We start from the raw sequence: 72089 nt of genomic DNA on the forward strand, positions 1-72089 counted from the left end.
GCTCTCTGTGTGTGTATTAGTTGCTCAGTCATGTCCTACTCTTTGCGACCCCATGGACTGTAGCCCACTAGGCTCCTCTGTCCTTGGGATTCTCCAGGCAAGACTACAGGAGTAAATTGTGATTCCCGTCTGCAGAGGATCTTCCTGACCCAGAGACTGAACCCCGGTCTCCTGCATTGCAGGCAGATTCTTTACCATCTGAGCTACAGGAAAGTCCTACTCAAAGCTCTGTGGTGTCCTAAATAGGAAGGAAATTAAAAAAGAGGGGTTATATGTATACATACAGCTGAGTTGATTTGCTGGACAGTAGAAACTAATGCAACATTGTAAAGCAACTATACTCCAATTTAAAAAAGAAAAGAATGGAGTCCCTTGAAAGAAAAACTAATGTGGAAACAGAGGGCTGAGGTGCAGGTGTCCTTTTGCTAGGTGCCTATAACTGAACACACTGCTATACACTTGACACTAGCACATTTTAAATTAACTATACTTCAGTGTAGGAGAAGGCAATGGCACCCCCTCCAGAACTCTTGCCTGGAAAATCCCATGGACGGAGGAGCCTGGTGGGCTGCAGTCCATGGGGTCGTGAAGAGTCGGACATGACTTCGCGACTTCCCTTTCCCTTTTCACTTTCATGCATTGGAGAAGGAAATGGCAACCCACTCCAGTGTTCTTGCCTGGAGAATCCCAGGGACGGGGGAGCCTGGTGGGCTGCCGTCTATGGGGTCACACAGAGTCGGACACGACTGAAGCAACTTAGCAGCAGCAGCATACTTCAATGTACTATAACATTTTAAATAACTATACTTCAATAACAAAATCACAAAAAAGAGCATGCAACAAAAGACAGTCTTCACCCTCAAGGAGCTAACGGTCCCATGGGAGGCATGGCAGCAAATCTTCATTGTGATGAGCACTGTGGCCGGGGCCTGGGCCGCCCTGTGGAAGCAGGCTTGAGGACACTTCATTCAGGAGAGTGCAGGCCAGGGATGGTTCCCAGAAAGGTGATGCTTGGGCTGAACCTTCAAAGGTAACAGGAGATTTTGGATAGTCAGGGAGAGGATATTCCATGAGAAGTCATAGAGCAAGGTAGATTCCATGTACCATGAGCCATGTGATATTATAAGAACAAATATTTTATGTGCCATACTGATGAGAAATGAGATTAGGGAGCTTGATGGGGCAAAACTGAAAAGGTCTCAAGGCTCACGCTAGGGAATTAAGGTGCTGTTTCCAAAAGCAATTGCACAGTGCCTGGCATAGAATATTGACCGTCACATCGTTGATGGTTCTGATGCAGAGACTGCTCATAATCAATACAGAAATCAAAAGGCCTGTTTGCAGAATTGATATTTGGCATTGGGACTGTTACACTGATGTCTTTACTCTGGGAGAGAAAAATCAATGTTGGAGAACTAAATTTTAGTTTGCATTTTTAAAATCCAAAGATCAAAGACATGAATATGACTGGGCAGCTGTATAATGAAGGGGATGACAAGTAAAACTGGAAAGACTGAAAATAATATACACTTAAGACTTACTCAGGTTCCTCTACATTCCTAATACACTAATTGCTAATAGCAAGGATCTTAGCCTGGAGTCTGGGATTCTGAAAATATATTGAAGTTTTAAGCAAAATTTTATATCACTTAAGCAATGATATAAAAAGGAACGAAGTGATGTAGATGAACCGAGAGTTTGTCGTACAGAGTGAGGTAAGTCAGAAAGAGAAAAACAAATACTGTATATTAATGCATAGGTATGGAATCTATAAACATGGTACAGATGAGCCTATTTGCAGCGCACAAATAGAGACACAGACAAAGAGGAAGCACATGTGGACAGAAGGGGAAGAAGGTGGAACGGATAGGAAGAGTAGCCTTGACATATATACACTACACTCAGACGGTTAAGAATCTACCTGCAAAGCAGAAGACCTGGGTTTGATCCCTGGGTTGGGAAGATCCCCTGGAAATTGCAAAGGCTCTTCTTTCCTGGAGAATCCCCATGGACAGAGGAACCTGGCAGGCTACAGTCCATGGGGTTTCAAAGAGTCAGATACTACTGAGCGACTAACACTTGAAGTTTCATGTGTAAAACAGCTAGCTAGTGGGAAGCTGCTGTATAACACAGGGAGCTCAGCTCAGTGCTCTGTGAGAACTTAGAGGGGATGGGACAGGGTTGGTGGAAGGGATGTTCAAGAGTGAGGGGATATATGTATGCTTATAGCTGAGTCACCTCATTGTGTAGTAACACAACATTGTAAAGCGATTATCTTCCAATTGAAGAAAAATTGGGAGCATGAGTGCATTTGTTTATTTTCTGACCGATAGGGGCTTTGAGTTTTTATCACATTTTATCAAATTCAAAAAATTCCTTGGCTTCCAAGTTAGGATCCACTGGCGAGGTTAGGATCCATCTAGCAGACAACTAGAGCAAAAAGAAATGTGAAGACAAAAAAAATTGTTTAGACATTGCATGGTAGCTCATAGTGGTAGAAATTTCTTCTGAGGGGAGCAAAGAGATAGTAAGTAGGCCAACAACCAGTTGTCTGATAAACAATCTCCGAAACTCTGATGCCTTATCATAATGACAATTTCTTTCTTTCTCACCGTGAAGATCAATGCAGTTAGCGGTGCAAGGTGGAAGGTATGGGAGGGTCTTCTATATACTGTTGACTGAGGATCAGGCTCCTTCTGTGCTGTGACTCTGCTATCTTCAACATGTCACCACAGAGGCATCCTAGCATCATCCAGGTAGCACAGGGGGAATCCCTCTTAACTGCCTTGATGGACAGAGGCACATCCCTTTTCACGTCTCATTCACAAGAGCTAATTATATGGTCCCTTCTTCTTAAGTGCTCAGGGGTTGGGAAGTGTTTATCTGGGTACACAGGAAGAGAAAAAGTATTTGGTGAATATCTAGCTAGTCTCTGCCCTGGGGATTTTAGTTTATTTTTGTATTAATTTATTAGAGCATAGTTGCTTTATGAAGTCATGTTAGTTTCTGCTGTCCAGCAAAGCGAATCAGCTATATATTTACATATAACCCCTCTTTTTTGGATTTTCTTTCTGTTTAGATCGCCACAGAATATTGAGTAGAGTTCCCTGTGCTATACAGTATGTTTTCATTAATTATCTATTATATATATAGCATCAATAGTGTATATATGTCAATCCCGGTCTCCCAATTCATCACCACCACCCCCACCGCTACTTCCCCCTTGATTGCCACACATTTGTTCTCTATGTCTGAGTCTCTATTTCTGCTTTGTAAATCAGATCATCTATACTATTTTTCTGGATTCCACATATATGCATTCATATATGATATTTGTTTTTCTGATTTACTTCACTCTGTACGATAGTCTTTAGGTCTATCCACATCTTTGGTGGCTCAGCTAGTAAAGAATCCACCTGCAAAGCAGGAGACCCCAGTTTGATTCCTGGGTTAGGAAGATCCCCTGGAGAAGGGATAGAGTACCCACTCCAGTATGCTTGGGCTTCCCTGGTGGCTCAGATAGTAAAGAATCCACCTGTAGTGCACAAGACCCTGGTTCGATCCCTGGGTTGGGAAAATGCCCGGGAGGAGGGCATGGCAACCCACTCCAGTATACTTGCCTAGAGAATCCCCATGGACAGAGGAGCCTGGCAGGCTACAGTCTATGGGGTCACAAAGAGTTAGACACAACTGAGCGACTAAGCACAGCACAGATTCCGCAAATAGCACAATTTAATTTCCTTTTATGGCTGAGTCATATTCCATTGTATGTATATACCACCTCTTTATCAATACATTCCTCTGTTGATGGACATTTAGGTTGCTTCCATGTCCTGGCCATTGTCAATAGTGTTGCAATGAATATTAGGGTGCATGTGTCTTTTCGAATTATGATTTTCTCTGGGTAAACACCCAGGAGTAGGATTGTTGGATCATAGGGTAGTTCTATTTTTAGTTGCTTAAGAAACCTCCATACTGTTCTCCACAGTAGCTGTACCAGTTTGCATTCCCAATAATGTAAGAGGGTTTCCGTTTCTCCACATCATCTCCAGCATTTTTTGTTTGTAGATTTTTTTGGTGAAGGCCTTCTGATTGGTATGCAGTGATACCTTATTGTAGTTTTGATTTGCATTTCTCTTATAATTAGTGATGTTGAGCATCTTTTCATGTGTACCCCAGGGAGTTTTAAAAATTGGTTTCTTATCTGCTGGCCATGGTTTTGGTGTAACTGTAGATGAAATAAAAAATGGAATAAATTAGACATCCTTTCTCAAACACCATATGGTCGTCCACATGGGGTTTTAAAAAATGTGTCTTTTGTTTAAAAAATGTTTTAGATCAGAAGCACAACCACAAGAATTTTCTGATTCATCAGTACCCTCAAAGATAGTCACTCATCCAATAACTCAAACGGACTGTGAGATAAAGGTCCAAGCCTTTGATATGAAGAAAATGATTCCTCCCTATCCTCCTTTCTACACTGAAGATGCTATCAGTATTTAAAGGACCAGGATATTTTATTGTCAAATAAGATTCTCTTTCTTCTTTCATTCTCATAAGCTCCTTTCTAAAACATTAGTCTAAGAGTTCTTTAACTCAACCTGCAGAACAAGTCAATTCCAGAGGAGAATACAAAGATCAAGTGATGTCGATCATCTAAGAACTGGAGCATATTAAAATGCTTTACTTTGAAAGACATTTTCAAGTGACTACTTTAATCATATAGAATTTTGCTAATTAAACAGCCAATTTAAATGCCAACTCTACTAACTGAATCTTGAGTTACATTTAATTTTAATTGTTTCTGTCCTCTAAAAATATGCATCAGAGCTTTTTAATTTTAATTCCACATTTTACATAGTAGTTAACTCTCCCACACAGCCAGCTCCAACAGTTACAGGAGCAGAAATAAGTGCTTGCTTAGTGTACTGTTTTCCAGTTTCAAATTTATTAAAAGTTCATCTGTTGAATTGTTTAGATTAAGTACTACCCTTTACTGTATCTTACCGATCTGGCAAAAGCCAAACAGATAATGTGTTCTGTATGAATGCAATCATGATCGAATTCTGACTTGACATAGTCCTTTTCTGACTTTAAATAGTTTCTTCCTTATTAAAAACAGTCCTGCCTCTTCCTCTTGATTGCTAAGTCAATTTCCTAGTTCTGTCTTCATTTGTTCATTTCAAAAATGTACTGAAAATCTTCTTAGCTATGTGGCCTTAGGCAAATCACCATGCATTACAGAGCCTCAGATTTTTTAACTTTGAAATAAGAATAATCTCCTAGGTTTGTTGAGAAGTCCACAAACTGGATGATGAAAAGGAAAGTAGTTTGCAATCTTTCAATGGCTGTAGAAATACCATTATCAATACAACCACTAACTCCCGGATACTGAACAATCAGTATTGCAGAGTTAGAGAAGGAAGCAAGTGCGACTTGAGGAGTGAGAGATGAAAGTGGGGAGATAGAGGACTTGTGCTGAGTCGTGGTGGAAGAAGAGGATTGAAATATATGGAGAGGAGGGACTTCCCTGGTGGTTCAGTGGCTAAGACTTTGCACTCCCAATGCTGGGGGCCTGGGTTCAATCTGTGGTCAGGAACGAGATCCCACATGCCACAGCTGAAAAATCCTGCATGCCGCAGCTAAGACCCAGTTCACCCAGATAGATGAATACATTAATACATAAATATACATATTTTTAAAATATAAATATATGGAGAGGAAAGGAGAGGGCAACTCAACACAGTAAGATCTCTCTTGAAGAAAATACACACAGGTGGAACTGCACAACTCAGGTTGGTTGGCTCTGAAGCAGGTTGTTGACCTAGGTGGACTGAGGAATAAACTTGAAAAGTAGATTCAGGTCAAGCAGAGAGTCTTTTTGTTGACAAAGACCTTTGAATCAATTTTCAATTAGGACATGGTAGGATAAGGTTGGTATTTTCAGAAGACTCATCTGGCAAGAAGGGTGAGTGACTAGACGCACAAACACTGGTTAGAGGGCTGCCATGTTCTAATCCTGGTGAGACGAAACAAAAGCCTGAACTATATGAGAGCAGTGGGGTAAGAAAAAGAAATGGTACACGAGAGAAACGGAAAACCCTCGTGGTCACCAGCGTACCAGTGCTGCCACCACCAAAAGCACAAAAGCCATGGCACTGCAAGAGAGTAGCATGATTTGGCAGGGCAGGTAGAGGGAGACGTGGACAGTGACTCCAGCTTCAGGGTTTCACTGACTAGGCAAATTACATCCTCAACAGGCAAGACGGTACTTTTCTAGGACAGAGGGATGGGGGCTCCCATGCTGAGTATATTGAGTTTGAGGTGAAAGCTGCACACATGAGTGAAAGGCTCAGGACTCTGTCCTTGCATTCCTTGCGTTGACAGTTATGTCCTTGTAATATTGAACTGTTGTAGTCTCTTTCTTGAATACACCATGCTGACATACTTTCATGCCTTTTCGCTTGCCCTCCCCACCTTTATTTTTATATTTTCCTTAAGTCAGGCTTGTTCAGTCACTAAATCTGAAGGTCAGACTTTTTGTGACCCCATGGACTACAGCATGACAGGCTTCTGTCTTTGCTATCTTCCAGAGTTTGCTCAAATTCAAGTCCATTGAATTGGTGATGCTATCTAACCATCTCACCCTCTGCTGCTCCCATTTCCTTTTGCCTTCAATCTTTCCCAGCATCAGGGTCTTGAAGCCTGTGCATCCCAGTGAGGAGCCCACTCACTGCCATGAAGACAGCCCAGCCAAAATTTAAAAAAAAAGTATATGGTCATATAACCACCACTGCACTCAAATAGAAAAATTCCTCTGTGTTTCTCTGGAGTCAAACTCCTCACCCTATTTCCAAAACTCTGATCTCTGTCCCTATAGTTTTGCCTTTTCCAGAATCACACCTTTTGTGCCAGATTTCCTTACTTAGCCTAATGATTTTGAGATTCACTCCTGCTTTACAGGTACCAATAGTTTGTTTCTTTTTATTGTTGAATGGAATTCCTATGTATGGCGGTGCCATACTTTGCATATACATTCACCAGTTGTTGAACAATTGAGTTATTTTTACTTTTGGCTATTATGCTTCAAGCTTTGATAAACTTTCACCTGCAGGTCTTTGCATGGACATAAATTCTCTTGGATAAATACCTAAGAGAGAGATTGTTGGATCACAACATAAATATATATTTAGTGTTACAAGAAACTGACATACTTTTCTAAAATGACAATACCATTGGTATTCCCACTAACAATGAATGAGGGTTCCAGTGGATGTCTGGGGTGCCTTCTCTCCCTCCCCTGCTTCCTCCCACTGCCCACCACATTGTTATGCTGTTAACCACCCTATGGAGAAGGCTGTATTATAAATATCCTGTCTGAACAACAGGTAATGAGGAATTGAGGCTTGCCACATGAGTTAGGAAATCGGTTCTCTGCCCTAGTTGAGCCTTGAGATAACTACAACCACATGTGACAGCTGGGCTGCAGTCTCAAGAGAGACCTTGATTCAGATTCACCCAACTAAGACAGTCCCAGACTTCTGACCCTCGGAAACTATGGGAGGTAACAAATGTTTGTTGTTTTAAGCTCCAGACTTTGGGGCAATTGGTTATACAGCAATGTCTTGTTAGTGTACTGAAACAAGACCCTGGTGTGAAGCTCAGGGGAGACGTCAGGTCTGGAAGAGAGATTTCATATGAAATTATGAGAGAGGGTAAGACTCAAATGCTTTATGCTTGAGGTCAGAGCTTTCAAACTTTCTAGGACCCGATCCAGCATGTCTCCATCACAAAGGATAGAAATACTTTTCAAAGCAAAAGAAATTGTTAAAAATACTGTATTTGATGGGTAGGGAGAGGGAGTGACATACTCATTAATGAGTACATTCTCTCAATTCTCTGAACTTTTTTTTTTTAATTTTGGTAACTCCACACAGCATGAGGGATCTTAGCTCCCTGATCAAGGATTGAACATTCTTTGGCATTGCCTTTCTTATGGATTGAAATGAAAACTGACCTTTTCCAGTCCTGTGGCCCCTGCTGCATTTTCCAAATTTGTTGGCATATTGAGTGCAGCACTTTCACAGCATCATCTTTCAGGATTTGAAATAGCTCAGCTGAAATTCCATCACCTTTGTTTGAAGTGATGCTTCCTAAGGCCCACTTGACTTTGCATTCCAGGATGTCTGGCTCTAGGTGACTGATCACACCATGGTGATTATCTAGGTTGTGAAGATCTTTTTTGTACAGTTCTTCTGTGTATTCTTGCCACCTCTTCTTAATATCTTCTGCTTCTGTTAGGTCCATACCATTTCTGTCCTTTATTGTGCCCATCTTTGCATGAAATGTTCCCTTGGTATCTCTAATTTTCTTGCAGAGATCTCTAGTCTTTCTCATTCTATTATTTTCCTCTATTTCTTTATATTGATCACTGAGGAAGTCTTTTTTTATCTTTTCTTGCTATTCTTTGGAACTCTGCATTCAAATGAGTATATCTTTCTTTTTCTCCTTTGCCTTTAGCTTCTCTTCTTTCCTCGTGTATTAGTAAGGCCTCCTCAGACAACCATTTTGCCTTTTTGCATGTCTTTTTCTTGGGGATGGTTTTGATCATTGCCTCCTATACAGTGTCACAAACCTCTGTCCATAGTTCTTCAGGCACTCTATCAGATCTAATCCCTTGAATCTATTTGTCACTTCCACTGTGTAATCATAAGGGATTTGATTTAGGTCATACCTGAATGATCTAGTGGTTTTCCCTACTTTCTTCAATTTAAGTCTGAATTTTGCCATAAGGAGTTCATGATCTGAGCCACAGTCAGCTCCCGATCTTGTTTTTACTGACTGTAGAGAGCTTCTCCATCTTTGGCTGCAAAGAATATAATCAATCTGATTTCGGTATTGACCACCTGGTGATGTCCATGTGTACAGTCATCTCGTGTTGTTGTAAGAGAGTGTTTGCTATGACCCATATATTCTCTTGGAAAAACTCTGTTAGCCTTTGTCCTGCTTCTTTTTGTATTCCAGGGCCAAACCTGCCTGTTATTCCAGGTATCTCTTGACTTCCTACTTTTGCATTCCAGTCCCCTATGAAGAAAGGGACATCTTTTTTTGGTGTTAGTTCTAGAAGGTCTCGTAAGTCATCATAGTACTATTTAACTTCAGCTTCTTTGGCGTTAGTGGTTGGAGCATATACTTGGATTACTGTGATATTGAATGGTTTGTCTTGGAAATGAACAGAGATCATTCAATCATTTTTGATTCTTGCCCACAATAGTAGATATAATCGTCATCCAAATTAAATTTGCCCATTCCAGTCCATTTTAGTTCACTGATTCCTAAAATGTCAGTGTTCATTCTTGCCATCTCCTGTTTGACCACTTCCATTTACCTTGATTCATGAACCGAACATTCCATATTCCTATGCAATATTGTTCTTTACAGCATTCGACTTTACTTCCATCACCAGTCACATCAATAACTGGGCGTTGTTTTTGCTTTGGCTCCATCTCTTCACCTTTCTGGAATTATTTCTCCACTCTTCTCCAGTAGCATATTGGGCACCTACTGACCTGGGGAGTTCACCTTTCAGTGTCCTATCTTTTTGCTTTTCCATACTGTTCATGGGGTTCTCAAGGAAAGAGCACTGAAGTGGTTTGCCACTACCTTCTCCCGTGGACCACATTTTGTCAGAACTCTTCACCATGACCCATCTGTCTCGGGTGGCCCTACATGGTGTAGCACATACTTTCACTGAGTTAGAGAAGGCTGTGGTCCTTGTGATCAGTTTGGTTAATTTTCTGTGACTGTGGTTTTCATTCTGTCTTCCCTGTGGTGAATAAGGATAAGAACTTGTGGAAGTGTGCTGATGGGAGAGACTACTGTGGGGGAAACTGGGTCTTGTTCTGATGTCATGGTGGAGAGGTCTGACAGAATGTGGTCCACTGGAGAAGGGAATGGCAAACCACTTCAGTATTCTGGCCTTGAGAACGCCATGAACAGTATGAAAAGGCAAAATAATAGGATGCTGAAAGAGGAACTCCCCAGGTCAGTAGGTGCCCAATATGCTACTGGAGATCAGTGGAGAAATAACTCTAGAAAGAATGAAGGGATGGAGCCAAAGCAAAAACAATTCCCAGCTGTGGATATGACTGGTGACAGAAACAAGGTCTGATGCTATAAAGAACAATATTGCATAGGAACCTGGAATGTCAGGTCCATGAATCAAGGCAAATTGGAAGTGGTCAACAAGAGATGGCAAGAGTGAACGTCGACATTCTAGGAATCAGTGAACTAAAATGGACTGGAATGGGTGAATTTAACTCAGATGACCATTATATCTACTACTGTGGGCAGGAATTCCTCAGAAGAAATGGAGTAGCCATCATGGTCAACAAAAGAGTCTGAAATGCAGTACGTGGATGCAATCACAAAAACAACAGAATGATCTCTATTCGTTTCCAAGGCAAACCATTCAATATCCCCATAATCCAAGTCTATGCCCCAACCAGAAATGTTCAAGAAGCTGAAGTTGAACAGTTCATATGAAGACCTACAAGACCTTTTAGAACTAACACCCCAAAAAGATGCCCTTTTCATTATAGGGGACTGGAATGCAAAAGTAGGAAGTCAAGAAACACCTGGAGTAACAGGCAAATTTGGCCTTGGAATGCGGAATGAAGCAGGGCAAAGACTAATAGAGTTTTGCCAAGAAAATGCACTGGTCATAGCAAACACCCTCTTCCAACAACACAAGAGAAGATTCTACACATGGACATCACCAGATGGTCAACACCGAAATCAGATTGATTATATTCTATGCAGCCAAAGATGGAGAAGCTCTATACAATCAGCAAAAACAAGACCAGGAGCTGACTGTGGCTCAGATCATGAACTCCTTATTACCAAATTCAGACTGAAATTGAAGAAAGTAGGGAAAACTGCTAGACCATTCAGGTATGACCTAAATCAAATCCCTTATGATTCTACAGTGGAAGTGAGAAATAGATTTAAGGGCCTAGATCTGATAGATGGAGTGCCTGATGAACTATGGAATGAGGCTCGTGACATTGTACAGGAGACAGGGATGAAGACCATCCCCATGGAAAAGAAATGCAAAAAAGCAAAATGGCTGTCTTGGGAGGCCTTACAAATAGCTGTGAAAAGAAGAGAGGTGAAAAGGAAAGATATAAGCATCTGAATGCAGAGTTCCAGAGAATAGCAAAAAGAGATAAGAAAGCCTTCTTCAGTGATCAGTGCAAAGAAATAGAGGAAAACAACAGAATGGGAAAGACTAGAGATCTCTTCAAGAAAATTAGAAATACCAAGGGAACATTTCTTGCAAAGATGGGCACAATAAAGGACAGAAATGGTATGGACCTAACAGAAGCAGAAGATATTAAGAAGAGGTGGCAAGAATACACAGAAGAACTGTGCAAAAAAGATCTTCAGGACCCAGATAATCACATGGTGTGATCACTCATCTAGAGCCAGACATCCTGGAATGTGAAGTCAAGTGAGCCCTAGAAAGCATCACTATGAACAAAGCTAGTGGAAGTGATGGCATTCCAGCTGAGCTATTTCAAATCCTGAAAGATGATGCTGTGAAAGTGCTGCACTCAATATGCCAGCAAATTTGGAAAACTCAGCAGGGGTTACAGGACTGGAAAAGGTCAGTTTTCATTCCAATCCCAAAGAATGCCAATGCCAAAGAATGCTCAAAGTACCGCACAATTGCACTCATCTCACATGCTAGTAAAGTAATGCTCAAAATTCTCCAAGCCAGGCTTCAGCAATACGAGAACTGTGAAGTTCCAGATGTTCAAGCTGGTTTTAGAAAAGGCAGAGGAACCAGAGATCAAATTACCAACATCCTCTGGATAATGGAAAAAGCAAGAGAGTTCCAGAAAAACATCTATTTCTGCTTTATTGACTATGCCAAATCTTTGACTGTGTGGATCACAATAAACTGTGGACAATTCTGAAAGAGATGGGAATACCAGACCACCTGACCTGCCTCTTGAGAAATCTGTATGCAGGTCAGGAAGCAACAGTTAGAACTGGACATAGAACAGCAGACTGATTTCAAATAGGAAAAGGAGTACGTCAAGGCTGTATATTGTCACCCTGCTTATTTAACTTCTATGCAGAGTACGTCATGAGAAACGCTGGATTGGAAGAAACAAGCTGGAATCGAGATTGCCGGGAGAAATATCAATAACCTCAGATATGCAGATGACACCACCCTTCTGGCAGAAAGTGAAGAGGAACTCAAAAGCCTCTTGATGAAAGTGAAAGAGGATAGTGAAAAAGTTGGCTTAAAGCTCAACATTCAGAAAACGAAGATCATGGCATCTGGTCCCATCACTTCATGGGAAATAGATGGGGAAACAGTGGAAACATTTTCAGACTTTATTTTCTTGGGCTCCAAAATCACTGCAGATGGTGACTGCAGCCATGAAATTAAAAGACGCTTACTCCTTAGAAGGAAAGTTATGACCAACCTAGATAGCATATTCAAAAGGCTATGGTTTTTCCTGTGGTCATGTATGGATGTGAGAGTTGGACTGTGAAGAATGCTGAGTGCCGAAGAATTGATGCTTTTGAACTGTGGTGTTGGGAGAAGACTCTTGAGAGTCCCTTGGACTGCAAGGAGATCCAACCAATCCATTCTGAAGGAGGTCAGCCCTAGGATTTCTTTGGAAGGAATGATGCTAAAGCTGAAAGTCCAGTACTTTGGCCACCTCATGGGAAAAGTTGACTCATTGGAGAAGTCTTTGATGCTGGGAGGGATTGGGGGCAGGAGGAGAAGGGGATGACAGAGGATGAGATGGCTGGATGGCATCACGGACTCGATGGACGTGAGTCTGAATGAACTCCGGGAGTTGGTGATGGACAGGGAGGCCTGGTGTGCTGTGATTCATGGGGGTCACAAATAGTCGGACACGACTGAGCGAATGAACTGAACTGAACTGATCAGGTCTTAGTTGTTGCACACGGGATCTTCAGTCTTGCACTGTGGCATGTGGAATCTCTGTTGTGGGACTTAGATCTTTAGTGGTGGCCTGCAGGACTAAGCATTTCAACTCTTAGTCATGGCATGTGGGATCTAGTTCCCTGACCAGGGATCGAACCCCATTTCCCTACTTTGGGAGCATGGAGTCTCAGCCACTGGATCACCAGGGAATTCCCTTAGGCAGCACTTAGACTATGACCTTAGGCAAAATCCTTCACACCCTCCTGTTCAACTAGAGCTTGGGAGTTGGGGTGGTTGGGTATGTGGTGAAAGAGTGTCAGGATAATGTTTGTGACAAGGTTTCCTTGTGGCTCAGCTGGTAAATAATCCACCTGCAATTTGGGAGACCTGGGTTTGACCCCTGGGTTGGGAAGATCCTCTGGAGAAGAGAAAGGCTACCCATTCCAGTATTCTGGCCTGGAGAATTTCATGGACTGTATAGTCCATGGGGTCACAAGAGTTGGACACGACTGAGCAAATTTCCTTTTCCCTCTTTCCCTTTAAATATACTTTCTGTTGATTTGTAGCCAAGATTTCACACCAGGACAGCCGCACTGCTGACCCTCCTTATTGAGGGAATCATGGGGCACCTGTGACCCACCAAAGGCATTATTCCAAGGACATGTCTTTTACTTAATGAAAGTGACTATGATTGCCTCCCACCAAGTTCGTCACTGTCTCTGAATCTGCACATGGCCATTGATACAGACACAGAGGGAAAAGACACAATTTTCTGAATGTAGCACCCTTACCTCTCCCAGCAAAATAGCCAAGCCCTTCAGCATGGGGAGGCTTTAGGCAAACCCACAACACATCTAATGTCTCCTAAGACTTCAGCAGAATGAGGGTAGGAAGTTCCTTTGGGCTTCATTTTTCTCTCGCCTCATGCACTATAAATATAACTAAACCACTCTATCAATTCAATTGCTTCTTTTTTGATTTTTGCACAAAACCCATTTCTTCCGTGAAGCCTTTCATTATAGTCCACTACCTAAAGCTTTCTTAAATGAAAGCGGGAGGAGGTATGTGCAAAGCCCAAAAAAGGGAAAAATGTTAAACAAATTACTTTTCACCTGTGAGATTTTCCTCTCTTTCTCTGCAGCATTATTTGCCTCCTCTATTGACATTTCAGGCTAGAGGAAGATTATGCATAATTGTAGCAGCAGTTTCTTTATCTCTCTGAGGATTCCAGTGACAGAGTCTGTTAGCCCGGGAAACAGGATGTTTGCATTATTGATTAGGCCATGCTGTTTTGACCGAAATAGCAGAGAATATTCTCGGGTGGTTAGCATGTGTCAAGTTGGCCTGCTTCTTGTCCATCACTTCTGGGGAGAGTTTGTTGCTGCTGCGTGTGTTAGACATCACGTCTCAGGTTGTTCTTTGAGGCTGTCAGTCAGTTATCGGCTGCTGCTGATTAAAAACCTTATCTTAACTGAGAAACTGTCTGCTGCCAGCCTTTGAGTCTGTGACCATGGGAATAGTTGTTTGGTGCTTCGGGCTGTCTTTATCGCAGATTCCTGGTGCTTGGGGTTCCAGCTGTTGGTGGGAAGTGGCTTGCAGAGCTGAACCAATGACTCTACCATTTTCAATTTAGTTGTGCTACAGGAACAGCTGAAGATGAAACCACATAGTATTACACCTTAACTACATGGCTGGTTTGCTAAACGGTGCAGTACAATTGTGGTTTGTAAGCTTTGGTACATAAAATGCAAATCTTTTGGCTCAGCTGACTGAGAATTTGATCCAGGAGGTCCCAGATGGGACCCAAGAATCTGTATTTTAAACAAACAGCCTGATCAATCTGATTTAGATGGAACACAGTATAGACTACAAAAAACAGCTACACAACATTAAAGGGTCAAGTTGAGGTTAGGAGTTCTGTCTTCATAGCCTCATGACAAGTCAAAGAGAATATTTAGGGAAAAATCCCAATACTTTTAATCTATAGCAACTAGATTGTTAAAGATACGATTTATGTTTAATTTCTCTCTTTTTTTGAGTAAGTAAATTTATTATGGTAGCTTTTAAAAAACTGAAGCATAGCGGATTTACCATATTGTGTAGAAATAGACTCACAAAGGAAACAAACTTATGGTTACCACAGGGAAAAGTGGTGGGGTGGTGGGGGATGAGTAGAGAGGATATAAATTAGGAGTTTGGGATTAGCAGATACAAACTACTATATATAAAATAGATATACAAAATTAAAGATAAAATTAACAACTTGAAGAATATTTTTGAATAGGTAGTTACAGAAAAATAATACATAAATTATCTATAATTTTGAAATGATGTTTAGCCTTGCTCAAAATTGTATAAATAAAAGTTAGATACTCTTTTTCATCTATTTCACAGAAATTAACATATTTCATGACATCAACTTTGGGGCGGTGGTGGGGAAGAGCACTTGAGCAATCTCTAAATCAGTTTAAAATACTCAAATTCTTTGATCCAGCAATTGCACTTCTCAGTGTATCCTAGAACTATAATTTTGTACATGTAACCAGAACAAGGATAATAATTATAGTACTTTTTGTAATGGTAAAAAACTTGGAAATAATCCAAATAATGCTTATTAGAGGGCTGGTTAAGTAATTCATGATTCATAATTCTTTATACTATTTTTTTTTCTGACCAAGCCACTTGCAGGTCTTATTTCCCCAATCAGGGATTGAAACCAGGCCCTCAGCAGTGAAAGCACAGAGTCCTAGACCACAAGGAATTTCCTACTGGGTACTATTTTAAAAAGTATGTTTAGATTTGTGTAGTTGGATATGGAAAAAAACACCAAGATACATTGCTAGATTTAAAAAGAGAAGGCAAGACATTCAACAATATGTTTATTATGTTTCTATTTGTATACAGCAACCCCCCATAAAATGTGTTTATGTACTCAAAATTTCTGGAAACATTAAGAAATTGTTAAAAGTGGATACCTTTGGGAATGGGAGTGTGTTAAGAGGAAGACTTATTTTTCCTCATAAATACTCTTGTGTTGCTTGCAAATTTAAAATCATGTAATGCATCTTTGAAATTACTGAAACCAAAGCTACTTGCAAAAGCAAGGATTTTATATACCTCAGTTGTTCTTCTGATTGAGGCAATATGTTTGTGATAATCATACTTTGCTATTAGAAAGATTAATTATGTTTTATAAAGCAAATCAACTGAGTATATGAAACATTTACAAAGGTAGTTATTTTTTATTTTTATTTTTTCAAAGGTAGTTATTTTGAAAAAAAAAAAAATAGAGTAAATGACAAAATGTCATTAGGAGAAATCCATGCATTTTAGCATAGCCTGTACGTATTTCACCGAGTCATGTAGCTGTGGTTGTTCTGTTGCTCAGTTGCTTCCAACTCTGTGACCCCATGGACTGCAGCACACCAGACTTCCCTGTCCTTCACCATCTCCGGGAGCTTGCTCAAACTCATGTCCATTGAGTTGGTGATGTCATCCAACCATCTTGTCCTCTGTCATCCCCTTCTCCTCCTGCCTTCAATCTTTCCCAGCATCAGGGTCGATTCTAATAAGTCAGCTCTTCACATGAGGTGGCCCAAGTAGTGGAGCTTCAGCATCAGTCCTTCCAATGAATATTCAGGATAAATATCCAATATTTGGGATTGACCGATTTGATCTCCTTGCAGTCACCATGTCACACTGCCATGAAAAGATGTTCCTGATGCTTGTTCTGTACCATGACATGCATTCAGGACTTTGCCTAGCAAGGATGGATATTTTCCTTGTCATCTGGAACCAGTTAAACTAGGGGGTCCCTAGAGAAAGAGAACCAGGAATGGCTTTCTAGATATAAGAGAAGTGATTTTTCACCTAAGCCATTCTGTGATCTAAAGCTGGCCACAGGCTTGCCCTTAAACAGGCCTCAGTAATTTATAATCTTAAAAAAATTTTTTTTTGTGGCTACACTGGGTATTTTGTTGCGGCATATGGGCTTTTTCTAGTTATGGAGCACAGGCTTAGTTGCCCTTCAAAGTGTGGAGTCTTCCCAGTCCAGCAATAGAACCCATGTCCCCTGGATTGGAGAGCAGATTCTTAGCCATGGGACCAGCAGAGAAGTCTCACTTTTTAAAATACTTTTATTAAAAAATGTTTTTTTCTATTCTTTTTCAAGTTCTTTTCTCATATAGGTCATTAAGTAATTAATGCTCTTAAGGGAACAAAGGAATGCAGGAATAGAGGAAAGGCAAGCAACAGTGTAGGAGCCTATGGGGTCGCTAAGAGTCGGGCACGACTGAGAGACTTCACTTTCAGTTTTCACTTTCCACTTTCATGCATTGGAGAAGGAAATGGCAACCCACTCCAGTGTTCTTGCCTGGAGAATCCCAGGGACGGGGGAGCTTGGTGGGCTGCCGTCTATGGGGTCGCACAGAGTCAGACATGACTGAAGCGACTTAGCAGCAGCGGCAGCAGTGCAGTGATAAAGCAGAGTTCTAGTTCTTTTGCAAGGCATGTATAATAATACATAATACATAATAATACATACAGTACCTTGGAATTCTGCAGGAACCAAGGCCCCCACCCATGTGGAGGATGGAATGATTACATTCACCCTCCTCCGTTCAGTTCAGTCGCTCAGTCATGTCTGACTCTGAGACCCCATGGACTGCAACGCACCAGGCCTCCCTGTCCATCACCAACTCCCAGAGTTTACTCATGTCCATTGAGTCGGTGATACCATCCAGCTATCTCATTCTCTGTCATCCCCATCTCCCAACTTCAATCTTTCCCAGCATCAGGGTCTTTTCAAATGAGTCAGCTCTTCGCATCAAGTGGCCAAAGTATTGGAGCTTCAGCTTCAACATCTGTCCTTCCAGTGAATATTCAGGACTGATTTCCTTTGGGATGGACTGGTTGGATCTCCTTGCAGTCCAAGGGACTCGAGTCTTCTCCAATACCACAGTTCAAAAGCATCAGTTTTTCAGTGCTCAGCCTTCTTTATAGTCCACCTCTCACATCCATACATGACTACTGGAAAAACCATAGCTTTAACTAGACAGACCTTTGCTGGTAATGTAATATCTCAGCTTTTTAATATGCTGTCTAGGTTGGTCATAACTTTTCTTCCAAAGAGCAAGCATCTTTTAATTTCATGGCTGCGGTCACCATCTACATTGATTTTGGAGACCCCCAAAATAAAGTCTCTCACTATTTCCATTGTTTCCCCATCTATTTGCCATGAAGTGGTGGCTTGATCTTATATTTTGGATGTTGAGCTTGAAGCCAGCTTTTCCACTCTTCTCTTTCATCTTCAACAAGAGGCTTTTTAGTTCCTCTTCACTTTCTGCCATAACTGTGGTATCATCTGCATATCTGAGGTTATTGATATTTCTCCCTGCAGTCTTGACTCCAGCTTGTGCTTCATCCAGCCTGGCATTTCGCATGATGTACTCTGCATAAACATTAAACAAGCAGGGTGACAATATACAGCCTTGAAGTACTCCTTTCCCGATTTGGAACTAGTCCGTTGTTCCATGTCCATTTCTAACTGTTGCTTCTTGACCTGCATACCTGTTGACCCTCCTGACTTCAATCAACTAAAGCTAGGACTCTGTCAACCTCTGCCCCAGTTCTATGCTGAGTTCAAGCTCCTGCATGAATAAGCACAGACCCTTAACTTAAAACTTCCCCAATTTTGCTTTTTGGGGAGATACTGCTTTGGGAAAGGTCCGTGTGTTCTCTTACTTGCTGCAAGTAATAATAAATACTTCCTTCTCCTGATCTTCGGTTTGGTTGTGTCTAGTGGCTTGCCATCCTCCAAGAGGCAAATCCAGTTTTCAGGTAACAGTCCTAGTGTCTTTAGCCAGTCTACCTCTTTGTAATGGGCACTGGGGATTTTAGCAATGGAAATGGTGTCTGGTGTTAAGGATTTTGTCCCACTTTTTGCGACTTCATGGACTGTAGCCTGCCAGGCTTCTGTCCATAGAGTTCTCCAGGCAAGAATATTGCAGTGCATTTCTATTTCCTTTTCCAGGGGATTTTCCTAACTCAGGGATCAAACCCAGGTCTCCTGCATTGCAGGTGGATTTTTTACTGCCTGAGCCACCAGAGAAGCCCCTTAGCAAACGAGAGGCAACAGTTAATGAATGAGAGATCTGGACATCTCATCCGCAAGCCCTACAAGTTATCCAAAGAAGGAGGGAAATAAAGCTGCCAGGTATGGGATAGTCCTGTCAATAATATGTGGAAGCAACTACATAAAATTGTTTGACTTTAAAATGTTTTTGTTAATAGTACTTCACCCAATTATAAATAAAAATTGTATTTTCCCAGTTAACTAAAATTTAATTTCCCAAATTATAATTAAAAGTAATATGGGTTCTATACTTTAAAAAGTATAGAAAAGTATAATTTATACTATATTAACATAAAGATGTTTTTCTAAACTCTGAGGCCAAAGGCAGAGTTTCCTCCAATTTTATATTCTGTTCATTATTTTAAGGAGAATTTGGACAGGGATGGGAAGTTAATGTATTTACTCATGTATACATAGGCTACGTGTAGAAACATATATAAGGAATTGGAAACATTACTACAGAGTAGAGAAACTGGGATCTGGGGTCAGGGAGTGTTCACATGTAGAAGGAATTTTTTTTAAAATTTATTTATTTTTAACTGGAGGATAATTACTTTAAAATATTGTGTTGGCTTCTGCCATACATCAACGTGAATCAGCCATAGGTATATATATGTCCTCTCCCACCTGTACCTACAACCCACCTCCCAGAAGGGATTATTTTTGACAACTCTGTTGTATAATTTATTTTGCCACATTGTGTTAAAAAACTGTAAACTCTAAAAAGACTATAAAATGTTCATATGAATCCCCTAATATTCTTCATTCTTACATAGAAACATGTGAAATAAAAATGGAATCCATAACTAATCATAAACCAAATGAAAATACTTTTAATAAGATCACACAAGAAACATAAATTCTACTTAATTTTCCAGATACAAAAGAAAGAAGTTTTGAAAGAAGGCACAAATGGAGGGGAGAGACTAAGATAATGGAAAGTGAAATGACTGAATGACTATAAGGGAGGGAGGGAAAAGGAATTTTTCCATAAGACATAAAAGGCTTTCTTCTCCTAAAACTATAAAGGTTCTAAATTTCCAAAATAAGCCTGCTACTTTGAAAATACACTGCCCAATCCTTTGGGATTTAAATGCAGAAATTCATGAAGAATGGTGATACCAGTCATCACCAGGAAAAGGAGAATCGGGGATTTACCTGGTGGTCCAGTGGCTAAGACTGCACTTCCAGTGCAGGAAACTGGGTAAATCCCTGGTCAGGGCACTGGATGCCTTGCTCTGCTAAAGATCCTGCACATCCCACAGCTGTGACCTGGCCCAGCCAAAAAATATATATATTTTAAAAGTGGATGGATAGAGTAGATACTGGAAGAAACTGTGGAAGGAGAGTATGGAAATCCGAAAAAGGTGGAAGAACTGAAAGTGAGGGAGAAAACAGACAGAACAGGGTCCATCTTGAAAGTAGGACTCCACCTTGGTCTGGACTGTGAACTTTGAGCTCTATGCCCAGTATCTATGGAAAAGACATACCAACTGGAAAACCAGACCCCCTGCATGGAAGAGCCCCAGGCTTGTACCTAGACTCTCCATCACCTAAATGAATACCCTAATTATCTGTGTAACTAAATGGAATCATAAATTCTATTATGTTTATTGGGGTATGACCACAAGCCTATTGATAATTGTCCACTGTTAACTACCTAGGCTTAAGGCATATGAATCATGGGTTAACTTTGGTTGTATCTTCATTTTCCTTTGTTCAGACTTTTCAGGGAATTTGGGGAGGTGGGTTTGGGCACGTACACTTAGGGTATATAAGGTTTTCACAGAAACTGGTCAGGGTCCTTGGCTTAGAGGAGATTCTGCCTGGGGCCCACAGGTGTAGTAAACTTCACTCCACTCTTTGCATTGTCCTTCTGAGTGAGTTTGGTTCCCGGAATGCATGGTTGCAACAAAACAAATCAACTTATTGGAGATAAGAAGCCACAGAACAACTGTTTTCTTTGGTCCATTTCTTCATGTTAAATGAGAATTGCTTTTCGTGTTTACAGGGATCTTCCCCCAGGGTAAGTATTTGGTAGTTTGTGTCTAAGTTCTTACAGAAATGGCACTAAGCAGAATAGATGGAGGCAGGAAGGTTTTTTAGGATCATAACCCTAAAGGCAGGATAGAAGCAGCCCTAATAGGAGCCTGAGGCTCTTGGTGAATTTTAGGAATACAATGTACTGGGAATCTTGGGGCAAAATGTTCCACAGTTGACAAGCTGCGACATTTAAGTATTTTTCTGTTTGGGAAGAAACTGAGCTTTACACAAGTAAAGTGAGGGGGAAAAGGCACAAATACTGAGAACCAATCAGTCCTTCTCAGCATCGCCTTATACCTTCTCCATGCATCCTTATTAAAACCTGATGCATGTTTAATTTTAGAAAAGTCTAAATACGTGTATGTTTTCTTTTCCTGTTTTCTACTGGGATAATGTTGTAAGGCTAGAAATGCTCTGTAGCTAGAATCTGAATTTTACAGCTCTACTTTTTTAAGTAAACATCAGGTACTTAGCTAATTAAATGTAATACTTGTAGGATCTTGTTTATAGGAAAGTGTCAACTTTCAGGATGTTGTGTATAAGTCTTGATATAATTATGTAGAAAATAACACAGTACTCTTGTTTCATAGGCTGACCTTGCAGGCAACACCATCTGAAAATGGCTCAAAACAAAAAATAATCTAAAGGGCTGAAACAAGATAAGAGAAAATTGATGTCATGGTAATTATGTGAAGTACCATTCAATCATTAGGTGGAATTTACTGTTGATCCCTGGACTTAGATGTAGGTGGGAACATGCAGCTTTTATGACTCTGCTGGTATATAAGACAGGTGAGGACTTTATTAAAAGCAGTTGCTGAGACAAAGCTAAAATTCTTCTTCAGATCCACAATCAACTCTCCTGACTACATTCTGCAAAAAATCCAGAGGACGGTAATATGAATGAAATAATTTGGGGGATTTTAATTGAGGGGTAAAATATTTGAGGATACAAGGGAGCTGGTTGTGCATAAACCCTAGTAAGAAGAGAGACAGGCATTTACGCATTCTCCTTTCAGCACTCATGATTGAATTGGGAGGAAGTCTGCAGAATAGTGGTCTGTGATCACAGGCTAAGATGTTATCTAACTGAAGCCAGAAACCAACTGTCTCCTGCTGTGATGTGTGAGTGCCTGTCAGTAACTAAAAATCTTTCTCAAGAAATATTGGATGTCGTTTGATAGGCATCCATTTCAACGGCTTCCAGGGGTCTGGTAGAGGGAGAGTAGACCTTATGTAAGCTGCTGATACTGTTTTGTCATCAGTTTTTAAATGATGCATAACTATATTCAAGCTGGACAGTGGTAAAGCAGCTCACCTGTTCAGCTGAATGACCACAGCTTTCCATATCTTTTCAAACAGATGCTCTTGGGTAGGCTTGAATCCTAACACTGGAATCTCTTGAACAACATTGTTTCCTTTTTCTTCTTTCATAAAATGCCACGAAAATAAGTGTCAGTAGTATTTCCCACTGTTACTGATGGACCGTGAAATTCAACATCACTTGGCTAATTCGAATTTGTTTGTTCTGCTGAGAGTTTCCAGAAATGTTTGCTAAAAGTTATATTTGCATCAGTGCTACTTAGAATGGCAGCTGGTTAGGAAATTAAGACTAGAAAATAAAAGTGCTCCTCCACTCTTATTATTTTTGAGAAACAAGATTTGGGCAAATGGAAGACTTATGAGCTGACACTACATGGGTCTATCAGGAATACAGAAGCTCCATGTCACTTTCATGGGAACTTTCTTTTCCTAAGTTCTACTATCCTCTCTCCATCCAAAAAGAAGATATTTTATTTTAGAACAGAGGAATATTTTTAAGTTTCTGAATATGTCTTTTAAATAATTACTTGACTTAACATCAATTCAATTACTCAAAATATTGGTCACCCAATATTTTGATTCTAATACTTAGCTATAGTCTTGAGTTATTTTTAAGTGATAAGAACAATCACCATTTATGAAAAGTTTATGTGTCTTCATTTTAATTTTGACTTTGGTTTAAGTTTCTTTTTCCCCTTTTCTTTCTTTTTTTTTTGCAGTAATAGAGTTGTTGAAATTTTGAGTCATATTTCTCACCATTTCTTGCTGAAAATAGTAGCATGTGAACAGTGTTAGAAAAGCAATTTATTATGTTCCAGAACAAATTCTCAGTTTTATTGTATATTTCTCAAATTTACATTAAAACTCAAAGTAAGAGCTAGGAGACAAAATAGTAAAATTAGAAGGTAATGTGCATTTTGTTCAAAAATAGAGCAAGATATTCTGCTTTTACAAAGAGAAAATGTACAGGAATCAATTCATATTTCCATTGAGAACAGCACGACCTATAGCACCAAACTTCTATTTTTATAGATTGTGAATCCCAGAGTAGTTTACTGTCAACTTATGATCCTTGCAAATTCTGGTTTGAGTGTGTAACATTTTAGCATTACCCATTGTTGTTGTTGCTCAGTTGATAAATTGTGTCTGACTCTGCAGCCTCATGGACTGCAGCACAACAGGCTTCCCTGTCCTTCACTATCTCCTGAAGTAGGCTCAAACTCATGTTCATTGAGTGGTACCATCAAACCATCTCATTCTCTGTTGCCCCATTCTCCTCTTGCCCTCAGTCTTTCCTAGCATCAGGGTCTTTTCTAATGAGTCAGCTCTTTGCATCAGGTGGCCAAAGTATTGGAACTTCAGCTTCAGCATCAGTCTTTCCAATGAATATTCAGGGTTGATTTCCTTTAGGACTGACTGGTTTGATCTCCTTGCTGTCCAGGGTACCCTCAAGAGTCTTCTCCAGCACCGCAGTTTGAAAGTATCAATTCTTTGGCATTCACATTCTATATGGTCCAGCTCTCTCATTTTTATGTGACTGCCAGAAAGACCATAGAGTTGACTATACTCATTGTAATACTGTAGAAAAGAATCCAGTAATTTCTTGATTCATCAGACTCAGAGATAACATTATAGAAATGCTCTAGTATTCTTTGTTCACTGGGGTCTGAGAAAGAGATAGGGAGAGCGATTAAGAGTACACTGAGGCTAGAGTGGGAGCTGAATCAAGGGCAGTGTTATGAATTGAATTTGAAAAGACAACAGCATGATCCATGCTTAAATTAATGCTCTAAAGAGTTTGGATTACCTGTGTGCTTCTAGGCAGGTGAAGGGCACTATCTTAGGATCCGTTCACTTTCCAGATGATTTTGGCAAATCCTTTTACTTTTCTGAAATAGGTGCCGTAATGCTTTCCCTATAGAACTCTAGAGAGAATGGATATGAAACCTCATGCTTGGGACTTCCCTGGTGAAACAGTGGTTAAGACTTGACCTTCCAATGCAGGGGTTATGAGTTTGGTCCCTGGTCAGGGAGCTAAGATCCCACATGCCTCAAGGCCCCAAACCCAAAAAACGTAAAACAGAAGCACTATTGTAACAAGTTCAACAAAGATTTAAACATGATCTACATCAAAAAAAATTTTTTTAAAAAGCCAATGATTGTCCACTTTTCCCATTCTCCTTAATCAGGCACTAGTCCTCATAACTCGATCAGATATAAATTGTCTCTTTATCTGAATGAAATCCCTTTCTTAAGGTTGTTCTGAAGAAGGTAAAGTCAGAAACGTATGCAAAATAAAAAACTACACAAGCAAACAATCTTTAAGCTGGCACAACATAATGTTGCTCTAAACGAAAAGAGGTCAGTATTTTATTTATGTGTATGGTTGTGCTAGTGGTAAAGAATCCTCCTGCCTATGCAAGAGACATAAGAGACACGGGTTTGATTCCTGGATAGGGAAGATCCCCTGGTGGAGGAAATGGCAACCCACTCCAGTACTGTTGCCTGGAGAATGCCCATGGATAGAAGGGCCTGGTGGGCTACAGTCTGTAGGGTTGCCAAAAGTCGGACACGAATGAAGCAACTTAGCAACTGTAGCATATCACCTGAAAAAACCATTTAAGAAGTTCATTGTGAAATATAAAGATTTGAAGACAGTTTAGGAATATGGGATTCAGAGCTTGTAAAGAGTTGTAAAGAGACCTTCTAAAATCTTAGCTCTGCCAGTGATGAATTTTATAAACTTGCCTGGATTACTTCACTTATGGAATTTCTTTATCTGCCAAAATGAGATGAATACCTCACAGTGTCACCATGAGTATTAAATATATTTGTGTGTTCAAGGTGCTCAAAGAATACCTAGCACACACAAGTACTCAATTAACGGTAGGTTTTCTTTTTAGAGTGGAAGTTATTATTATTACTGAATTCAGTATGACAGATACAGTGTACAATTCTAAATCCAAGTTTTTCACACTTTTCTCCCTAATAGATTAACTGAATGTGTGTCATATAAATTACACCTCACAAAGGAAAAGTACCAGAAGAAAGAGGAGAGACAAGACTAGGGTCCCATATCTCAGATCTTGGAGGAGAGGTTTTTGTTATAAGAGAGAACAGTTGTTCTGGTTATGTGTTACTGTGCATCACAGTACTGAAAAACTTAGTGGGTAAAAAGAAAGTTATTATTATCTCTCAAGGTTCTGCAGGTGGATTGGGCTCAGTTGGGCAGTTTTTATTTAAGTGTCTATTGAATTTGTTACAATATCGTTTCTGTTTTATGTTTTGGTTTTTTGGCTGTGAGGCATGTAGGATCTTAGCTCCCTGACTAGGGACCCAGCCCGCAGCCCCTGCACTGGATCTTAACCACCAGACCATCAGGGAAGTCCTTGGGCAGTTCCTAACTTTCGTTTCTCATGCATTTGTGATCCGACGGTGACTGGGGCTGGAGTAATCTGAAAGCTTGACTGGGCTGGTCATCCAGAGGGCTTCTTTACTCATTACTTTTTGGCCTCTTTCTTTCTCTCCATGTGGCATCTCATTCTCCAGGGCTGGTCCACGTGGCTCATAGCCTCCTCACAGTGTGGTGGTCTCAGAGCAGTAGTACTTCTTGCATGGCAGCTGGCTTCTAAGACACAGGAAGCAGGAACTGCCAGCTCAGTGCAGGGCTGCTCCTGTGACTGGCTCAGTGCTGTGCTGGTGTAAGGGGTACTCTCACAGCTGCCTGATTCTCTTGGTGTCAGTAGTCACAGAGCCCACCTAGAGCAGTGGGATACAAAGACAGACATACCACTTTTTGATGTGGAAGTAGCAAGGTCATACTGCAGAGTGAATGTAGACCGAGAGATATTTTTGTGTCCATATCTTGGGAAGTACACTTGCCATAGCAGAGGAAACTTAGGGGCAATAAATGATAAGGGAACTGCTTTTTGCAGTTCTGTTCTGTCTTTATCACAGAAAAATAATGCTTATAAAGTAAGGCTCTGGGAATGAGAAATCTACAATCTCAGGGCCATATCACAGTTGAGAGGCTTTAGGGCAATGTTTGTATCACTTAGTGCTTTTAAGCGTAAATCATAGTTGCCAAATGCATGAAAATAGCTCAAAAAATATTAAAAATGTTTTCACAAATTTTGAAAGTTACAAGGAGGATTCTTATATTGCTACAATAGTGCTCTGTGTAAAACTGTCTGGCTTCTGGATGTTTTACTTTTCTGTGTGATAAGTTGACACTATTCAATGTTTTGTTCCTGATAGCACTTATAACTGCAATAATGTTGAATTTTTTTAAAAAATGAGTATTTTTAAACAACAAATATTTGAATTTCTCATTTAAAACAGTATTTTTATGATGCATAGAATTTGTCCTATCTAAATTTCTTGCTGATTTAGTTTGTAGACAAGTTAAAAAATGCTCATGTGCTAGAAAAGCCAGAAGGGTAATGGTAGAGCTAAGATTTTAATTACATAATTATGACAACAGTCTAAAGTGCCTTAATATAACAATTAAAGTAGAACGTGTACATCTTATTTTAAGCCCCTTAAATTTAGTCAGTTAAGAAAAGAAGCTTCTCACATACAGATGGTCAACAAACACATAAAAAGATGCTCAACATTGCTCATTATTAGAGAAATGCAAATCAGAGCTACAATGAAGCATCACCTCACACCGGTCAGAATGGCCTCATGTATACACATTACTGTATGTAGCATAGATGGCAAGTGGGAATTTACTGTGTGACACAGGGAGCTCAGCTCAGTGCTCTGTGACAACCTAGAGGGCTGGGATGGGGTGGGAGATGGGAGGGGGCTTCAGGGCTGAGGGGATAAAAGATAAGGAGAGTATAATACAAAAAGTAAAGAAAAGAAGCTTCTCAAAATATGACTCTTACAAGAATGATCAAAACAGAATTGAAATTTTTATAGTTCTATGAGCATTTCAATTCCCTTCTAAATACTGTCTGCTCTCTTCCTTTTTTAAAAAAATATTTAAAGGCCATCTTTTGTTCTCCTTGTTTGTATGGAAACCCCTGGTTTTTTTGTTTGTTTTGGTTTGATTTTGTTTACAAAGTATAGTTGTACACGTTGTACTCTATATGTCTCTTGTCTCTGAGACCTCCCCCTTTTTTTTGCTCTTTCTCTTCATTTCATGTGGAAAATAAATTGAGTCCCTTTTAGAATTTTGCAAAGCCCCAAAGCACTGTTAAGTAATTGATCAACAGAAATCCCATCCCAGGTACGGTTGCAGAACTCTATGACTTCACTGACTTTCCTCTGGATGCTGGAGCAATTTGTGACCACAGTATTTGCAACCTCTGTGATTAGACTGGGGAAATTATGAGGAACAAAGCTCCAGAACAAATGTCAAAATGGTAAAATATCTATTTACTACTTTCATGGCTTTTTCCCCAGGAAGCATGTGTTCTTTGTTCTCGTTAGCTCTTCACCTCTCCATTTTCCTGTCCCCAGCCTATCAAATGTTTCAACATCTACAAACGCTTTTACTGCAGCATTCACCACTCTAATTCATCGTTATTCACCTTTGTATCTGGGTCAGAGAGCAGGAAACTTACTCGTATTTGTGTCACTCATATGTGGCCCAGTGCCTGGTGTGTAGCAGGTACTTACTCAGTCTTTAAATCTTTCAAAGGTTCAAGTTGGACCTTAAATCTTGTGTTTCACAACGTTGAACTGTCAAATCTTCCAAAACTCAGATTTTCATATATTAGAGAAAATATTAATTATCTATATCAAAGAATGGTTGAGGGGATTTGAGACAGATCTTAGGAGTATTAACCAGTTTCACTTCATTCCATCCCCCGAAACTCTCAGCCATCCTTTGACTATCAGTGATGCACTGCTGGGTCTCAAGGTCACTTTGGTGCCTAGGAGCAATTTCAATGTCTACTTGGAAGAACTGAGAACTTGGAGGATTTGGGGCTGGAGCATGGGATTGCAGAATACCCACACTGCTGGACCTGGGACTCAAAATATGTTATAAGAACAGGATGAAAATCCATTTACTGAAACTAGAGCACATGAAGAAAGAAAATGAGTAGTCAAGGCTACTCCAGCTGAGCTTCCTGAGCACTGACCAAGCCATCCAGCAAGAGACAGTGGTGGTCAGTTGATAGGAGGTAGAGGTGAGCCTGTTCAGGGGTCCGTTCCCTGGAAGTTGGTGGGATAAAGGATGAAGGATGCTGAACATTCCACTTACCCCTGCGACTGTCCACCTTCTGATCTTTCATCAAGGCTGAAATACTGTTTTTCGCTGTTCCAGACACAGGTGGTGTTAGTGTTAAAGAACCCACCCGTCAAAGCAGGAGACATGAAAAAAGCGGGTTTGATCCTTGTGTCAGGAAGATGCCCCTGGAGCAGGCCACGGCAACCCACCCCAATATTCTCGCCTGGAGAATCCCATGGATAGAGGAGCCTGGCGGGCTATAGTCCATAGAGTCACAAAGGGTCAGACACAACTGAAATGACTACATGTGCACACACTTGCCAGGCACGATGTTGAAACTTACAGACCTCTCTTCAGTTTAACAAACATGCCTTGAATACCTATCTCATGCCAGGCAGTGTGCTGGGGATTAAAGGCTTTTCTTTCAAGGGTCCTTTTCATTAGTGATCCTTCATTGAAGGCAGCCTACTTTTCGTCTTCTTGGTTGTTAGCTGGGCTAGATGGGGCTAATGAGGCGAAACCTTAGGTTAACCCTCTAGAAATCAGTTAGATTTAATCTGTTTTGTTAACGAAGAACTATGCCTCTACTCCTAACCAGTCATCTCAAAAGTGTGCTATGAATCAGTTGTGCCTCCTTGTATGAAGAGTATGGATGAGTCACCCCATCTATTACCACCTTTAGAAAAATTGAAAACCTCACTCTCTGGCTGTGGGGGGAGAAATGACAGCATCTTTGCAGATAAATGAAGGGCAGGATGTCACCTTAAACCAAAGACTTGTCATCTTGGAACAGTCTTTTATATATGTAATGTACATATATGTGTGTTCATGTACGTACATGCATGTACAAACACATCCACACATACCCACATATGTATTACATATGTAAATATACATATATAAATATATATACACACATAAATATTCATATGTAATATGTATGTATCTATGTACATTTAATTTGCCTTGAAGCCTTTTAATAATAGGATAGGTAGACTAGGATGATAGATTTCTCAATCCTGGCACCTTACTTTATAGACCCTTTTTTTTTTCTGATAAAAATTGAGTGGAGGAGCTGCAAGGAGAAGCCTTTCTATTGTTCATTGTCCCTAAGTTTTCACTGCTGTGGCAGGTGAACTTTTCAAAAATGGCCCCCAAAATGCATGCGGGTGTGCTAAGTCCCTTCAGAGATTAGTGTATTTAATTTAGATCAAGCATGTTTAGCAAAATTGCATAAATCCCAGCTGAACCTAATTATTGTTCCTGCCCTGGATCTTAATGTTTTTTAATATATCGTTGCATAAAGTGACTCCTATCTGCAGCATATTTGACACTTACACATTCATATATTAGCCAGCTACAAATTTTATAGCCAAATGAGAATACATTGTCTCTAATGAATTTATTATCTGAAAATATTTTATGTAATTAAACATTTATTCTAAGTTGTCATTCAAGAGTTATCTTGTTCCTCAGTATGAATGACAGCTCTACACAAGCAAGTTTTGATTGATATTATTACTGATCTAAAGTCCCAGTGGGGCTTCCCAGTTGGCGTAAGTGGTAAAGAACCTGCCTGCCAATGTAGGAGACATAAGGAGATGCGAGCTTGATCCCTGGGTTGGGAAGATCCTCTGGAGGAAGCCATGTTCTTGCTCCAGTGTTCTTGCCTGGAGATTCTCATGGACAGAGGAGCCTGGCAGGCTACAGTCCATGGGTTCACAAAAACATTGAAAAGGACTGAAGCGACTTAGCATGCACGCACACAAAGTCATGGTACAGCAAAACCGCATCTACTCTAGGCCGTATGCTAGGAAGGGGGTGGGTTAGGGGTCACAGAGTTTACCCTTACGAAGCTTTACATGGATGGAAAGACGAACGTACATAACTGGCTAGTATTCAGGACAGATTGTGGAACTTTATCTAAAAATTAGAAGCAAAGTTATAGGTAAACGCAGTGGAGAGTTATTTATTCTGCCTTTGAGGTAGGATGAAACCTTCACCATGAAGCTGGTGGCTGGCATCTCCTTAAACTAAGTCTGAGGTGGATAGGCTGAGAAACAGGAGGAAGGCCTTACAGGTCAAGTTGAGCACACCACATTTCCTTGGCCTCATGTTACTTTGATGGGGCAGGTGGCAGGAGCGGGGGGGCAAGTTGAGTGGATGTTGAGATGGACTGTGGCGTTGGATGTCTAGAGTCTGTGATGCCTGCTGTGTCCTCACTCAGAATATGGAGCGGCTGAGATTAGTATATCTGATTTAGATCGAGCATTTTTTGCAAAATCGCATAAATCCCAGCTGAACATAATTATTGTTCCTGCCCTGGATCTTAATGTTTTTCTTCCAAATTCCCAAACAGAAAGACCTAAGGGTGATTAGACTGATGAAAATGTTTGTTAAAATGTTTTCAGAAACACCTAGAATTTGAGAGTTAATCCGTTTTTGCTTGGTTAATCTCATCTCTTTTTAAAATAAAGACAAAGCCATTTCTGTTATTAAAAGCTAAAGTGATGGTGACTTGGTTCTGCTTTTTAAATCTTCCCCTCAGCATAAAGCAAATCCTAAAATGTGCAGCAGCTTTGTGCTCTCACTTTCTGCCATCTTGTTATAAATGCTTCTCTCTGAATTAATTCTGATATAATTGTTCACTGCATAATGCTGAATTTTCATAATATATGAGCTGCAATATCAAAGCATGAAAATGATACTAGTTTAAAAAGGAAACCCATTGCAATTCTGATATTTTCCCTGTGACTTTGTATATCGCTTAAGAAGTTTTTCTCAAACTTTTGAATCTTAGAAACAGTTTATGGTCTTAAAAATTATTGAAGAGCTCAAAGAATTTTTAAATGAAATTATATTTATTAATAGTCTTTGATTTAGAATTTATGTTATGAGTTTTAAAATATTTATTCTTTTAAAAACAACTTAAAAAACATGTCAACATAGATAAAATATATTTATTAAAAAATGATAGTTTCCAAAACAAAAAAAGTCAGTGGGAAGAATGGAATTATTTTACCTTTAAGCAAACATTTAAACAGCACTGAACTAATAGAATACAGTTACATTCTCACGCGCTTCTTTATTCAGTCTGTTACAATATCATATATTATATAGCCTCTAGAATGTTTCACTGAACACTCGTGAGGGGTTAAGGGTGAAAAACCCAAACAACATCTTGGTGTTGTGAAAATAATTTTGACCTCTCAGACCCGCTAAAACTCTTTAGGATCCTCAGATCACTTGTTGAGAGCCACTGACTTAGGACAATATTTATTCAGTGTTAACCATGGATGAAGATAAATAAAACCCCTAAATACTAGGCATAAGTAGATAGATCAGGTAGAAATAATGACATACATATGTTTTAGCCTCACCAATATGTACATAGTCTGCTTTCTGTTTTATAAACTGTTAGTTCTGCTGTCTGACAAATTACTCTTATAAAAGGTATGGGTTTATGTAAACATCTGGCAAAAACATGGTCTTATTATGGCAGTCCACATGAAAAATAACCACAAGTTTTGAATCACATGAAATTTTAAGACTCATTCTGAAAAGTCTTTTTTTTTTTTTAAAGAAACTTTTGGTTTTGATAAATTATAGATTTAGAGGAAGTTGCCAAAAAATACATGGGGAAGTCCTGAGTACTCTTTAGCTGGTTCCCCCAGGAGCACTTCCCAGGTGGCTCAGTGGGTAAAGAATCTGCCTTTCAATGCAGGAGACACAGGAGAGAAGGTTTTATCCCTGAGCTAGGGAGATCCCCTGGAGGAGAAAATGGCAACCCATTCCAGTATTCTTGCGTGACAAATCCCACGGACAGAGGAGCCTGGCAGGTCCATGGGGTCTCAAAGAGTTGGACACAATTGAGCACTGAGCACACACACAACAAACGCAATGATAATACCTTCCATAATTATAGTACAAAGGGAAACCCAGGAAATTGACATTGGTACAACACACAGAGCTTACCTGGATTTCATTAGTATTGTGTGTGTTTCTCTGCAGTTTCACTCTGAGCGTATTTTAATGTATCCCTATCATAATCAAGACAGGCTCCCTGATGCTATCTTTGTATGAAAGTGAAAGTGAAGTTGCTCAGTCGTGTCTGACTCTTTGCGATTCCATGGACTGTAGCCTACCAGGCTCCTCTGTCCATGGGATTTTCCAGGCAAGAGTACTGGAGTGGATTGCCACACTTATTTACTCCCATCAACTCCCTCTCCAATACTAACTTCTTAAAATTGCTAATCTATTCTCCATCTCTATAATTTTATTATTTCATAAGTGTTATAAAAGTGGAATCATACAGTATGCAGCCTTCACTCAGCATGATACCCTTGAGATCCATCCAAGTTGCATGTCTGTCAGTAATGTGTTCCTTTGTGCTGCTACAACGTGTTCTCTGGTATGGAGGTACTGTTGTCTGCATAACCAACCATTCATCTCCATCCACCGGGGGGCATCTGGATCATTTTCAGTTTGGAGCTGTTATAAGTAAAGCTGCTCTGAACTTCTGTGTACAAATTTTACTTGAACATAGTTTTCATTTCTCTGAGACAAATGCCCTAGTGTAACTGTTGGGCTACATGGTAAGTACATGTATGGTTTTATAAGAAACTTCCAAACTATTTTCCTCAGGGGTTGTACCATTTTATATTTCCACCAGCAAAGTTTGAATTATCCTGTTTGGTGTTATTTTTATTTTTTCTGTTAGGTATGTAATATCTCATTGTGGTTTTAATTCACATGTCCCTAATGGTTGATGTAGAATATTTTAAATGTGCCTATTTGCCTCCTATATGGGCTTCTCTAGTAGCTCAGCTGGTAAAGAATCCACCTGCAATGCAGGAGACTCTAGTTCGAGTCCTGAGTTGGGAAGATTCATTGGAGAAGGGATAGGCTACCCACTCCAGTATCTTGGGCTTCCCTGGTGGCTCAGTTGGTAAAGAATCTGCCAGCAAAGTGGGAGACCTGAGTTCAATCCCTGGGTTCTCTATATACTTTCCAGGGCAATGCCCATTTTCCAATTGGATTTTTTTTTTCTACTGACTTTTGAGAGTTCTTTATGTATTCCAAATGCTAGTCCTTTGTTAGATATGCAGCTTGCAAACGTTTTCTCCAAGTCTGTATCTTGTAGTTTCGTCCTCCTTGAGAATTACCTCATAATTTAGATGAGGTCCAATATATCAGTTTTCTTTTTATTAATTTTTTTGACTACTCTAAAAACTCTTCACCTAGACCCTGCCCCCCTCAATTTTTTTCCTAATAATTTTATGATATCACATTTTACAGTTAAATGGATGGTCCATTTTGAATTAGTTTTCTCTTTCTTTTTTTAACTTTTTGAAAAAAATTATTTCTAATTGGAGGGCAATTGCTTTACAATGTTGTGTTGATCTCTGCTGTCCAAGAACATGAATCAGCTACAGGTATACATATATTCCTTCCCTCTTGAGCCTTCCTCCCCCTACCCCAGGGAATTAATTTTCATGTAAGATGTGAGATTTACATTGAGGTGTTTGTTTGATATGTTTTATATGTTCTGTTTCTGTATTTGCTTTGCCTATGGATGTCCAATTTTCATAGCAGCCATTATTGGAATAGTTGAACTCCTCTGTTAAATTGCTCTGACATCTTTGTCAAAAGCCAACTGGATGTATTTGTGTAGAGTCTATATTTTGGTTCTCTATTCTGTTCCATTGGTCTAGGTATCTATCCTTCTGCTAATATCATGCTATTTTGATTACTGTAGTTATAATATAGTAAGATTTAACACTTAACCAGGAAGTCTGGTTCCTCCCACTTTGTTTCTAAAATTGTTTTAGCTATTCTAGATCCTCCGCCATTCAGTAATCATAAACTTCTCTGTGTCTACAAAAGCTGCACTAGGATTTTGACAGACATTTCATTAAACATAGAGATGAATTTGAAGAGAACAAGAATACACAGAAGAACTGTACAAAAAAGATCTTCTCGAGCCAGATAATCACTATGGTGTGATCACTCACACTCACCTAGAGCCAGACATCCTGGAATGTGAAGTCAAGTGGGCCTTAGAAAGCATCACTACGAACAAAGCTAGTGGAGGTGATGGAATTCCAGTTGAGCTATTTCAATTCCTGAAAGATGATGCTGTGAAAGTGCTGCACTCAATATGCCAGCAAATTTGGAAAACTCTGCAGGGGCCACAGGACTGGAAAAGGTCAGTTTTCATTCCAATCCCAAAGAAAGGCAATGCCAAAGAATGCTCAACCTACTGCAAAATTGCACTCATCTCACATGCTAGTAAAGTAATGCTCAAAATTCTCCAAGCCAGGCTTCAGCAATATGTGAACCGTCAACTTCCAGATGTTCAAGCTGGTTTTAGAAAAGGCAGAGGAACCAGAGATCAAATGGCCAACACCCATTGGATCATCGAAAAAGCAAGGGAGTTCCAGAAAAACATCTATTTCTACTTTATTGACTATGACAAGTCTTTGGCTGTGTGGATCACAATAAACTGGGGAAAATTCTGAAAGAGATGGGCATACCAGATCACCTGACCTGCCTCTTGAGAAATCTGTATGCAGGTCAGGAAGCAACACTTAGATTTGGACATGGAACAACAGACTGGTTCCAAATAGGAAAAGGAGTATTTCAAGGCTGTATATTGTCACCCTGCTTATTTAACTTATATGCAGAGTACATCCTGAGAAATGCTGGGCTGGAAGAAGTACAAGCTGGAATCAAGATTGCTGGGAGAAATATCAATAACCTCAGATATGCAGATGACACCACCCTTATGGCAGAAAGTGAAGAGGAACTAAAGAGCCTCTTGATGAGAGTGAAAGAGGAGAGTGAAAAAGCTGGCTTAAAGCTCATGGCATCTGGTCCCATCACTTCATGGGAAATAGATGGGGGAAATAGCGGAAACAGTATCAGACTTTATTTTTGGGCTCCAAAATCACTGCAGATGGTGATTGCAGCCATGAAATGAAAAGACGCTTACTCCTTGGAAGGAAAGTTATGAGCAACCTAGATAGCATATTGAAAAGCATAGACATTAGTTTGCCAACAAAGGTCTGTCTAGTCAAGGCTATGGTTTTTCCAGTGGTCATGTATGGATGCGAGAGTTGGACTATGAAGAAAGCTAAGTGCGAAAGAATTGATGCTTTTGAACTATGGTGTTGGAGAAGACTCTTGAGAGTTCCTTGGACTGCAAGGAGATCCAACCAGTCCATTCTGAAGGAGATCAACCCTGGGATTTCTTTGGAGGGAATGATGCTAAAGCTGAAACTCCAGTACTTTGGCCACCTCATGCAGAGTTGACTCATTGGAGAAGACTCTGATGCTGGGAGGGATTGGGGGCAGGAGGAGAAGGGGACGACAGAGGATGAGACGGCTGGATGGAATCACCGACTCAATGGACATGAATCTGAATGAACTCCGGGAGTTGGTGATGGACAGGGAGGCCTGGTGTGCTGCAATTCATGGGGTCACAAAGAGTCAGACACGGCTGAATGACTGAACTGAACTGAACTGACATCTTTACTATGCCGAGTCTTCCAATCCATGAACATGATTTGTCTCTCCATTTATTTAGGTCTTCTTTGATTTAATTCATCGATACTTTGTAATTTTCAGGGTACCAATTTTGTTCATATTTCATTAGATTTATACTTAAGTATTTTATTTTCTTTGGAGTGAGTATAAATAGTATTGTGTTTTAATTTGTTTCCACATTATTGTTTTTAGTATATAGACATGTAGTTGATTTTTGTGTGTTGTTCTTGTCATTCAATCTTGCTTGCTGAACTCACTAGTTAATTCCAGGACCTTTTTTTGTAGGTTCCTTGTTTTGTTTTTTTAAATGTAGATGATCATATCATCTATAAATAAGGACAGTTTTACTTCTTCCTTTTAAATTAGTGTTTATGCACTGGCTAGAATGTCTACTACTATATTGAATAAGAGTAATGAGAATGGACATCCTCATGATGTTTCTGAGCTTAAGAGGAAAGCATTCGGTTTTTCACATTAAGTATGATATTATCTGTAGGTTACCTGTAGGTTTTTATAAATGCTCTTTATCAAGTCTTTATCAAGTTGAGAAAACTGTTTTGGTTCTTGTTTGCTGAGAGTGTTTGTTGTGAAAGAGTATTGGATTTTGTCAAATTGATATAATCATATGGTTTTTTTCTTTATTATTTTGATATGGTGGATTACAATTAAGTGAACTGGTCTTGACTATTGCAAATTATTTCCAGTTGGTTGTGTTGAATAATTTTTCTTATACATTACTGTATTCAATTTGCTATTATTTTGTTTAGGATTTTGCCATCTAAATATCATGAGATAAAAAAATAAATTTCATGAACTGTACCAATCTCTTGTTTTCTTTTTTTGTTCTGTATATTTCCGGCTTTTGTGTCAGGGTAATCCTGCCCTCATAAATTGAGTTGGGAACTGTTCCCTCTTCCATTTTATAAAAGTGATTCTGTTAAATTGGTGTTAATTCTTTAAGTGTTCTGAATTGTCTTTTCATAGGTAACTGATTCTCTGTCTCTTATCTTTCATGGTTTGAACATAAGCTCTTTAAATAAACAGGGATAAAAATTTGTCCCTTTTATCTTACATGAGATTTTTCTGAAACATGTAGAGATAAAACCCAATTCTTAAATGTAGTCAATATCTGGATATGATCAATCATTCAGCTGACCTTACTTAACATGATCTCATGCATTCAGAATGCTAAGGTAAAGCTGTACTACAGGTATAAATCAGTCAGGAAGTGCATTTAGGAAAACTTTGATTAATACTACCTGCTGTCTATTCTTGCCACATTGTTAGATTAGCATTTACTTTGCAATTCATAACTAGCCTTACAACTCAGCTACCCCCAGTGAATAAAACACAGGAGAGGCATTGTTATTTCCTTCTGTTCTCCCACATGGAACTGGGAAGGATGGGCTCAAATACTGTTTATTTTATAAATCATATTTAAGCTTGTCTATTTATCCACCCATCCATCCATCATATAGATATCCTTAGATATTATCTATTGAAGTTTCATATTTTATAAATAAGGTAATTAAAGATTCTTAACAGGATGTTAAGATTTTGGAAACAATTTCTTATTGTTATCATTAGGCCTGGTTATACTGGTTGATATAAGAAATGAGAAGAGTCAATTCTCTACCTCTTTCCTAAAGAGAAATTGCTTTTTTCTACATGGCTTTAAAGTATATTGGGAGCTATAGGCCAAGGGGTCAAGACATTGATGACTTAGTTGCAGCAATGTTAAAACTACTGGTTGTTGTTATGCCTGTTAAGCCAATTTTATAGTAACTTTTTTTTCCTATGTCTGTTTTGCAGAAGAGCCATGGATTACTACAGAAAGTATGCAGCTGCCATTCTGGCCATATTGTCTCTGTTTCTGCAAATTCTCCATTCCTTTCCTGATGGAGAGTTTACAATGCAGGGTATGTAACCAAACTTGGGTTTACAGTAACAAGAAAGCACGCATTTCTAAATGTACATCAATAACTCCATTAATTACATTTCTACCTCCTTTTCAAATGTGATGAATCTTTGCCATTGGGTATATATCAAGGCACTTTTAGATTGTGAACATAAAATTAAATTAGGTTCTAAAAATGTACAGTGAAAATGATATCTTACATGTCCATTTAAATAGCAGCTTGTACATTTCCATCTGAAATAGATTCCTGATTACTCTTTATCTGAGTTTTACAAGCAAAAAATGCTCCTTATTCAGTTTAGCTTGTTGGCTTTTTTTTTTTTTTTTTTTTTTACATTTCTCCCAGAAGATTTGGGATTATTTTAACATTGCCTTTGTAGATGAATTTTCATATCAGTTAACAAGTTAGAAAACAAAACCACTTTATGCAGTAAATTTTTTTGCTCTATTTTCTGAAACATCTCATACAGTAGTTGATACCACCCCATCTGCTATGAAACTGTGAGCTACTATTGGTAATGGTTTTTCTCTAGACAAGTGGTAATATTTTAACCCCTGTTCCCAAGTGCAGATGCCAGATCTAGTAGCAGGCTGTCCCACTCACCAAGCTTTCTTAATTCTGACAAGTTTTCCTCTGTCAGTATTTGGAGTTTCTATGGGGGAATGAAATAGTAGGTTCTAAAGTGCAAAATATTTTGCCTCTGGGGAAAATTCTTCTTTTGGACGAGCATGGTGTTTTCATCTGTCACGTCTTGCACTACCTATAGACATACTGTCAGCACTGAAAGTTAGAAGTCATTCTTAAAGAATCTTCTACTACTGCGCTGTCCCATGCTCCCTAGCTGCAAAAATTATTTTCCAATGAAAATAACTGTAGTCAGGACAAAGAGATATTGTGTATGAAGATGAACATACAACCAAAAAGCATTTATTTATTTTAACTTCCAATAGAAAAAAAGAATATTTGTTGTCCTATAGTAAGGAATCATTCATAGTTTTTTTAGAAAAATTCTTTCGGGATTATTTTACTCTTTGCCTTTTTCTTTCTTTTTTTTCTTTTTCTTTCTCTCTTTTTAAATTTTTTTTTTTTTTTGGTGATAGGTTGTCCTGAATGCAAGCTAAAAGAAAACAAATACTTCTCCAAGCCAGATGCTCCAATTTATCAGTGCATGGGGTGCTGCTTCTCCAGGGCATACCCCACTCCAGCGAGGTCTAAGAAGACAATGTTGGTTCCCAAGAACATCACCTCGGAAGCCACATGTTGTGTGGCCAAAGCATTTACCAAGGTGAGGACCTAAAGGGCCCCAGAAACTTTCTAACAGTTCAGCCAGAGAAATGTCCTCACAGCACATCCATGGGCTTCATGCCAGGGGTAGCTAATGACCAATCCTTCAATGGCATTTGTAGAGCGAAGGGCTGAGCTTGTCCACTTTAACCAAGACAGTCAGCAACCTTGTGGGCAGAGGCTGGATCTATCCAGAATGAAGAAAGTGGACAGAGGTGATAAGGGGCAGGCTGGGAGAGAACATAGAATACTTATACAGTGCAAATCTAAGCTTTCGGCATGAAAATATCAGCTGAAAAGGAGATTGTGCAAATATAGCAAGCATCTGTTTTTTAAAGTACTTATTTATTTCTTTGGCTGCACAGGGTCTTAGTTGTAGCACTCAGTATGTGGGATCTTTAGTTGTGGCAGGAGGATCTAGTTCTCTGACCAGGGATGGAACCTGGGCCCCCTGCACTGAGAGCTAGAGTTCCAGCCACTGGACCAGCACAGAAGTCTCATATAGCAAGCATCTATTCAGTTCGGCTGGCTAGAGACAATTTTACTGAACAGTTTTCAATTTTGCTAGCCTACCTATCTATCTATTGACATCTGTCTATCATCTATCTCTTTCTCCCTTCCCCTTTAGGCCACAGTGATGGGAAATGTCAGAGTGGAGAACCACACCGAGTGCCACTGCAGTACTTGTTATTATCACAAATCTTAAATATTTTGCAGTGGGCCATGTTGATGATGGTTGATTTGCTCAAAAGGAAAATTAATTTGTCCAGTGTCTATGCCTTTGTGAGATAAAACCCTCCTTTTCCTTGCCGTACATTTTTAACCTGCTTTGAGAATATACTGCAGCTTTATTGCTTTTCTCCTTATCCTACAATATAATCAGCAGTCTTGATCTTTTCATTTGGAATGAAATATGGCATTTAGCATGACCATAAAAAACTGGTTCCACTGGAAATAAAGTCTTTTAAATCATCACTCTTTATCACTGAATTCTATTTTTTTCTGAAAAGTTTCAAGCCAGTTACTTTTGATAGGATTAATGGAAGGGAGTGAGCCACTGGGTGGCTTGGTTCCCATGTAGTCAATGGCCTAATACTGGAGAATCTTATTCTAACCAAGCCTTCCAGAGCAAGCTGTGAGCCCCTCAGACAGTGGGCTACTCATGAGACAATCCACTGGAGTGAGGGAAGAAAATATAACTTTTATTTCTATTCATTTGCAAATTGTCTTTAGATGCCCATTTGGGTGAGTTTTATAGAAGTACAGATACATTAAAAAATAGAACTGATAACAGATAAGGCTTTAAAAAAACTTCCTTCATCACCGATTTGTCAAGATTCCATTTCAAAGTGTAAAACCAATTTCTAACAGGTTGGTAAACACAGCAGATGGCAGGGTGAAAAATTAAAGTGAGTGCCTGTACCTTTAGAGAAACACTGAAATGTGCACCCATTACGTAACTTGTTCATTCATTTATTTACATATAGTCTTGGGTGTATAAAATTTATAAATAAATACATATGTGGATATTGGGGATGTTTGGTCACAAATGTTTTTACTGAAAATTTTAAATTAAAAAAAAAAAAAGGAAGATCACTGTTCTAAGGTTTGGTAAAGCCAAAATCATCCCTAGTCTGAAGTTGCTTTCCACTGGCTTATGCCTGACCACAGTTCCTGGCAGCCAGGTTATAACCAAACAGTGGCTAAGGTAAGGATAACATCCTCTAACATTCCATTTTTATATCCAGATGGAAATGAGCAAGTTATGAACAAAGAATTCACTGAGTGCTTAGTGCCCTGCTTCAAAACCACATTTATTGTGTATTTATACTTAGAGATAGTGGGTTTTTACCCACTAAATTATATTAGCTGTGGTAGAGATCAAAGCCACCCAAAAGTTCAATTCCTAAAGGAGCCAGATTTAAAAATATATGTATATATCACACTGGTTACAGATAAGGTTTTAAAAAAAAATTCATTCATCACCAGTTTGTCAAGATCCCATTTACGAGTGAAAAATCAATTTCTAACAGGTTGGTAAAAACACCAGGTGTTAGGATGAAAAATGAAAATGAGCACATGTACTTTTAAAGAAACTCTGAAATGCACACACAAATGCTTATTCATTTGCTTATTTATTACACATTTATTTAATGTCCAGTAAGTGCTGGCCTCTGATTAGATGTTGGAAATTTAGAGATATCAGGATTCTCTGGAAGGTAAGATTGAGAAAACAGAATGCAGCTTAAGAAAGCCATGGTGCTGATCATGGGTTCATTCAAACACTTAACTGATATTCACTGTGAATCTACACGTGTCAGGTCTTCAGAGCTTGTTTGGAGGATACAGCAGGAGAAGAAAGCTAGGGATCCACCATTGACTGGAGAGCTCCTGTCCATCTGAGAGTCATCTTATTGGACAGAGGGGATGGAATGAGTCATGAGAGAGGAACTGGACATCCCCATGGCCATTCAGGGCAGCCAAATCTACCCTGGAGAGCACTACAGTAAGATACAGACTGCCCTGAAGCAATCCACAGTCAGGTAGGGAGCAGAGACATAGAAAAGAATTAAGATCAAGTGAGACACAAATCAGGCTTCCCAGGGGCTCAAGTGGTAAAGAACCTGCCTGCCAATACAGGAGACATTAAGAGATATGGGTCCTATCTTTGTGTCGGGAAGAGCCCCTGGAGGAGGGCATGGCAACTCACTCCAGGATTCTTGCCTGGAGAATTCCATGGACAGAGGAGACTGGTATGCTATGATCCATAGGGTCACATAGGGTTGCAGTGTCAGACTCAACTGAAGCGACTGAGCTCGCTGCAAGCATGCACAATATGCAAATCAGGTGCTCTGTGACAACCTAGAGGGGTGGGAGGAAGGTTCAAGAGGGAGAGGCCATATATATACCTATGGCTGACTCATGTTGATGCACGGCAGAAACCAACACAATACTGTAAAGCAGTTATTCTACAAATAAAAATAAATTAAAAACAAAGATCAAGTGAGATGATGCTATGGGAAAGGTATGGGTTTTGGGAGCATTCAGGGAGGGATAGTTAACTCAGTCTCTAGTGGAGTTCATCATGGAGTGCTTCACTGGAAAGGTGATACTTGAGTTGAATCTAGAGGATAAGCAGATAGATGGGGGAAGGGTTTGGTCTGGGTTGAAGAAACAGCATATGTAAACAGGACACAGGTAAACGTCCTGAGACGCGAACCAGTGTGCTGGTCACAGAATGACAAGCAGTTCAGAGTGCCTGGACTTCACGGAGCTGGATGGAGGGCTGGAGCTGTAGAGGCAAATGGACACCTGTAGTCGAGTCATGCAAATAAAATGCAAAGAAATGGACACTCCAGCTTGGACCCATGCTTCTCAAACTAGGGGGCTTGAAAGTTCTGGCAGCCATAGCATTAAACATCCACCTTTCTAAAGATCAATTTTGCTTGAAGATTTGGGGACATGTTATTTTAATTTCAAAACAAAAACAGAGATGTTATAGAGTAGAATGCAAAATTGACAAAATGAGTTTAAAAAGTGGGACTTGAAAAGAAACTTCACATTGTGGGTGGGGCCTTCTGGACTGTGCTCTTTTGACCCTTCCCAAACCTCCTGGGGTCTGGTTCGCTCTTCTTGCATTAGGTGTACTTAAGTGGAGGAGTTTGAGAAGTGCTATTAAAGGAATAATAGGTCCCACTTTGCACTTTAGAAAACTCATTCTGGCAGCAAGTAAAGGGTGATTTGAGAAGCTGAGAAACTGGTCACAGGATCTTGAGTCTGGTCCTTCATCAAACTGTCTCCGCAGGAGGTGGTGGTGGCCTACTGGCAAAGAGGGTGAAGGTAGGAGGTGGGGACAGAATTGGGAGAAATTAGGAGAAAATGAAGAGATGATTGTGGCCCAGCCTGGCTAAGAAAGTGGGCTGTGATGTCTTTGTTGTTTTTCAGTTGCTCAGTTGTGTCCAACTCTTTGCAGTCCAACTCTCCTGACTTCTTGGATCACTGATGACTGTTCCCAAAACTGGGAAATAAAAAAGGTCTGTGTGGCAGCAGAGGGGGGAAATGACAGTTCAGATTGGGACATGCCGAGTTGAGGTGTCCAAAGGGTACTGGGTAAGCGTGTCTAATAGGCAGCATGAACAGCGCTAGACAGAGCTTAGGAAAGACCTCCAGCCAGGAGGAGTAGCTTTGAGCAGGAAAAGTATGTAACAGGGAAACACCGGTTTCCCTGGTGGTGCAGTGGAAAAGAATCTGCTTGCCAATGCAGGGTTCAATCCCTGGTCCGGGAAAATTCCACATGCTGTGGAGCAACTAATCCCATGAGCTGCAACTATGGAAGCCTGTGTTCTGCAACAGAAGCCCCTGTAATGAGTAGCCTGGGCACTGAATCGGAGAGTAGGTCCTGCTCACCATGACTAGAGAAAGCCTGCGTGCAGCGATGAAGGCCCTGTGCAGCCAAAAACTTTTTTAAAATGTAAGAGGGAGGCAGGAGAGGTGAGAAGCACCCCTGGAGGAGTCTGTGGCCTCAAATGTGGCTGAACTGGATTAAAGAAGAAAGAAAAAGCTATAATTCTACTTGTTCCCTCTTTGTCCTCCAACCGCGATCAAAATCTAAGCAATCATCTGTAGTCAAGACCTCTAGACTACATAAAACCTTTGCATGAATGAAAAAAATGCCTCTCTGGGCAGGCAGAGCATTTGTTAAAAATTGACATATAGTTGATTTATCATGTGTTATTTTCAGGTGTATAGCAAAGTGATTCAGTGTTGTACATATATAAATAAAATATATATTCTTCTTCAGAATCTTTCCCTTCATATGTTATTACAGAGTATTGAGTTTAGTTCCCTGTGGTATACAGTAAGTCCTTGTTGGTTATCTATTTTATATAGAGTAGTGTGTATATGTTAATGCCAAACTCCTAATGTATCCCCTAAGTCCTTTCTCCTTTGGTAACTGTACATTTGCTTTCTATGTCTATGAGACTATTTCTTTTTAGTAAATAAGTTCATTTGCATCATTTTTAAAGATTTCACATTTAACTGATATCATATGATATTTGTCTTTGAGTTCACTTAACATGGTAATCTCTAGGTCCATCTATGTTGCTGCAAATGGCATTATTTCACTGTTTTTTTATAGCTGAGTAATTTCCATTGCATATATATACCATATCTTCTTCATCCATTCATCTGTCAATAGATGTAGTTACTTTGCGTCTATGTCTTGGTTACTGTAAACAGTGTTTCTGTGAACCTTGAGGTGTATGTAACTCCAGCTATGTACCCAAGCAGAGCATCTTGAGTAAATGACTTCATGCTTACATGGCATAGAAGAGTGGATGCCAGGCAGTCCTTATCCCCTAGCTGGGTACCTCTGTGCAGTGCATACACTGTGCAATCTTACATGGCAGCTCTGCCAACAGTCTCATCATCCTACTATGACTTGTTGCATTTTGTAGAGACAATGTCTTACATTGGCAAGAACCTCAGTTGACATCTAAGATTCCAAATGTTGATGTCTTCATTATCCTTATACTGCTCAGAAACTTCTGGAGAAAATACTGCCCCAAATTGTTTTGTTTTGCTCTTGTCATCTCTGGGGAAACTAGACGAACTGAACATAATCTTGTCCAACAGGAAGGTAAAACTAAAGAATCCACATGTAAATGACCACGAAACTGGCACGAAGAGGTTGGTTAGGAACACAAACCTCAGGAGAGGCCCAGCTGTGCTGTGCTGTGCTTAGTCACTTAGTCGTGTCTGACTCTGCCACCCCATGGACTGTAGCCCACCAGAATTCCCTGTCCATGGGGATTCTCCAGGCAAGAATACTGGAGTGGGGTACTATGCCCTCCTCCAGGGGATCTTCCCAACCCAGGGATCGAACCCAGGTCTCCCACATTACAAGTGGATTCTTTACTGTCTGAGCCACCAGGGAAGCCCCAAGAGGTCTAGAGAGGTCTGCTTATTTGATGAAAAGTTAATCAACACCAAATTACCTGCCATTAGTATGGCACCTTTACTTTCTCAGAAAGCCCTGCGATGATACCTCAATGAGTCTCACTCAGCCCTTCATGTACCAAAAGTCAAGGCAGGTGGCACCATCTCCACCTGACAGTTAGATAAATTGAGGCACAAAAAAGCTTCAGCTGCACAAGGACTGGGGATGCATGGAATTCTGGGTTTCCCCATCTCTAATTTTGGGTAGCTTCTTTTAAATTCCATTGTTTTCTCAAAGGATGACAACTCTCTTGGGGGTTTGCCCAGGGTAAGAAGCCATCCTACTAAAAACAATTGAAATTTGAATTGTAATTGTGACTTGTCCACTGATGTTCTATCTCGAAGTGTGAACTTCAGCTTCACCTTTCTTTCTCCTCTTGACTCACTCAACACCTCCTCTAGGAACTTTCTTTTTGAACTTAATTAGGATAAACACAAAGAAATTTCTCTGTTCTGAAAGCCAAGTAGGATTTCCATATTCTCCTCTTCAAAACTATGTGGCACATGGAATTGTAAATATTAAACACTGCTGTTATCACGAGGAACTGAAGCTGGGTCTGAGTTTCCTTGAATCCAAGAGAGAAGTTAATTATTGCATGCAACTTCAAAACAGAAGACATAAAAAGGAAATAACTGTTGAATGTTTTTAATGAATTCCTTTTTTGCCCCCCAGAAAATACATATTCAGAAAAGTATTTTCCTACTGAACTTGACTCCCAGGGCTTACTTGTCTGAAGGACTTGAAAGCTGAAGTTTTGGGAAGAGAGTGAAGAAAATGGGGGTCAGGTAGAACACTGAAGCGGCCAAAAACTTGGCAGGTGATCAAAAGTTTCTAAGAGGGTTTTCAAAGGAGAGATTCTGTCTTTTTAAAGCCATTTTCACTAATGGAATGTTTTAAAAATGGAGGATAGTAAACGGCAAAGCACAAAAAATGTATCAATTTTCTCCAGATGCTCTTGATCAGAAAGTGTGTTTGAAATGTAATCACATATTCAGTTGTAAATTGCCTGTGAATGGTAATTGATTTTCAGCTAAATTGACAGTAAGTAGAAATTCAGGATGTGCAAATTTCCTTCTACACACCTTTTTCTCAATTGCCATTCATATTGGAGATAATTAGAAAAAGCCGGCATTAGTGGTTGGACTAGGAAATGGAGGGCAAAAGGGAGGCAGAGGAGAAGTAGCAGTTTGCCCAAGGCAGCTCCTGAGGAAGAAAGGAAATCTGAGCTTGACACAGCAATGCACCCCAGCTTGGACGAAATGCAGGAAGTAGGAAGGGCATGTGGATTGCTGGCAGACACTTGGACTGATGATGTGGTTGTTGTTGTTCAGTCACTCACTCATGTCTGACTCTTTGTGACCTCATGCACTGCAGCAGGCCAGGCTTCCCTGCCCTTCACTATCTCCTGGAGTTTGCTCAAACTCATGTCCATTGAGTCGGTGATACCAACCAACCATCTCATCCTCTGTTGCCCCCTTCTCCTGCCCTCAGTCTTTCCCAGCATCAGGGTCTTTTCTAATGCGTTGGCTCTTTGCATCAGGTGGCCAAACTACTGGAGCTTCAGCTTCAATATCAGACCATCCAGTGAACATTCAGGCTCGACTTCCTTTAGGATTGACTTGTTTGATCAAGTCAAAGGATTGACTTGTTTGATCTTGCAGTCCAAGGGACTCTTAAGACTCTTCTCCAACACTGCAGTTCAAAAGCATCAATTCTTTGGCACCCAGCCTTCTTTATGGTTCAGCTCTTGCATCTGTACATGACGGCTGGAAAAACCACAGCTTTGGCTATACAGACCTTTTTTGGCAAAGTGATGTCTCTGCCTTTTAATATGTTGTCTAGGTATGTCATAGCCTTCCTTCCAAGGAGCAAGCATATTTTAATTATTTCATGGCTGCAGTCACCATCCACGTGATTTTGGAGCCCAAGAAAATAAAGTCTGTCAGCGTTTCCATTGTTTCCCCATCTATTTGCCATGAAGTGATGGACCAGATGCCATGATCTTAGTTTACTGAATGCTGAGTTTTAAGCCAGCTTTTTTACTCTCCTCTTTCACATTCATCAAGAGGCTGTTTAGTCCCTCTTCGCTTTCTGCCATAAGGGTGGTGTCATCTGCATATCTGAGGCTATTGATATTTCTCCCGGAAACATTCATTACAGCCTGCACTTCATCCAGCCCAGCATTTTGCATGATGTACTCTGCATATAAGTTAAATAAGCAGGGTGACAATATACAGCCTTGATGTACTCCTTTCCCAATTTGGAACCAGTCCATTATTCTGTGTTCGATTCTAACTAACTGTTGTTTCTTGACCCGTGTATAGGAGGCAGGTAAGATGGTGGGTTATTTCCATCTCTTGAAGAATTTTCCACAGTTTGTTGTGATCCACACAGTCAAAGGCTTTAGTATAGTTAATGAAATGGAAGTAGATGTGTTTCTGGAATTCCCCTGCTCTTTCTATGATCCAACTGATGTTGGCAATTTGATCTCTGGTTCCTCTGCCTTTTCTAAATCCAGCTTGTACATCTGGAAGTTCTTGGATCATGCACTGTTGAAGCCTAGCTTGAAGGATTTTGAGCATTGCCTTGCTAGCATGTGAAGTGAGTACAATTGTGTGGTAGTTTGGGCAGTCTTTGGCATTGTCTTTCTTTGGAACTGGAATGAAAACTGATTTTGTACAGATGAACATTATATTCACTAATGTATAGCACTAAACAAATTATAGCTTCATTATTTAAACTATTTGATAAGCTAAAGTAAAGCTCAAATTCATTCACATTAATATACATATTTCAATATGTCGTTTGTCAGTGAGAGAAAAGGAAAATCCCTTAGATTCCTTATATATATTTTAAACTGTTATAATGCTTTGAATGGTTGTAAAATAATGGTTTTAAGAATTTTTTGGTTACCTTCATGCCCTAAGTTTTTTGCAGGTAGTGACTATCAAGGGCCTCCTAGGTGGTGCTAGTGATAAAGAACCTGCCTGCCAATGCAGGAGACATAAGAGATGTGATTTCAATCCCTGGGTTGGGAAGATCCCCTGGAGGAGGGCATCGCAATCCATTCCAGTATTTTCGCCTGGGAAATCTCATAGATACAGGAGCCTGGTGAGCTACGGTTCATTGCTTTACAATGTTGTGTTTCTGCTATACAATAACCTGAATCAGCTCTATGTGCACATATATCCCCTCCCTCTAAAGCCTCCCTGCCCCCCCCATCCCACCCCTCTAGGTCATCGTAGAGAACTGAGCTGAGCTCCCTGTGCTACAGAGAAGTCTCCCACTAATTATCTATCTTACACATGGTAGTGTATACATGTCTATCCTACTCTCCCAGTTCATCTTTTCATAATTTTTGTGTGCCACCCATGCCAGTATTCTTGCCTGGAGAATCCCAAGGACAGAAGAGTCTGGCAGGCTATAGTCCATGGGGTCGCAAAGAATCGGACACGACTGAGTGACTATCACTCACTCATATGAAAAGGTAGGAAACTGGAACAGATGACCAGATTAGAAAAAAAAAAAAAAAGGCTCTTTGGTTACCATCCATCACAAAGCAAAGCACACACAAAAGCATTTACTGAGCATTCAGGAAAGGGAGGTCCTGAAAAATGTTTAGCAAACTAAGGATGGAGAATAGAACTAGTTATGTAATCACTGTTATTACTGATTTGAGATGTGTGGAATGCTTCTAACTTTATCCTCATTTGGTCTGCTGTCTTTACTGTCTTACAAAGTAATGCTCAAAATTCTCCAAGCCAGACTTCAGCAATACAGTGAACTGTGAACTCGCTGATGTTCAAGCTGGTTTTAGAAAAGGCAGAGGAACCAGAGATCAAATTGCCATCATCCGCTGGATCAAGGAAAAAGCAAGAGAGTTCCAGAAAAACATCTATTTCTGCTTTATTGACTATGCCAAAGCCTTTGACTGTGTGTATCACAATAAACTGTGGAAAATTCTGAAAGAGATGGGAATACCAGACCACCTGACTTGCCTCTTGAGAAATCTGTATGCAGGTCAGGAAGCAACAGTTAGATCTGGACATGGAACAACAGACTGGTTCCAAATAGGAAAAGGAGTACGTCAAGGCTGTATATTGTCACCCTGCTTATTTAACTTCTATGCAGAGTATATCATGAGAAACGCTGGACTGGAAGAAACAAGCTGGAATCAAGATTGCCGGGAGAAATATCAATAATCTCAGATATGCAGATGACACCACCCTTATGGCAGAAAGTGAAGAGGAACTAAAGAGCCTCTTGATGAAAGTGAAAGAGGATAGTGAAAAAGTTGGCTTAAAGCTCAACATTCAGTCCCAAGATCTTGGGAATAAAATGCGCTCAGAGATCAAAATAAATAAATAAATAAAATGAATCTAAAAAAAAGAAAGAAAAAAGAAAACAAAGATCACGGCATCACGTCCAATCACTTCATGGCAAATAGATGGGGAAACAGTAGAGACAGTGTCAGACTTTATTTTTCTGGGCTCCAAAATCACTGCAGATAGTGACTGCGGCCATGAAATTAAAAGATGCTTACTCTTTGGAAGAAAAGTTATGACCAACCTAGATAGCATATTCAGAAGCAGAGACATTACTTTGCCAACTAAGGTCCATCTAGTCAAGGCTATGGTTTTCCTGTGGTCATGTATGGATGTGAGAGTTGGACTGTGAAGAAGGCTGAGCGCCGAAGAATTGATGCGTTTGAACTGTGGTGTCAGAGAAGACTCTTGAGGGTCCCTTAGACTGCAAGGAGATCCAACCAGTCCATTCTGAAGGAGATCAACCCTGGGATTTCTTTGGAGGGAATGATGCTAAAGCTGAAGCTCCAGTACTTTGGACACCTCATGCGAAGAGTTGACTCATTGGAAAAGACTCTGATGCTGGGAGGATTGAGGGCAGGAGGAGAAGGGGGCAACAGAGGATGAGATGAGACGGACTCGATGGACGTGAGTCTGAGTGAAGTCCGGGAGTTGGTGATGGACAGGGAGGCCTGGCGTGCTGCGATTCATGGGGTCGCAAAGAGTCAGACACGACTGAGCAACTGAACTGAACTGTCTTACATTGGTGAACATAAAAATATTTAGAAACACTTTCATAGGTTCATTTTGCTGAGCCCCTTTTCTCTCCTGTGGTTGGGAGAATGGCCACTCTATTTGTTTTTTCTTATCTGTGGGCTCATTGACTCACGTTTCTTATTTGGATTTGACCGGTTTCTCTACTAATATTCTTTTTCTCTTCTAGGATCCAATCCAAGAATCCCACTCTTCATTTAGGTGTTATATCTCCTGAATCTCCTCCCATCTGTGACAGTTTCTTGTCTTTCCTTTTCTTACCTGACTGTGACATTTAAAAAGAAAACTGACCAGCTATTCTCTAGATTGGCTCTCAGTTTGGAGGGCAATCTGGTGCTTCCTCATGATCAAATTGAAGCTGTGAATTTTGGTCCTTCTCAGTACATCATTCTGGGGGCTTATAATGTGGATAATGCCAGGTTTCTGGGGATGTAAACCATGATGTGTTGGTTAAGGCAGAATCCATCAGCTTTCTCCACTTCTCCAAAGTTGTCATTTATTACTTACTGCTACTTTCCTGCAATCTAAAATTATTTCAAAATAAAGCATTAATAAAAATCCTCTTTATAATCTGACTTCTTCTTCTTCTTTTTTTTTTTTTTTAATAATCTGACTTCTTCATCCCCTACTCTACTGTACTGAGTCTCTCAATGGTCACCGCATGCATGCTAAATCACTTCAGTCGTGTCCAACCCTATGCGACCCTGTGGACGGCAGCCCACCAGGCTCCTCTGTCCCTGGAATCCTCCATGCAAGAACACTGCAGTGGGCTGCCATTTCCTTCTCCCTCAGTGGTCACTACTCCTCTGTTTATTTGGCAAATTTGAAAGCTTTGGTCTCTTCGAAGCATCCGACACTCTTGGCCTCTTCCTTAAAATTCTCTCTTTCCCTGCCTCACGTTACACTTTCCTCTCTTGGTTTTCCTTCTCTTGGACTGATCTGTTTAAATTCGTTTTCTCTCTACTTCCTCAGAAAGGTATTTCCCAGAGTTTTGCCATTTGTCCCCCTTTTCTTGCGTCTACTTGTATTAAGTTTGCCTTGTAAATTAAAGTCCTCTCTGCTTATAAGATTCATTTTTAAAAATTTATTTTATTATTTTATCAGTTGCACCGTACTACACGTAGGATCTTAGTCCCCTGACTAGGGACTGAACCCATGCCCCTTGCATTGGGAACATGGAGTCTTAACCACTGGACTGCCAGAGAAGACCTACAAGGTTCTTGGGGGAGAATGGATGCAAGTATATGTATGGCTGAGTCCCTTTGCTGTCCACCTGAAACTATCTCAACACTGTTAATCAGCTGTATTCCAATATAAAATAAATGCTCAAAAAAAAAAAATACTCTTTACAATGGGCTCCGATCCATCCCTTTGCCTTATTTCCTCATTTCCTCATATAACTCTGCCAACCTGCTGGTCACACCCAACTTTTGTTTCACAATTGTGTGTTCCCTTGCCCTGGGTGTTCTCACTGCCTTGAAAGCTTTCTTTCTTCACAGCCCAGGAAATTCTTACTAATTTTTCCACACTCAGTTCATGTGTCTCCTTCTTTGTGATACCTTCTTGGATTTTTTTTTTTTTTTTGGCTGCTTCAGGTCTTAGCTGAAGCACGGAGGATCTAGTTCCCTGACCAGGGATCAGACCCAGGCTCTTGCATTAGTAGCACAGAGTCTTAACTACTGGCCCATCAAGGAAGTCCCTTGGATTATTTCTAACAGTATTCATTCTCTTTTCCCTTCAAGGCATGTTGGACTCCCTTCTATTATATCACATATTCATTTGTCCAGCCATTCATTAAGTGACAAGGATTTTTGAGCAATCTGTGCCAGGCCCTGTTAGGCTGGTGAGTGTTCACTGGTGAGTGAAATAGCATAGTCCTTTCTTTGAGCAGTTTATAGTTAGCAGGCAAAGACAGAAAAATCAACAAATGAATAAATAGGTGTATGAGTACAAATTGTGGTCAGTCAGTTCACTTGCTCAGTTATGTCCAACTCTTTGTGACTCCATGAATCGCAGCATGCCAGGTCCATCACCAAGTCCCGGAGTTCACTCAGACTCACGTCCATCAAGTCTGTGATGCCATCCAGCCATCTCATCCTGGGTCATCCCCTTCTCCTCCTGCCCCCAATCCCTCCCATCATCAGAGTCTTTTCCAATGAGTCAACTCTTCGCATGAGGTGGTCAAAGTACTGGAGCTTTAGCATCATTCCTTCCAAAAGAAATCCCAGGGCTGATCTCCTTCAGAATGGACTGGTTGGATCTCCTTGCAATCCAAGGGACTCTCCAGAGTCTTCTCTGACACCACAGTTCAAAAGCATCAATTCTTTGGCGCTCAGCCTTCTTCACAGTCCAACTCTCACATCCATACATGACCACAGGAAAAACCATAGCCTTGACTAGACGGACCTTAGTCGGCAAAGTAATGTCTCTGCTTTTGAATATACTATCTAGGTTGGTCATCACTTTTCTTCCAAGGAGTAAGTGTCTTTTAATTTCATGGCTGCAATCACCATTTGCAGTGATTTTGGAGCCCCCCAAAATAAAGTCTGACACTGTTTCCACTGTTTCCCCATCTATTTGCCATGAAGTGATGGGACCGGATGCCATGATCTTTGTTTTCTGAATGTTGAGCTTTAGGCCGTAAGGGTATAGAAAACTAATGGTATGCAGTGGTAGAGAACAATGACATGGAGAAATGTGGGCATTTTTAGACAAAAGAGTCACAGGAGAAAAAAAACGTGCCAGAGGAGGCTGCTTTAAAAATGGCTATTAAAATATCTTCATTAAAAAACTCTGTCAATATGGAAAAATGCAAAAGTTAATCATAATTCTGCCACTCACAAACAATAATTATAATCAGATATGTTTTAGATATATAGCTATATTTGTACATGTATATATGCATACATATATATATCCCAGGTTCGATCCCTATGTTAGGAAGATCCCCTGGAGAAGGGCATGGCAACCCACATCAATATTCTTGTCTGGAGAATTCCATGGACAGAGAAACCTGGCAGGCTACAGTCCATGGGATCACAAAGAGTAAGACAATGACTAAGCAACTAACACACACACATATATTTTTGACCATACCGTGTGGCTTGTGGGATCTTAGTTCCCTAACCAGGGACTGAACCCAGGCCACCTCATTGAAAATGTCAAGTCCTAACCACAGGACAACCAGGGAATTCCCAGATATTTTAATATATATAATATATTAAATATACTTATATACAATATTTTATTTATAATATAAATATATTTATAAGATATAGTATGCTAAAATATAGTATAAATATAAATATAGCCATTTATAATAGTTTATTGCATATGTGTATGTATATATATATATATAGAGAGAGAGAGAGAGAGAGAGAGAAGGATAGGGTTTCCCTGGTGGCTTAGATGGTAAAGTATCCACCTATAATGTGGGAGACCTGGGTTCAATCCCTGCTTTGGGAAGATCCCCTGGAAAAAGACATGGCACCCCACTCCAGTATTCTTGCCTAGAGAATCCCCATGGACAGAGGAGCCTGGTTTGCTACAGTCCATGGGGTCGCAAAGAATCGGACATGACTAAGTGACTAAGCACAGCACATAGCGAAGGATAAATATCCAGGCTATCATGATCATACTGTATATATCACTTAAAAATAAAATACATTTAGGGAACTCCCTGATTGTCCAGTAGTCAGAACTCTGAGCTTTCACTGCTGATGATGCAAGTTCAATCCTTGGTTGGGGTACTAAGGTCCTACAAGCTGGTGTAGTATGGCAAAAAGAAAAAACAACTGCCCACAAATCCATTACATTTAACTTAGTTGGATTCAACCTAGTTGAAAAAGATAGAACTTTGAATTCCAAATAGACACATAATAGATACTAGTCCTGAGACAGTGATTCTCAACCTCAGCTGCCCGTGAGTACTCCCTGAGGGGACTGGCACAGGTGCAGGGGTGGGGTAATTGGTTCAACTTAGGGCAGGAGTTTGAAGCAGGGACCACTTTAGGCAGGTGATACTGTCTAAGCCAGGCTTCCCCGCTGGTTCAGTCAGTGAAGAATCCGCTTGCAATGCAGGAGAAGCAGGTTCAATCGCTGGGTTGGGAAGATCCCCTGGAGGAGGAAATGGCAACCCACTATGGTATTCTTGCCTGGAGAATCCCTTGGACAGAGGAGCCGGGCAGGCCACAGTCCACAGGGTTGCGAAGAGTCGGACTGAAATGACGGAGCATGCGTGCATGCGTGCGCAGTGTCTCAGCCGGGCTTTGCCCCGTAAGCGTGTCTTTACAAGGCGGAAGAGGAAGAGGAAGGAGACTTCAGCCAGAAGCAAGAGGTCCATGTTCTCTGAGGCAGGACATTCCTGTGTGAGGCAGTGGTCCAGTCCTCAGCACAGTCATCAGTGCTGGGGGCTCTGAAATGTGGGAGCCGTAGCCAAACATATAGACGAGGCCCGCATGACAAAGCGGCTGGTCTGTGCCGCTAAGGCATTTAAGTATTAGTTGCTCAATGTATCCGACTCTTTGCAACCCCATGGACTGTAGCTCACCAGACTCCTCTGTTCATGGAATTCTCCAGGCAAGAATACTGGAGTGGAGTGCCATGCCCTCTCCAGGGGATCTTTCCGACCCAGGGATTGAACCAATATCTCCTGCATTGCAAGCAGTTTCTTTACTGTCTGAGCCACCAGGGAAGCCCAATCTATGTAAGGGAGTTAGCAAAAGAAATATCCATGTTTTAATAAAAAAAAAAAACAGTCAGTAGTTAAAGTCAGTTAAGCTATTTAAATGTTTCTTAATCAAAGACTTCTGTAACAACTTTCTCCTGACTTTCAACTCATGAAACATTTATGGAAGATAGTTGTCCATATGTATTAAAGCAGAAGATGAATCCCATGAAAATCAGCTTGTTATTCCTTGGCTTTAGCTTTGAGGAGACACATAGCCAGAGAGGGGGTCTAATTCAATGCCTTTCCAGACTGAACATGTAGCTAGAGTGGATCTCCAGATTTCAATGACTTCTGAATTTCCAGGAACCAGATTCCCCCAAACACTCCTTACTTTATGGTAGAACTCCCTGAAACTGAGCAGACAACCCTCAGTGCAGCACGAGTTCTTCCAGACAGACTGGACTGCTGCAAAGCCCAGCGCTGCATCCCTGCCCTGGTGCCTGCTCCATGCGAGCAGCCGACTAGTCCATGTTCCTACCCGTTCAGGCCTGTTCTGTCTAGAGATCACCTGTTGTGTTGAGGCAGAAAATGTTGGCTGGTGTCACTGGGATGAGTGAAGGGAGACAAAGGCTACATCACACAGGAATTGCTTTTGCCTAGATAGGAAGAGAAGATAAATGCTAATTATCTTGCTGTCACAAACTGACAATATGCTCATAGCTAGATAGGGGCCATACACAATTCAGAGAGGAACTCTGACAAGCAGAATTTAATTATCACTTATAGAGTGGTAAATAATTGGGAATGATTATGGGTTAAGAAAATCCCAGGTGTGATTTCAGCTCTAATAATGGCTCTTTTGGTGGTGATGAGGTGTGATCTGTGGTATGCATGGTGGTCTGACTCAGTTTCCCTATTTGAATAAATGGAGGATGTATTAGTGACTGTAAATTCCATTGAAGAATAAAATGCAGAATGCCACTTTCCTTTAGGTAACAGAGGTCATACCGTTAAAACTGCTTCCTAAGTAAAAAAAAAATATACATATATATATATATACACACTCATATATATTTAATAAAAATATTACACACACATATTCTTTTTTTTTCGCACATATATTCTTATCTAGGACTTTAAAAATTGCAGATGCTTGTGCCCTCAAACTCATTGAATCGGAATCCCTGATGCTTTAGTCCCAGTGTAGGCACAACTTTAAAACTCCACAGATATTTCTAATGTGCACCCTTGATTGAGAAATCCTTTTCTAGATGATGATAAAAGTCCTCAAATAAGAATAAGAACTCAAGTAAGAATGGGGACTAGTGTCATCTTTTTTTTTTTCCTGTGCTTTTGAAATTCCTTTCCCTAAGGATGTTAGTCTTAATTTCAAAGCACTGCTTGAAAATCCTATGTTTTGTATTTCTTTCCCCTCAACTCTCTTGAATAAACATCTTGAGCTAAGCATCAGCAGGAGAAAGTAGCAATGATTATTGCTTTTGGTCTCTGGAGTTTTGGCTTCACTCAAATGAGAGGCATTTCTTAGTAGATTCATTTGTCATGTCACTTCACATTTTTTTATGTGAAGAAAGCTGGTTATGGGGTTCTTATTCATGCATGTTCTTCCTCTTAGGACACGGGTAATAAAACAAATCACTACCACTGCAAATAACAATTTCATGAAGTCACAGCACAAAGGAAAATGTTGTCTTTACCTTTGCTTTCAAGCAAGCAAACTCCGATGTTTATTGTCTGACTATTCTCCACTCAGAATGTAAAGAGATAATGTCACATTCTGTAGTTGTTCCTTTATGGCTCAGCTGGTAAATAATCTGCCTGCAATGCGGGAGACCTGGGTTTGATCCCTGGGTTGCAAAGATCCCTGGAAAAGGGAAAGGCTACCCACTCCAGTATTCTGGCCTGGAGAATTCCACTGGGGTCATGAAGAGTTGGACATGACTCAGCGACTTTCACTTTACTTCACTGTTCCATTAATCAACGTATCAAAGAAGGTCTACAAGATTATTTTAGCTCAAAGAGACAGATGTTGATGTGGCTTGGAAGGAATTTAATCTCTGATCCAGGAATTCAACACACTGAGGTCATCCATTTGGACTCTCAATTCTCCCCATATGTGACTTATTTCAGCAGATTGTTGAGTCTTCTATACCTTTTCCAGAAGACATGGACACTGATATCCACTAGAGCAGAAATGCAGGGCAGTGTGTCTAAGACATCTGGGGTAAACTTATCCTCTTAAAGATAGGTGGAGCCATGTGACCACTTCTGGTCAATGAGCTGTGTGTGAAAGAGTGACCTGTCACTTCTGGGCTGGGGTGAATTCTCTTTGCCTTCCATAGGGACTGTTCCAGGGCAATGTTCCAGATGATGGAACCTCTATGAGTTTGGGTCCCATAGTGACCATGAGCAGCAGGGCTCCCCATATATATCCATGCAATGGATATACAGCATGAAGAAAAAGTTAACCTTTATTCTATTGAGCTTATGCAGTATTACCCACCCAGGATGACCAATGCAGGTATTATGAGGTGTCAAAAAACACCCCAAGACATGGGCTCCCTTGCTGTATTTTCTTCAGAGTGATCAGTGCTTGGAAGATCAAAATCAAACCTCTGGGAAGCCATGCAAATTTAAGCAAGCACACATTTTATTTTATAAACTTTTTGATTAGGGGACTCTGGTAATTAATTAGAGAATAACTCCTTATTCAAAACTGTTAAAACCATTTAAAAATACACACACACACATATAAAGTATATTCTTTCTTGGTCAGTCCTAATATTTCTTGGTGATAGCACACTTTCTTATACCCTAAGAGGTTGCTGAATGTTTCATTGACTAGTGCCTGCTAAGTTGCTTCAATTGTGCCTGACTCTTTGCGATCCCATGGACTGTAGCCTCTGACCATGGGATTCTCCAGGCAAAAATACTGGAGTGGGTTGCCATGCCCTCCTCCAGGGGATCTTCCCAACCCAGGGATTGAACCCATGTCTCTTTATGTCTCCTGCACTGGCAGGTGGGTTCATTACCATTAGCACCACCTGGGAAGCCCCTTCATTGACTAGAACCTTTAGGAAAAATTTATCTGCTTGGAACTTGGTGCCAGTGAGGCTGCTATTTTTCTTTAGGACTTCTAGCTGTACTTCACTACTTCAGGAAATCTAGAAAGACTGAACATCTCACACCCACTTTCTTAGATCTTTCCACTTAAATTTTCAGGTTCTCAGGACCACAAATTAAGATTCCTGTTAGGCTGAAAGGGAAGTTCTCTCCAGCTTTGTTCTCCTGGAAGAATGCTTCAGAGCTTCTCATATCCTAGTTTAGGACCTTTAGCTACAGAAATTAATACACAGATGTGAGGATAACCGTCATGGTAATTGCAGTAATCTGGTCCATATTCCTCTGGAAGCATCCATTTCTCTAGTTCACTTAAAAGAAAATACACATTCAATAGAAAATATACTTCACCTTTTGAATTTTGGTCTTTTCCAGGACTGGTGCAATGAGGTATGATCCTCTGCTGGGATGCTGGGCAGAGGCAGTGTGCCCCAGCTCCCAGCCAGCCAGGTGATCACCAGGGTAAGTAACTAATAACGCTCACAACTATCCTGTGCCCTTACGGCCATCCTCTTTTTCACTTTCAGTACAGTTTTCAATAGATTACATGATATATTCAACACCCTGTGGTAAAATAGGCTTTGTGTTAGATGACTTGCCCAACTGTAGGCTTATGTAAATGTTCTGAGCACATTTAAGGTATGCGAAGCTAGCTGTGATGTTCGTGAGGTTAGGTGTATCAAACGGGCTTTCGACTTTTGATATTTTCAACTTATGCTGGGTTTATCTGGATATAGACCCTTCACAAATTGAAGGAGATGTGTATACAATTTCAACAATCACTGCCTTCAATTTTCTTATAATCTGTCTGAGAAAAAGAAGTGGATAACAGCAAAACACATGAATAAGTGTAGAGAAATAAAGGAGTGGGCAAAAGAGAAAACTATGGGGATTCTTACTAGAAAAAAATTTGCTTCAGGCTGAGGGAAGAGTAAGATTTAACCTATGGCTAAACACATGTTAACTTTTGACAGATGGAAATGGGCATATTGGCATGTGTGTGGAGTAGTGTGTACAACTCATAGGGTGGTAATGAGGCTGGAATAAAGAGAGACGAACTGGGGACAGAAGCTTGCAAAGATAGGTTGGGAGCAGACTGTTGAAAGTATTGGGCTGTGGACTAAGAATACAGATCTTTAGTTTCTAGAAAACGTAGAGTTACGGTTAAAAAATCTTTTTTAATTATGGAGAGTGTCATAAACCTAGTGACATTATAGTGACAATAGTCTGCCAGCCAACTGCTAGGTTCTTTGGAGAGGGAGGGACCTGGAAGTGAAAATGCTTTCCTGGTAGACCAGTAGTATGTATACTTTCATGGTAGATTAGTAGTACGTGTGGTGGCAGCAAAAGAAAGGTTGCGATTTAAAAAGGGGTGCAAATCTTGAGCTGCTGAATTAATGATAATGGTCACGATCAACATCTTTTAGCTCATAGCCTGGGCCAGGCACTGTTAGAAACATTATATACCTACATGTGCTCAGACCCTCAGTTGTGTTACACTCTTGGTGACCCCGTGGACTGTAACACATCAGGTTCCTCTGTCCATCAGATTTTCCTGGCAAGAATATTGAAGTAGGGTGCCATTTTCTCTTCCAGGGGATCTTTCTGAACCAGGGATTGAATCCAAATCTCTTACAGCTCCCGCATTGGCAGGTGGATTCTTTACTACTAGCGTCCCCTGGGAAACGCATTATATACCAAGTGAGCTCATTTAATTCTCACAAAAACCTTTGAGGTAGGTATTGTTATTATTTGTGATTTGAAGTTTTAAGAACAGAAATGAGGGTAAGTAACATGCCCCACGTCTTACAAGTAGTAAGATTTGGAGTACTCTCCAGTCACTGCCATGGGATGGAAATGGAGGTCCGCAGAATCCCAACTGTCTGATGAGACTTTCCACTGGCTGCAGAGGGCATGCCGACATGCTGAACTTATGACATGCTTAGGGGTGAAATATCCCTTTGGGAAGCTGGGATATGGTCTTCTTTCATCCTCAGATTGCAGTACTGCTCTGTGGAACCCAAGGACAAATGGGGCAGGGCCAGAAAGGTAGCTCTTAACCAGGACACCTTCCCTGAGACTGAGTTCTTTAACTAGGACACCCTGAAATCTCAGTTAAATGTTCTCGTAGAAAAGGAACAGCATGCACTTTGGTGCAGAGATTCATCTGAGTCAGGCACCGCGTTTCCGAGCCATCCATCCTTGTGCAAGTTACGTAACCTTGATATGGCTTCATTTCCATACTTGCAAAGTAGAGATAATAATTCCTTCCTCATAGGGTTGTTGTATTAAAGGGAGTGAAGAGGTAAATTGTTCAGCACCTGGCATGTACAAGCTTATTAAGTGTCAATTTTTTTAAATTGCCTGACACTACCAGCTATTTTAGTATTACCCAACTACATTTTGTTACGCATGTATTAGATAAATCTGTACAATAAAAGGAAACTGAACATTGGAAAAATATTAGCATAGCTACAAAAGAAAATGCTAAAAAAAAAAAAGAAAAAAAAAGAAAATGCTAGAGCCAGTCAAGATACACTTGATTCCCATCTTCTTTTCATCAAATGACCTTTCAGCACAGGCTCTGTAGATAATGAAAAGCTCACTACTCTTTCCTCTTCTGGTTTGCAACCCTTTCTTTCAGGGGTTTGACAAATGGGGGAAAGTGCAAGTCGCCTTATCTAAAGCAGTGCAATAATTGGTTGTTTGAATAGCATTTTATATTTGATTTTCCCAAGGGGAGAGTTGCTGGAGCCAGACAGATGTCTGGGCCCCAAGGGCAACCCTTGGCCTTTTTTGTAGGAACGTGTTTAACGTAAGATGCACAAGTCCACACAGTGTACACATGCAAAATGTAGCTGCAGAGGAGGCCTCTGTGCAACTAGAAAAGCTGATTAAAAAAAAAAAAAACAACCCTCTGTGCAAGGACTTTGATTCTGTCATTATTGTAAGCTGCCAGTCATGCCCTCAGTCAAAGGAGATTGAACATTATTGATCTCTGGAAAGTTGTTTCAGCAGCCTCTTTCCTAGTTGGCTGGTTTTGTTTTGTTTTTCACAGTTGCAAAGATGCTTTTGTTCTTTCTAAAGATAGCCACTTCCTTCCCTCGGTGTTTGTGCTTCTTTATACATCAATACAAGAGAAAAAATATTTTAAATGTTTTGTTCATATGTCTGAAAACCAGTCAGCAGCTGCCTGCTTTTTAATTTGCTCCCTGCAGTTCCAAGATGCTACCGTGGACTGGGAGCACCACCCAGTGGCAATGTGTAGGCAAAACCTTAAAAAAAAAGAATGATTAGTTTTCTTTGAACTAGAGAAATGGTGTTTCCAAAGCGGGGATATGACCAGGTCATTGCAATCACCATGATTGATAGCCTGATCTTTCTTTTTTTTCCTTCTTGCTTTTGTTCCTTTGGTCATTTCATGCCATTTTAATATATTGTTGTGCCACATGTTTAAAAAAATAATTTGTGATGGTTTGTAGTACTTATTCCTGACACAGAGCAGGACCCTATGGGGCCTTCCCAGGACAGATACTCCCATCTCCCCTCATCCCCGCATCATGTCCTTCTGCCTTTTGTCTGTAGAAAAACTGTAGCCAAGGAATAAACTTAAGAGAAATGAGAAAATGCAGAAGTAAAGGAAAAGCAGCCAAACAGGACAAAATGATGATAGTTTAGTCATTTAGCAAAGTGAGGGACAGTTAGTTCCTCCTCAAGGGCTCTAGAGAATATTCTGGGCCATATCCTGTGAACTGTTCTGTAGATACTGAAACCCTCACCAGGTGGAAAAAGTTAACTATGTGATGACCAGACTGTAGCCATGGCAAAAGCTGCTGCAGTTCCAAGAACTGGCCTCAAAGGAGCCTCAAACCGACCCTGAAACTGAAGACTAATTGTGCTTGAAACAGTCCAGATGCGGCTGACCGGACCACTGAGTGACTGAATTCAAGAGACTGTCATTTAGAATATATCATTTAATTTTACTTATATTTGAACTTATAGAAATGGAAACAATGTATCCCTTTTTCCCTCTGACCTCCTTTATTCATTCCAACATTACTAATGAGATGCATCCTTGTGGGTGCCCAGTGGTCCACTCATGGCTGAATGGCGTTCCACTGTGTGCTCATGACACATGTATTCATCAACCCTCCTGTTGATGGACATCTGAGTTGTTTCCAGTTTGGGGTTATTATAAACACTGTGCTGCAAATATTCTGGTACCTAGAACAGTGGTCCCCAACCTTTTTGGCCAGGGACCGGTTTCCTAGAAGACAATTGTTCTCTGGATGGGGGTGGGGAGGATGGTTTGGGGATGATTCAAGCACATTACATTTACTGTGCACTTTATCTCTATTGTTATTACATCAGCTCCACCTCGGATCATCAGGCGTGAGATTCTGGAGGCTGGGGACCCCTGTCTTAGAACACACGTGCCGTTTCTTCTCTGTGGAGAGCTTCAAGTGCTGTGCTCAGAAGTCCTTCTAGAGAACCCACCTGGACAAGCGTGGCTGGTGGTGGACAAGCCCTGTGATCACACCTCTGGGTCAACCACACCAGGCTCTGCCTCCTCCACCCAGCCCCCAGCTGGTGACTGAGCGCAGTGTAGGAAGCATAACCGTCCTACAAAGAGCTGCCCTCAGGAAGAATCTTAGCTCAGGGCCTTACCATTAGCCTCGCTGAAATTTCTCAGAACTGCCTTGCAGTCCAGGGCTCTTTTTAATCAACCTTCCCCTTCTCCCCTGCCTGCCCCCCAATTAGGTTCTTGGAGAGTAGGTTCAGAGTTATCATGGGAAAGGCTGAGGAAAACATCTGAATCTGCTTTCTTGCCCCACTCCAGCCACTGGTCAAGATAAGACACAAATCATATTGAATTTCAGGGGCTGGTTCCATCACTAAAGAAAAGATTCAGACATGGTGGTCCCTATGTTCACTGGATTTGTGGGTATGATTGTCATGTGCGTGCAAGCAGAAAACAGACAGCAGCTATGTTTGGGATGGTCTTGAAAAATCTTCCCAAAGGGAAATTTTTTCCTTTTTGTGTCTTAGATCTTTCATCTGAGGTGGTTTTCTTTCTCAGTAAAGTACAAACTTTAGAATTTTCTTTGAAGAACAGCTATTGGTGCCAGTTTCTCAGTTTTTGTTAGTCTGAAACATCTTATTTTGCCCTAATTCTTAGAAGTATCTTCTTTCTTCTTTCGCTCTGCTCCCCCCTCCCTTTTCCATTCTTTCCCCCCTTCCTTTGTTCCTTCCACCCTTCCTTCCTTTCATTCTTGGGTTGGATGTTCTAGGTTACTTGTCAGTTTCGATCCACATATTTGAAGAAATTATTTCACTGATTCTTGGCATCTATGGTTGCTGCTGATAAGTCAGTTTTAAAAATTCTAGCTGCTTAGGCTGCTTTTAAGTTCTGTAATTTCAATGCAGTGCATCTATCTGTGTGTAGTTTTTGTTTATTTTTTAAGTTCTTGGGATTTGTTGGTTTCTTAAATCTGTGGATTGCTGTATTCACTCAGTTTTGAAATCTTTGAATATTACTTGTGCCCCATATGTCTTTCCTCTTGACAACCTGGGGGCCTGAATCAGCATGGACAGCCAGTGTTCAGATTTCAGAGAACTGACTTCTCTGAGAAATATTTTTATTTTGTTTTAGAAATACTTTTGTTTTGATGGAAAAAATGTATAAGTTTTTGAATATGTCTTTTAGTTCCCTGATAGCTCAGTTGGTAAAGAATCTGCCTGCAATGCAGGAGACACCAATTTGATTTCTGGATTGGAAAGATCCACTGGAGGAGGGATAGGCTACCCACTCTGGTATTCTTGGGCTTCCCTGGTGGCTCAGCTGGTAAAATATCCACCTGCAATGCAGGAGACCTGGGTTCAATCCCTGGGTTGGGGAGATCCCCTGGAGAAGGGAAAGGCTACCCCCCTTCAGTATTCTGGCCTAGAGAATTCCATGGACTGTATCGTCTATGGGGTCACAAAGAGTCAGACACAACTGAGTAACTTTTACTTTCACTTCAGTTTTTAAATATAAGGCATGGACCATCATATTACCATTTCTTGCAGTGGGGAGCAGGAACTGGCTTTTAAAAACTGAGCAGAGAAGAGTCTGAGTCTGTTAAATATTCAGAACTTTGCAAGCTGATTGTTAAACTATTAGTAGCTTGAAATCAGCCATAGTGGTAGTAGCATTTACACTAGAAGTCAGCAAATGCTAAAATTAAGGCTTTCTGTTTTGGGTTAGTTTGATGGGGTGGGGGAGGGTGGTTTGTTGTCATTTATTTGTTTTGGTTTCTGGTTTTTGGGGCCTCTGCGTCTATTTGGCTTTTGAGAACCAGTCTACCAGCATCCCACTGGCTATCATGCTTTAGTACATCCTCCACACTGAGTGAACTTTAATTAATGATCCATCTGTTGGGTTGTTTCTTGTTCATGACTTTCTTTAACCTCTAGGTGGGTGGCTCTACATATTTTTAGCCTGAAGCGGAAGCACCAGGAGTGACTTTTGCCAGGGCTTTACCCCTTCTAGAATCCCCATGAGTCTTTCTCCCTTATCTGAGTCTGAAACTTGATATTTGCTCATTGACACACAAAGCCACTCTACTCCCCTTACAAGAAGATGACCAGGTGGTCTTTTCTGGCTCAAGTCCCTCCCTCCTCCCTTCCCATCTTCCACAGAAATAATATATTGTATTCCACTTGCTAGAGTTTTGCATAAAAGAGCAAGCGAATATAGAAAAGAGCAGGAGTCTCTTCTCTGAGAAAGGGCATAAGCTATAGTAGATCTATGGTATGAGACTCAATGACATATGGATAGGACTTCCCTGGTAGCTCAGCCGATAAAGAATCCTCCTGCAGTGCAGGAGACCCTGGTTCAATTCCTGGGTCAGGAAGATCTGCTGGAGAGGCTACCCACTCCAGTATTCATGGGCTTCCCTTGTGGCTAAGCAGTAAAGAATCCACCTGCAATGCGGGAGTTCAGTTCAGTTCAGTCGCTCAGTCATGTCCGAGATCTTGGCGACCCCATGAATTGCAGCACGCCAGGCCTCCCTGTCCATCACCAACTCCCGGAGTTCACTCAGACTCACGTCCATCGAGTCAGTGATGCCATCCAGCCATCTCATCCTCTGTCATTCCCTTCTCCTCCTGCCCCGAATCCCTCCCAGCATCAAAGTCTTTTCCAATGAGTCAACTCTTAGCATGAGGTGGCCAAAGTACTGGAGTTTCAGCTTCAACATCATTCCCTCCAAAGAAATCCCAGGGCTGATCTCCTTCAGAATGGACTGGTTGGATCTCCTTGCAGTCCAAGGGACTCTCAAGAGTCTTCTCCGACACCACAGTTCAAAAGCATCAATTCTTCTGCACTCAGCTTTCTTCACAGTCCAACTCTCACATCCATACATGACCACTGGAAAAACCATAGCCTTGACTGGTTCAATTCCTGGGTCAGGAAGATCTGCTGGAGAGGCTACCCACTCCAGTATTCATGGGCTTCCCTTGTGGCTAAGCAGTAAAGAATCCGCCTGCAATGCTGGAAACCTGGATTTGATCCCTGGGTTGGGAAGATGCCCTGGAGAAGGGAAAGGCTACCCACTCCAGTATTCTGGCCTGCAGAATTCAATATATGGGTATTGGCTGCTAGGTGACTTTTTAATCTCCTCTTTCTTAGTGGTGTTTAGAGTATGTGATATATTACTTGGTCCTGAATTGCTGTTTTCGCTTCCTCTGTCCATGTTTAGCCCACCCTGGAAAAGTGTCACTGCAAGTTAAACCTGCTATTTCCTCTGCTGTATGACACTAACTTCTACAAGGAATAGCAGACATCAGCTTGACATTATGGGGAGAATGTCGGAAGCCTGGTGGTCTGAAAACAATAGGTGTTCTGCCAAAAGCCAGGGCCTTAAACTCCGCCTCCTGGGTCCTGACATTTTTGGTCATCTAGGCATATGCATGGTGTAATCCCAGAGAGGCCTGGTGAATATGAGCCTGCTGGCCTGGGAACCATATACATGTTATGTTTTACTGAGGAAAACCCAAAGGATACATTTCCCACAAAGGACACCAGTGGATATCATGGACATTTGGTGAGTCTTTTTCATCAGTGTTAATATCAGAAAAGTTTTAATGATAGAAAAGGCATAGGTACCAGCCCAGTGGGGAAGCTTCTAGATGGGCTGTCACAGCTGTTAATCCTTCAGTTTTTAGATTTTAAGGTGACAGGCAGGGGACCAGAACAAAAGGCTAGGGCTGCTTTTAATTCCTTCCAGGACAAAGCTTCCAGATTCACAGTAGCAAGGACTGTACGAAGTATGTACCTGGGGGACTTCCCTTCCTTCCTGGGTCCAGTGGCTAAGACTCCACGCTCCTCACGCAAGGCTCCCAGGTTTGATCCCTGATTAGATCCCACATGCCACAATTAAGAGTTTGCAGGCCGCAACTAAGAGCTGGTGCAGCCAAATAAATGAATGTGAAAAAAATACATACAAGAGATGTGGGAGAAGGGCTGGGCAGAGGGGCTTGCCAGCCATTCCAGAATTGTGCCTATCATACCACTAGAATTGCTTTGAGGATTTGCTGAGTAATGGCTAGAAAATACTCAGCACAGTGCCTGAAACAAATGTTATCTGTTATTATTATTGGGTTATTATTTCTTTGAGCCTTAATTTTCTCATTTGTGAAACAGAGATAAAAAGAACAGAGACATTCTAGGAATTAAATGCAGTACTGTAGGTGAATGAACTTTTTAAATTATAAAGAGTTATACAAATTTAATTACATTAATCTTCATGCAAGGAGGAGGATGAGTGGAGGAGGAAACACAAAGTCTTCAAGGACCCTAAGGGGAACTGATATTTCTATACAATGGGAGTTTAACTTGCACTGAGTGGGCCCAGGTTAAGCAGAGGAGATGTGGGAAGGGTTAGAAATGCCTTAGCTGACCTTTGAACTTATTGACTGCCATGTCCTAAATAGCAAAAGAGTGATTCTTTATGTCTGTGTCTCTATTTCTGCTTTGCAACTAAGATCATCTCTAACATTTTTCTAGATATCACATATATGCATTATATACACATATCTGGCTTACTTCACTCTGTAAGCGAACAAATGTATGGATACTGGGAGGGGGACAAGTGGGGGTGGGATGAATTGGGAGATTGAGGTTGACATATATACACTATTGATACTATGTGTAAAATAGGTAACTAATGAGAATCAACTATAGAGTACAGAGAAATCTACTCAGTGCTCTGTGGTGAACTAAATGGGAAGGAAATCCAGAAAGAGGGGATATATGTAAACATATACCTGTTTCACTTAGTTGTACAGCAGACACTAATACAACTTTGTAAAGCAACTAGACTACAATAAAAAAAAATAGCAACACACACACACACACACACACACACACACACACACACACACACGAGTGATTCTTGTACCCTGAGTCAAATGGATGAGAATTAAGATTTATTCAAGAAAGACTCAGTGCCAAGTATTGTGCTAATAATGATAATTCTCATAGTAGTAATGATAGTATTGAAAAATAAAGATAACATATTGAGTACTTTGTAGCAGATACTTCATGTATATCATGCATTATAATTTTCTCAAAATCGCTGTGGTGAAACAGAAAACCCACAGTTTGCTATAGAGGAAGCTAAGCCTAAGACAGCTGTTGAATCCAGGTCTGTTTCTCTTTTCGTTTGTCTCTGTGTTCAGTGCGTCTCATCCTCAGCACACAGACAGACAGCAAACCCAACCTCAGAAGTTCACAAAGCTTTTTTGTTTGTTTGTTTTGTTTTTTGTTCAGCAAAATCTATTGGTAGACGTTGCAAACAATCTAATTCATGCTGAATTCAATTGTGTGTGTGTGTGTTAGTTGCTCAGTCATGTCTGACTCTTTGCGACCCCATGGACTGTAGCCCACAAGGTTCCTCTGCCCATGGAGTTCTGCAGGCAAGAATACTGGAGTGGGTTGTCATTCCCTTTTCCAAGGGATCTTCCCCACTCAGGCATCGAGTCTGGGTATCCTGCATTGCAGGCATATTCTTTACCCTCTGAGCCACCAGGGAAACTGATCATCATGTGGGTGGTAAATATCTCTTTCTCTACACAAAGTTTCCATTTAATTTTAAAAGGCAGAAGCATTACTGCAAGTGCTTCCTAAGTGCTAAAAAACTGGATATGTTTATTCATTTATTGGCATTAAGAGGAATAAAAAATTTTTTTTAAACTAGTAAGGATCACCAAAGATAGTCATATATCGAGACAAGAGCAATAAGCAATACAAATTTCAATTCTCCTTGGTCAAAGAGAACTTTGACTTAGAAGCTCTGGAAACTTATAAGCACTGGAAATGTGAATTTCATTTAGATGGACTGCTAAGCTGTGATAGCAAGAAGAGATCCAGCATGAGCAATCATGCCCAGCAAGGTCAGAATCCTGCCTGCCTCTTGCTTGTGCTCTCTGAAAATTTTAGATAACATATATCTGGATAATTTGTTTTCAATGGTGGGTGTTTGATAAACAGTTTGGAATTATGAATAAGCTATATTAACTTTCCACTCAGTCTCATTTTAGGGAAAATTGCTTTGTTTATAAAATAGTTCTCTTTAGGATAATACCTTTTGAATGAAGTAGATGAATTAGATGCCAACCAATATGTATCCATGTTCTCTTTTCTATAGGAAAATGACCTGAGAGTCTTAGCATCAATTGCTTTGTGATAGTATCTCAGTTGTGATGACAGATTACTTTTTTTGAATCTCAGTTTCTTTTCATGATCCCTGTCAGCATGCTTGTGCAAGATACTGGCTGGCAATGGGGTCCATGGTGATGATGCTAAAAGGTCAGAGATGTAGAAAAGTATAGCTGGAAAACATTTTAGATAGTATCTGTTTAGGGTTTCTCAAACTGAATTAAAGCCCAGGCCTCCCTGAAAGGCCAAATTCCTTGCACTTTCAGTGTTGACTTAAACTCTATTATGATAATAGAGAAAAGTATGTACATTTATAAAACTGAGATGGAGACTAATTATCAATTTAGTACGAAAAATTTCTTTGTTGAGACAAAATTTATAACATTGAATTTAATATAAAAGTATTTTAGATGTCATTTGTGGATTGGATTCCTTTGACCTTCAATGTAGTGGAACATCATTGGAGTCCTTACTTTTATTGATATTGATGCCCTTTCAGAACATGTATTCATTTCAAATGGACCTATACATTTATAGTATATCCCAATATTGGAGATTTAGAAAGCTTTTTTCAACCAAAAGACTTCTCTGAGTTTTGGTTGCTGCATTTATTCTAACAGTGTATATATGTAAGCAACATGTTTCTTGGCAAAGTGCATTTGACTCTGATGCCGCAGTGTTATTTATTTCTTTTTTGTTGTTGTTTGTTTTGTTTTAAGTTCAGTTCAATCTGCTTTGTGATACCGGAATTCTAGGAACTCTATTCTCTATTCAAACCACGTTGTTTCCCAGTGCCACTGGAGTACCATAAAACCTTCCTTGTTATCCATTGAATCATTTATAACATTACATTTCTATCTATTTTCTTCCCATTAGCCCAAGGAATACATTTTGATGGGGCTTCCCCAGTGACTCAGCAGTAAAGAATTCACTGGCAATGCCTAAGTGCAGGAGACATGGTTTTGATCCCTGGGTCAGGAAGATCTCCTGGAGAAGGAAACAGCAACCCACTTCAGTATTCTTGCCTGGAGAAGCCCATGGACAGAGGAGCCTGGCAGGCTACAGACCATGGGGTTGCGAAAAGTCAGACTCGACAGAGCTACTGAGCATGTATGTACATCACGATGCTTTACTACATTTCTTATCATTAAACCAACTTCAGTTTAATAAGTAAATTAAGGAGATAAAGTCTTGTTTTATTAAAAATATCTTTAAATTGTAAAGGGAAAAAATGTTTTCATCTGGTAAGCAAAACCAAACTAGTCTTTTGATGTTAGAATATGCCAACAGAATGGTGGTCACACTTGTTACCCACCACATGTGTAAGATAAAGACCATGGTTACACGTGGTCCTTAGGCACCATAGGATTGTAAAATGTTCATCACTTTAGTTGTACCCAACTCTTTGTGACCCCATGGACTGTGGTCTACCAGGCTCCTCTGTCCATGGGATTCTCTAGGCAAGAATACTGGAGTGGGTTGCTATCCCCTTCTTCAGGGGATCTCCCCAACCTAGGAATTGAACCCCGGTCTTCCACGTTGCAGGCAGATTCTTTTACCATCTGAGCCACCAGGAAAGGCAAATACAAATGCAAGCACTGAATTATAGGGCAGTCTTGGTAATGAGAAAGTAATCCAGATGACTCAAAACATACTTTTTAAAAAAGATCATTGTTAAAATTGAAAGATAATGTGAACTTTCTTATAGTAAAATGGAGCAGGATCCTATGATCCTTCACCACCTGTGTCCTCCACCTGCCTTTTGTCTGTAGAAAAACTTTAGCCAAAGAGTAAGTTTAATCAGAGAAGTGAGAAAATGCAGAAGCAAAGGAACACAGTCAAACAGGACAAAATAATATTAGTTTAGTCATTAAGCAGAGTCAAGGACTTTTAGTTCCTCCTCAAGGGCTGTGGATAATATTCTGAGCCATATCCTGTGAGCTGTCTTATAAATACTGAAAGCCCCAGCAGGTGGAAAGGGTTAATTACATGATGACCAGCTGCTTGTTGCTCTAAAGTCAATAAAGAGGCCAGGTTGGTGGAAAGGAAAGTGTGCTTTATTTCAAATGCTGGCAACCTGGGGAGGTGGAGGGGGACTCCTGTCCAAAGGCTAACTTCCCCCACACTGGGCATCAGTGGATAAGAGCTTTCATAGGCAGAGGGAGGGGGCTACATGCAGAAACAGCACAGTCAGCTGACAGTCAAATTGAAATTGATCATGTGGTGGTCTGGTCAGCATCAATTGTTTTAAGCACAGTTATTCAGTTCCGGAGAAGGCACTGGCAACCTACTCCTGTACTCTTGCCTGGAAAATCCCATGGACGGAGGAGTCTGGTAGGCTGCAGTCCATCGGGTCGCTAAGAGTTGGACACGACTGAGTGACTTCCCTTTCACTTTTGACTTTCATGCATTGGAGAAGGAAATGGCAACCCACTCCAGTGTTCTTGCCTGGAGAATCCCAGGGACAGGGGACCCTGGTGGGCTGCCATCTATGGGGTCGCACAGAGTTGGACACGACCGAAGCGACTTAGCAGCAGCAGTCTTCAGTTCCAGGGTCAGTTTGTTCCCATTTTTGAGGCCAGTTCTCAGAAATGTGGCATCTTGTGCTATGGTTGCAGCCTGGTCATCGTGTAAGTGGGTGGGAATGTTTACTTTGAATTTTAGATGTGTTTAAATCTGTAATCAAGGAACTCTATGTGAGACAAGATTGGTGTAGCTTTGAAAATCTAATTTAATTCTACTTTTTATAAAAGGAATTGGGTAAATCCTTCACAATGGCTTGAGGAATGAGATGCTTCAAGAGAATTCGCAATTGTTTCTTTATTCACCAAGCCCACTGAACTGGAACTGTGAATATTCTCTCTTACAATAGTTTCTTCTGCTCCTTTTTCTTTCAGGTTTCATCTCCATCTAATATGCAACTCTCACATAAATATACTTTCTAACAAAAGCTATGTTGGGGTTGTATTATTTCCCTGGCCTATTATTTCTCCTGCTACTGATCTTTTAAATATATAAATCAAAATTGAAAACCAAGCTTTTAAAGGACAGTTGGTGCTTTGATGAAAATGTCATAAGGTAGAGCCATCTGTTG

General features: G+C 40.5%; 1 protein-coding gene across 1 annotated transcript; it reads left to right on the forward strand.

The window, feature by feature from the left end:
• The first annotated feature begins 21983 nt into the window (after window positions 1–21983).
• On the forward strand, window positions 21984–40382 carry CGA (glycoprotein hormones, alpha polypeptide). Its single transcript, NM_001009464.1, is given in 4 exon segments — window positions 21984–22043; window positions 38017–38123; window positions 39224–39408; window positions 40036–40382. Coding segments are annotated over 3 exon segments (363 nt in total). The 5' UTR covers window positions 21984–22043; window positions 38017–38023; the 3' UTR covers window positions 40114–40382.
• Window positions 40383–72089: the final 31707 nt, after the last annotated feature.

The sequence above is a fragment of the Ovis aries genome, chromosome 8, assembly GCF_016772045.2.
Source record: "Ovis aries strain OAR_USU_Benz2616 breed Rambouillet chromosome 8, ARS-UI_Ramb_v3.0, whole genome shotgun sequence".
Classification (NCBI taxonomy): domain Eukaryota; kingdom Metazoa; phylum Chordata; class Mammalia; order Artiodactyla; family Bovidae; genus Ovis; species Ovis aries.